This window comes from Dendrobates tinctorius, unplaced genomic scaffold, assembly GCF_039654945.1.
Source record: "Dendrobates tinctorius isolate UK_male_01 unplaced genomic scaffold, ASM3965494v1 ptg000070l, whole genome shotgun sequence".
Classification (NCBI taxonomy): domain Eukaryota; kingdom Metazoa; phylum Chordata; class Amphibia; order Anura; family Dendrobatidae; genus Dendrobates; species Dendrobates tinctorius.
Window position 1 is genome coordinate 95,574,743 of NW_027361738.1, and position 58,072 is coordinate 95,632,814.

The following is a 58,072-nucleotide window of genomic DNA, read 5'->3' on the forward strand; positions in this document are numbered from 1 at the left end:
GGGTTTCACGAAACGAAACGCGACCCTAAAAAAACAAAAGTCGCTCAACTCTACTCTTCCATTCATCCCCATGCTTAATGCAGATAAGATTATACGCCCCCCTGAGGTCAAGCTTGGTAAACCAGCAAGCACCTTTAACTCTAGAGAATAGATCCGAAATCAGGGGTAACGGATACTGATATTTAACAGTAATTTTGTTGAGGGCACGATAATCAATACAAGGTCTTAATGATCCATCTTTTTTGGCTACAAAGAAAAAACCGGCACCTAAGGGTGACGAGGATGGTCTAATATGACCCTTCTCCAACGCCTCCTTAATATAGGATCGCATAGCCTCGTGCTCGGGTACAGATAAATTGAAGAGCCGACCCTTGGGGAATTTACACCCCGGGCTCAGTTCAATTGCACAGTCATAACTCCTATGAGGAGGCAGAGACGCAGACTCATTCTCACTAAATACATCATAAAAGTCCGCCAAATAATCAGGAACATCATGCGACTGAGGAGAGGTGGAAAACACCGGAGCCTCACTAAAGGCACACCAACAACCCCAACTCACCACAGACACAGATTTCCAATCCAAAACTGGATTATGAATTTGCAACCAGGGAAACCCCAGAACAATGGTATCATGCAGATTATGCAACACCAAAAATCTGCAATTTTCTTGATGGTCTGGGGTGACCCACATTACCACCTGGGTCCAAAACTGAGGTTTATTTTTTGCCAAAGGAGTAGCATCAATCCCCCTCAAAGGAATAGGCGTCTGCAGAGGTGTCATCGGAAATCCACAACGTTTAGCAAAATCCAAGTCCATTAGGTTTAGAGCTGCTCCCGAATCCACAAAAGCCTTGGCGGAAAATGTGGACAGGGAGCAGATCAGAGTAATAGCCAGAAGAAACTTAGGTTGAACACCACCAACAGAAAACGTGTGTGCAAAACGTTTCTCTCGTTTAGGACAGACAGAAATAACATGCGAGGCATCTCCACAGAAAAAACACAACTTATTACGCCTTCTGAACTCCTGACGCTGCTCTCTGGACAAAACTCTATCACATTGCATAGGCTCAGACACTCGTTCAACAAGTGGCAACACCACTCGTGCAGTTTTGCGTTCGCGCAAACGCCGATCAATCTGAATGGCTAATGACATAGAATCGTCAAGACCAGAGGGAACAGGAAATCCCACCATAGTATCTTTTACGGCTTCTGACAAACCCTTCCGAAAGAGAGCAGCCAAGGCATTATCATTCCAGGTAGTAAGTACCGCCCACTTTCGGAATTTTTGACAGTACGATTCTGCAGAATCTTGACCCTGGTTCAATGCCAGCAGGGTCTTTTCAGCCTGATCAATGGCATTAGGTTCGTCATACAACAACCCCAAGGCTTGAAAAAATGCGTTCACATTAGTCAGAATAGGATCATCAGGTTTCAAAGAAAACGCCCAATCCTGGGGATCGCCACGCAGCAAAGAGATGACAATTTTAACCTGCTGCGCGGAGCTCCCTGACGAGTTAGGCTTCAAGGCAAAAAATAATTTACAATTATTTTTTAAATTCAAAAATTTAGACCGATCCCCAAAAAATACGTCAGGTGTGGGAATCTTTGGTTCAGCAGTATGAGAATGAGCAAGGTAGGCGGAAATTCCCCGTACTTCCGCAGCGAGCTGCTCCACACGATCAGACAATTGCTTTATCTCCATTGAGAGAAAAAAAAAATCCCCCTACGGCCTCAGAGATATAGAGGAAAAAATATACACACTTTTTTTTTTTTTTTTTTACAATTCTTTCCTGCTATTGAGTACCCTAGGATCTGCGGTTCGGCGGGTGATTCTGTTATGAATGAGTCACCGTAGGAGGCAGACACAAAAATAGCAGCTAAGTCCAGAAAACCGGAGAAGTTGGCAACTATCAGATTGCAGACCCCTGAACCTAACAACACAACTAGCAGTAGCCGTGGGGGGTTCCTACGGTGCCCTAGACCCCTCGATCACAGCCGGAGAAACTAAATAGCCTAAAGACAGAAAAGGAAAAGTAAACTGCCCCAGAGCAGACCCCAAAGTAAAAGGCAGCCCCCAACATATAATGACGGTGAAGCAAGATGAAAAAACACACACACAGATAGAAAGATAGGCTGAGCAAACAATGGGGCCCAAACTCACTAAAATAGGACAGGATAGGACAGCTGCTGTCTGCAATCTGCAAAAACCCTGAAAAGACATAAGCCAACAGGCTGATATGGAAAAAGGCCCTGAAGCAGCTAGGCTTCAAAAACTATATCAGCACTCAGGTATATTCTGAAGACAGAGCTAAAGGAATTCAGATCACCCCAGCAGGGAATGACAGAAATCCAGCAAAACAAAAACAACATACAAATGAAAACGGCAGAGCAGAAAACTTAGCTTTTGGAGAGCAGGAATTCAGACTGGTATCCAAGGATCCACAGAGAAATCACCCACAGAGCAGACGGGCGTGGACAGCCTTATATCCAGTCAGAAACTCCACTCAGCCAATCATCATTAGACCCAGATGCCTGATAATCAGGCTCACTATCTTTCTTTACTAGAAGAGGGAGTTCATCGGGCCTCAGTGGTAAAGGGGAAAATGAACTCACAACAGGACCGGCTCCTTAGCTCCGATTTCTGCGGAAGGAGGATCCTCTAAACATAGCACCTTTGCCTTTTTCTTCTTTTGTGGCCCAGTGATTTTGATTCTCTGCTGGTCTTCCCCTGCCAAATGGTCGTCTCCTAAACGCCCTCCTATAAAATGGGAGAAAGGAGTTAGGGAACCCTTTTTTACTTTCTTTTGCTTTTGTAAGGATTTCGTCTAAGGTTTTCCCAAACAAAAACTCACCCTCACAAGGTATGGCACATAGCTTTGCCTTGGATTGGGTGTCACTTTTCCAGCTCTTAAGCCACGGGCTACGTCTGGCGTTATTAAGCAAGCCTGCTGTTCTGGCTGCCATGCGAAGGGAGTCGGCTGAGGCATCCGCCATATATGCCGCTGCGCCCCGAATTAGTGGTATAGCAGCTCGTAGCTTGTCTCTGGAGACTTTTTGTTATATCTGCTGGTCCAGCTGATCAATCCAGACCAGCATAGAGCGAGCTGTGCATGTACTGGCTATTGCCGGTTTAAACGTGCCCGTAGCTGCCTCCCATGCCCTTTTTATTGAGGCATCAGCTTTCCGGTCCAGTGGGTCTTTTAGAATCCCTGCGTCCTCCACTGGTAAGGCCGACTGTTTTGAGGCTGAGGCGACTGCCGCATCGACCTTCGGGACCTTAGACCACGTTGACAATTCCTCGTCACTGAAGGGGTACCTTCTTTTTGACGCTGAGGTAAGATAACCTCTCTGGTCCTGCTTCTCCCACTCCTTTTTCACTAAGGCTTTTATAGCTGGTATAACGGGAAAAGCTCTCCTCCTCCTCCTATCTGTCAATCCCGCAAACATAATCTGTGTCGTTTGCGGTTCCTTAGTCTCTGTGCATCCCATGGTGCTTCTCACAGACTTCACCAAGTTGTCCATGTTATCTGACGAAAAACATGAACGCCCCTCAAAATCAGAGGAAGATGATGATGTGGACGCATTGGAACTGTCCGAGACCAATGCTTCGTCCTCATCCGTATCTAAGCTAACTGTTGCTGGCTTGTTAGTCTTAGTTTTATTAGGTAGGCCGCCCGACTGGGTTAGGGCCTGTAATTCCTCCCTTATTATAGCCCTTATATCTGTGGACGATGTTGAAGTCTGCTTTGCGGTTTCGTTAATGCATTTTTTGCACAGCTTCTTTGTATAAGAGTCCGGTAAGGGCCGCGTACAAAGGGCACATTCCTTATTTTTTGATTTCTCCTTCCTCTTAGCCTACAGTGGACATAGCGGCGGAGAGAAAGAGAGTGAGAGAGATGATATTTAACAGCTTGATAGGCAGAGAGTCGTCCACTCACCCAGAGAAGCTGTAGGTACCGGCTCAGGCTGAGAAGGGGCTCCGCTGGCATGGCTTCTGTGGCTTCTATCCGAGGAGCCACGATGTGAGTGATCCTTAGCTGCCGCTGTATCACCTGCCTGGGGATGCGTGTCCTGTCTTGGGGAAGACATGCTTGCACGCTCTATCCCTATCCCCACAGGTTTATATAGCCCCTTTCAATACCTGGTACCTCCCCCCTCCCAGGTGCGCCTGCCTGCGGCGCTGCTAATTAACATGCGACCGGCCTGAAATACAGCCGCCGGCGCCGCCATATTAAACACCTTTTTTTTTTTTTTTTCCTCGGAGGGGGAGTGCTGCTCCAAGCTCCAATCTCGCGCGGCTCCATGAGACCGCGCATGCGCTGTACACGGAGGAACCTCCGGTAACCCGGAAGTTCCTCCTTACCTCCTGGCAGCGCCGCCCAAGCATCCTCCAGGACGCTGAAGCCCCGGGACGCCAGAGATCACGGGTTCCTCTCGGCTCCGCACTCCCACACGGACCGGGATGGCTATTCTCCAAGATCCCGGTGGCGTGTATGACCTCAGAAAACCCCCGGTCGGCCTCACCCGGGACCGGTGTTTCTTATCGCGCTGCCCGTCTTAGTCGAGGAGGGAGCCGGACTCCAGCACTCCCCCGTCGCTGCTTCTGGACCGGAACCCCTGCCATTCACACAGACACTGCACAGGCGGTTCCTTGGCCCAGGTATGTCTCTGTAGAAAATCCTGCGGTTCCCATGGAACAGGAAACCAACTGTGGAGGAGAGGCGGACTGCCCTCTTTTATCTCTGTAGGTTTCCTGTTCCTATGGGCGGATCCCTCTCTCCAAGTGGGTGCTGTCGTGGCGAAGAGTAAAATACAGATTTCCTCACTATCTTAATCTACATAGGGATTATATAACAAAAAAAACCATCTGACCATCATCTTGGAATTGTATTCTGGAGCAGAACTGTGATAATAAATCTACCCCCAGTAAATTTACTGGACATGTGGGAGAGATCACAAACTGAGCAGTAACGAGAATTAGCAGGGAGGGGCTGAGGAGCAGGGTTCCCACTAGCTGAAGTCTGGGGGGGGCGAGAGTTTGCTGTGTGGGCTGAAGGGCACACTGTGTGTTCGCAGCTGCAGTGGGGGCGAAGGGAGATATGGTGTGGGCTAAGATGGGAGGGGGTACTGAAGCAGCTGCAGCTGCTAGCTTGCTTTTTTTTTTTTCTCTCTCTCTCCTGAACAGAGCGGGTTAAAGTCTTCTGAAAACTTTTTTTTTTTCCCTCTGGATCGGGTGAATGGGGATTGAGGCTGGCGGCGGATGATAATAGGTGCCGTAAGCAAAGGTGGGGGCTGCGACTCTCGGTCTCCTTGTACAATTGTCATCTAGCAGGGAGACCTCTTCTTTCAAATCATTACTTTTAACTATTCGTCTTCCTAACACATTAGTATCATTAATCTCAATTCCTTCTTTAATCAATCACTTTCTCACATCACAGTCACTTTCTTGAACCACAAAACATCCCGTCCCTGTCATAATAGACAATTTTTCCTTCTTCAACATAGCAGTAACAGAAACAATCAGAATTCACTTGCTGTTCAACTTCCACATAACCTTCACTATACAATTCATGTGCCAAGCCACGGAATTCCTCAGCGCCTTTAAGTAATCCATCATCAGTCAATCTCCCTTAATTTTCTTTAACGCCTTCATCCCATAGCGTAGGCTACAACCTCCCGCCCTTAGGAAATCCCAGAATTGAAAATATTTTTCCTGCATTCCTGACACATTTCTTTCCTCGTCTTTGAATCATAAGACTAACAGTATCTGATCCTTCACACAATTCCAAACTTTTCTTTTTCTTCCACAGAAACAAAATTCTCTCCTTTAGAGCTAAATATCCTGACAAATTGTGCACAATACTGGAGCAGCCGTCTCCGTCTCTGTTCCACCGGGTCAATAATCCCCCTTTTGGGATTGCCCAAAATTTGCGGTACTCAGTGAAAGGAGGAGGGCGTCTCAGACTATCCCTCCGGACACCTCTGGTTATATATATCTATCTATATATACCTGAGTTACGTATCCTACCCATCTTCGATCAGATTAGATACACGGCTCAGCAGACAGTATCACACAGGATAGGATTAGATACACGGCTCAGCAGACAGTATCACACAGGATAGGATTAGATACACGGCTCAGCAGTCAGTATCACACAGCATAGGATAAAAACCAATAATCCATAAAAAAATCAATTACAAAATGTGTGTAAGATTCAAACTGATGAGTGAACTTCACATTGCAGTGTCTGAGAAATTGAACATTTCCGCTGTGTGTCACTGCAGCGCTCAAAAACTGATAAATGAATGAAGTATTGTGTGGAACCAGTTTAGCAATTTACAGTAAAAACTAAATAATAAATTATTCTATGAAATTCAGAGTCTACAATTTGAAAAACAGGGTGATTAATATTGCATATGTGAGGTAAGGAGTATTTAAGTAATAATTAAAATATGTGAAGCAGATTATTATTTAACATTTAATTTGTGAAACAAATATGGAGAGGTTGCTTAAAAATAGTGAGTATATGAATATATAAATATAAAACCTGGAATTGTGTCACTGGAGATGTGAACACAAACTAATACAGCAACTATAGTATTTCTGCAACGTGTGAATGGAAGGTTATGTTCACACGTTGCGTTTTTGCTGCGTTTTTTTTAATGCAAATTTTAAGCTGCGTTTTATAGTACCAGTAAAATCTATGTTCAGAAATCTCATGCACACATTGTTTTCTTTCCGACTGATTTGGAAAACTGCTGCATTTTTAAAAACTTCAGCATGTCACTTCTTTCAGCGTTTTTGTAGCATTTTTTCACTCATAGAAAGAAAGTAAGTGCAAAAACAGAGGTGTCAGGTTTTGCTGTGTTTTCGGTACAAAAACCTTAAAGGGAATCTGTCAACTCAATTTGGCGCTGTGTGTAAATGATTTGTGTCCGGTCCGATGGGTGGTGTTTTGGCTCCTTCCCACCACCCCCTTTTGGCCGCTGTACGCAATATTTCAGGTCATTTCGGCAGTGCTTGTTCATATTTCGCGCGTGCGCATTGCAATCTCCAATCGCGCGTGCGCAGTATGCTTTGCCCAACTGCGGGCAAAGCTGAAAAGCATTAGTGCGCATGCGCCGGTGAACTATGTCCCGGAAGCATTTTGCTGCCATTTCTGTGTTCCGGGACAAAGTTCACCGGCGCATGCGCACTAATGCTTTTCAGCTTTGCCCGCAGTTGGGCAAAGCATACTGCGCACGCACGATTGGAGATTGCAATGCGCACGCGCTAAATATGAACGAGCACTGCGGAAATTACCTGAAATATTGCATACAGCGGATAAGGAGGGGTGGAGGGAAGGAGCCAAAACACCACCTATTGGACCGGACACAGCTCATTTACAAACAGCGCCAAATTGAGGTGACAGATTTCTTTTAAGGAAGTTGCATCATGTTTTCTTGGGGGGCACTAAACTTTATCAGCATGTACAAACAACAAGAAAAACGCAGCAAAACCTGATTATTCTAAGCCGTTTCTTTACTGTCAAAAGAGTAGGTTTTGCCGGCAAAAATGCAATGTGTGAACATAGCCTAAGGAAGTGGACAAGGTTAGCATAGTTGGTGCCTAGCAGACTAGCTGCAAGCAAACAATGCCATCTGCTGGCACACAGTGAAAGTATAAGTAAAATAATTACAGAAGTAAGAACCTAACTGTAGGAACCTATGTTCTAACAGGATGAGATCATAGAATCCTAGAATGGTAGAGTTGGAAGGTACCTCCAGGGTCATCGCGTCCAAAACCCTGCTCAATGCAGGATTCACTAAATCATCTCAGACACATGTCTGTCCAGCCTCTGTTTGAAGACTTCTATTGAAGGAGAACTCACCACCGCTCATGGCAGCCTGTTCCACTCATTGATCAACCTGTCAAAAAGTTTTTTCTAATATCTAATCTGTATCTTCTCCCTTTCAGTTTCATTCCATTGCTTCTCGTGTTTCCATGTGCAAATGAGAATAAGGATGATCCCTCTACACTGTGACAGCCCTTCAGATAGATATTTGTAATAACATTTGGTACTCAATCAATGACCTCAACAGGAACGTTTTATTAGTTGTGGAATATCCAGAAACAGAATAAAGACGTTTCGGTCAACACAAGACCTTCATCAGTAATCTGGATGTTTGAAAAACTGTGTACTGCAGACGCCTCTCCATTACTAATCAGTGGGCTTGATGTCAGCGGCCATAGCACAGCTGACATCAACCCCACAGATCTGAACCTTACTTGCCACCGCCATAGGGCAAGTGGGAAGAGACAGGCAAAGTGCCAGAATTGGCGCATCTAATATATTATGTTAACGTTATATCTTAACATTTCTACCCTGTTGAATCAGAGAGAAAAAAAAGCACCAAAACCGGAGAGCTCAGCAGCATCTTTAGACGCACTGAGGGTGGAGATGTCATGGAATCACATATACGTTGCTTGGACATTTAGGTTGTGTTCACATGTAGCAGAAATGCTGTGTATCCTCCGCACAGTAATTCTGTTCTGTGTAACTGTCCAAGCAAAGTGGATGTGATTCCATGAAAACTGCGCCCCATGTGGTTTAAAGACGCTGCTGAACTCTGAGGTTTTGGTGTTTTTTTCTCTCTCGTCTTCTATGTGAAGCGTAAAAACCACATGTAAAAACCTGCAGATACTTTATTAAGTGCAGAATCAAAGCTTTTCTGTAGTATAAAAAAAGAATTAAAAATACGGCTTCATATCTGCACCAAAAACACATTAAATAAGGGCGAAAAAGCCTAAAAAAGTGCAGCAAAAAGGGAGCAATAATCAGGGAAGATTGTTATTAGATTGTGAGCCCTCGCGGGCAGGGTCCTCTCTCACCCTGTACCAGTCATGACTTGTATTATTAAGATTATTGTACTTGTTTTTTATTATGTACACCCCTCCTCATGTAAAGCGCCATGGAATAAATGGCACTTTAATCTATATATAAAGCTGAGTGTATGAAAATTGTGTGTATATATCAGGCTCCGCTCACTCCACATAGTCCCGCACACTCCATAGCCAATGGAAAGCGGCGGTGAGTTGGAAGGGGCCGGGAATGACTGAGGGGGGGGCCGTGGAGGGAGTGACGGGAACTCAGGGGGAGGAGGCAGCAGCCGCGGACAGGAGGGGAGCGCAGACCACTTCTGCGCATCCTCTCCCTCTCACCGAGTGCACCCATGTCCCCACATGACTCCGCTGCCCTCAGCCTTTCACAGCCCTGTCATGGCCAGCGCGCAAACTGGGCTCACACTGCAAGGGGGGATCACAATACACGGAGGGGGTGTCTCACAATACAGAAGGGGTCTCACACTGCAAGGGAAGGGTGCTCACAATACAAAGGGGGTTTCACACTGCAAGGGGAGGGGGTCTCATAATACATAGAGAGGTCTCACAATACACAGGGGGGTCTCAAAATACACAGGGGGTTCTCACACTGCAAGGAGAGGGGTGTTCACAATACACTGGGTCTCACACTGCAAGGGGAGGGGTACTCACAATACACAGAGGGTCTCACACTGCAAGGGGAGGGGTGTTCACAATACACTGGGTCTCACACTGCACATGGTGTCTATGCCCAGGCAAAGCCAGGCTCTTCAGCTAGTAAATAATAATAAAATTGTGTAGTTTGGTGCAGCCATCTGCAGTAAACAAATAACACAATATTTCTGCAACGTGTGAACACGACCTTACTGAGACCAGAAGCCGGATGTCGTATAATGACACTACATAGAGATGAGAAAGTTCTGGCAGCTCCGACTGTGAATGACAGAACAAAAAATAATCAACAGGACCCAGCTAGGGATGAGCAGGATGCACAGATGACGGCGCTCTAACCCTGGGCGATCAAAAGCCGTCGGGGATGCCGGAAGGTTATCAATTCACGGCCTCCCGTCTAGCTGCCTGATGGCAGTTATTTGGACCAGAGACCCGGGAATCCATCCACTCATCTCTAGCCTCAGCTGTCCCAGATACAGCAGACAGTCCCAGATACAGCAGACAGCCCCCGGGTACAGTGCACAACCCCGAGTACAGCAGACAGCCTCCGGATACAGCGGACACTTCCCAGGTTACAGTAGACAGCCCCCAAATAGAACAGAGAGCCCCCGGGTACAGTGGACAGCTCCCGGGTACAGTCCCCGGATACAGCAGACAGCCCCCCGGATACAGCAGACAGCCCCCCGGATACAGCAGACAGCCCCCCGGATACAGCAGACAGCACCCTTGTACAGCAGACAGCACCCTTGTACAGCAGACAGCCCTTGAGTACAGCAGACAGCCCTCGAATACAGCGTACATCCCCCTAGTACAGTGGAAGCCCCCGGATACAGCGCACAGCCCCCGGATACAGCAGACAGCCCCCCGGATACAGCAGACAGCCCCCCGGATACAGCAGACAGCCCCCCGGGTACAGCAGACAGCCCCCCGGGTACAGCAGACAGCCCCCCGGGTACAGCAGACAGACCCCCGGGTACAGCAGACAGACCCCCGGGTACAGCAGACAGCCCCCCGGGTACAGCAGACAGCCCCCCGGGTACAGCAGACAGCCCCCCGGGTACAGCAGACAGCCCCCCGGGTACAGCAGACAGCCCCCGGGTACAGCAGACAGCCCCCGGGTACAGCAGACAGCCCTTGAGTACAGCAGACAGCCCTCGAATACAGCGTACATCCCCCTAGTACAGTGGAAGCCCCCGGATACAGCGCACAGCCCCCGGATACAGCAGACAGCCCCCCGGATACAGCAGACAGCCCCCCGGATACAGCAGACAGCCCCCCGGATACAGCAGACAGCACCCTTGTACAGCAGACAGCCCCCCGGGTACAGCAGACAGCCCCCGGGTACAGCAGACAGCCCCCGGGTACAGCAGACAGCCCCCGGGTACAGCAGACAGTCCCAGATACAGCGGACTGCCCCCGGGTACAGCGGACAGCCCCCTTGTACAGCAGACAGCCCCCTTGTACAGCAGACAGTCCCAGATACAGCAGACAGTCCCAGATACAGCAGACAGTCCCAGATACAGCAGACAGCCCCCGGGTACAGCAGACAGTCCCAGATACAGCGGACAGCCCCCTTGTACAGCAGACAGTCCCAGATACAGCAGACAGCCCCCGGGTACAGGGAAAGCTCCCGGGTACAGCGGACAGCCCCAGATACAGCAGTCAGCCCCCGAATACAGCGGACATCCCCCTGGTACAGTGGAAGCCTCCGGATACAGCAGACCGCCCCCATATACAGCGGGCAGCCTGCAGAAAGGGTATTATGCCCACAGCCAAGATGGCTGACTGTGCACTTCCGGGCCGTAGAGCGCGGAGGCGGCCGGCCGGCGGTGTCGCTTTCCGGCGGTGGTTGCGGCAGAGATTTCATCATGCAGTGAGGTGTGTGATGCTCGTGCTGAGGTCCCTCCCTGCTCTCCTGCTGCTGCGCCGTCTGCCCGGCTCCCTGTCCCCGCACACCCGGCACGCCCGAGCTCCAGTCTCCAAGCACCGACCCCCGGCGCCCCCCAGAGTCCCCCCAGCCATGGAGGTGAATGTGGAGGAGCTGCTGGCGCCATTGAGGCTGGCGGTGAAAGAGCAGGTGAGCAGAGAAGAGGGGAGTAATGTGGGGGTCACTCACTATTGTATAATGGGGTCCGGTCCTGTATAATCTGGGGGTGCACTGTATAATAGGGCCCGGTTCTGTATAATCTGGGGGTGCACTGTATAATGGGATCCGGTCCTGTATTATTTGGGGGTGCACTGTATAATGGGGCCCGGTCCTGAATAATCTGGGGGTGCACTGTATAATAGGGCCCGGTCCTGTATAATCTGGGGGTGCACTGTATAATGGGGCCCGGTCCTGTATAATCTGGGGGTGCACTGTATAATGGGGTCCGGTCCTGTATAATCTGGGGGTGCACTGTATAATAGGGCCCGGTCCTGTATAATCTGGGGGTGCACTGTATAATGGGGCCCGGTCCTGAATAATCTGGGGGTGCACTGTATAATGGGGCCCGGTCCTGAATAATCTGGGGGTGCACTGTATAATAGGGCCCGGTTCTGTATAATCTGGGGGTGAACTGTATAATAGGGCCCGGTTCTGTATAATCTGGGGGTGCACTGTATAATAGGGCCCGGTCCTGAATAATCTGGGGGTGCACTGTATAATGGGGCCCGGTCCTGTATAATCTGGGGGTGAACTGTATAATAGGGCCCGGTTCTGTATAATCTGGGGGTGCACTGTATAGTGGGATCTGGTCCTGAATAATCTGGGGGTGCACTGTATAGTGGGATCTGGTCCTGAATAATCTGGGGGTGCACTGTATAATAGGGCCCGGTTCTGTATAATCTGGGGGTGCACTGTATAGTGGGATCTGGTCCTGAATAATCTGGGGGTGCACTGTATAGTGGGATCTGGTCCTGAATAATCTGGGGGTGCACTGTATAGTGGGATCTGGTCCTGAATAATCTGGGGGTGCACTGTATAATAGGGCCCGGTTCTGTATAATCTGGGGGTGCACTGTATAGTGGGATCTGGTCCTGTATAATCTGGGGGTGCACTGTATAATGGGATCCGGTCCTGTATAATCTGGGGGTGCACTGTATAATGGGATACGGTCCTGTATAATATGGGGGTGCACTGTATAATGGGGCCCGGTCCTGTATAATCTGGGGGTGCACTGTATAGTGGGATCTGGTCCTGTATTATCTGGGGGTGCACTGTATAATGGGATCCGGTCCTGTATAATCTGGGGGTGCACTGTATAATAGGGCCCGGTTCTGTATAATCTGGGGGTGCACTGTATAATGGGGCCCGGTCCTGTATAATCTGGGGGTGCACTGTATAATGGGGTCCGGTCCTGAATAATCTGGGGGTGCACTGTATAATGGGGTCCGGTCCTGAATAATCTGGGGGTGCACTGTATAATAGGGCCCGGTTCTGTATAATCTGGGGGTGCACTGTATAATGGGGCCCGGTCCTGAATAATCTGGGGGTGCACTGTATAATAGGGCCCGGTTCTGTATAATCTGGGGGTGCACTGTATAATGGGGTCCGGTTCTGTATAATCTGGGGGTGCACTGTATAATAGGGCCCGGTTCTGTATAATCTGGGGGTGCACTGTATAATGGGGCCCGGTCCTGAATAATCTGGGGGTGCACTGTATAATGGGGCCCGGTCCTGAATAATCTGGGGGTGCACTGTATAATAGGGCCCGGTTCTGTATAATCTGGGGGTGCACTGTATAATGGGGTCTGGTCCTGTATAATCTGGGGGTGCACTGTATAATAGGGCCTGGTTCTGTATAATCTGGGGGTGCACTGTATAATGGGGTCTGGTCCTGTATAATCTGGGGGTGCACTGTATAATGGGGCCCGGTCCTGTGTAATCTGGGGGTGCACTGTATAATAGGGCCCGGTTCTGTATAATCTGGGGGTGCACTGTATAATGGGGCCCGGTCCTGTATAATCTGGGGGTGCACTGTATAATAGGGCCTGGTTCTGTATAATCTGGGGGTGCACTGTATAATGGGGTCTGGTCCTGTATAATCTGGGGGTGCACTGTATAATGGGGTCCGGTTCTGTATAATCTGGGGGTGCACTGTATAATAGGGCCCGGTTCTGTATAATCTGGGGGTGCACTGTATAATGGGGCCCGGTCCTGAATAATCTGGGGGTGCACTGTATAATAGGGCCCGGTTCTGTATAATCTGGGGGTGCACTGTATAATGGGGCCCGGTCCTGAATAATCTGGGGGTGCACTGTATAATAGGGCCCGGTTCTGTATAATCTGGGGGTGCACTGTATAATGGGGTCTGGTCCTGTATAATCTGGGGGTGCACTGTATAATGGGGTCCGGTTCTGTATAATCTGGGGGTGCACTGTATAATGGGGTCCGGTCCTGAATAATCTGGGGGTGCACTGTATAATAGGGCCCGGTTCTGTATAATCTGGGGGTGCACTGTATAATGGGGTCCGGTCCTGTATAATCTGGGGGTGCACTGTATAATAGGGCCCGGTTCTGTATAATCTGGGGGTGCACTGTATAATGGGGTCCGGTCCTGAATAATCTGGGGGTGCACTGTATAATAGGGCCCGGTTCTGTATAATCTGGGGGTGCACTGTATAATGGGGTCCGGTCCTGTATAATCTGGGGGTGCACTGTATAATAGGGCCCGGTTCTGTATAATCTGGGGGTGCACTGTATAGTGGGATCTGGTCCTGAATAATCTGGGGGTGCACTGTATAATGGGGTCCGGTCCTGTATAATCTAGGGGTGCACTGTATAATGGGGTCCGGTCCTGTATAATCTGGGGGTGCACTGTATAATAGGGCCTGGTCCTGTATAATCTGGGGGTGCACTGTATAGTGGGATCTGGTCCTGTATAATCTGGGGGTGCACTGTATAATGGGGTCCGGTCCTGTATAATCTGGGGGTGCACTGTATAATGGGATCCGGTTCTGTATAATCTGGGGGTGCACTGTATAATAGGGCCCGGTTCTGTATAATCTGGGGGTGCACTGTATAGTGGGATCTGGTCCTGTATAATCTGGGGGTGCACTGTATAATGGGGTCCGGTCCTGTATAATCTGGGGGTGCACTGTATAATAGGGCCCGGTTCTGTATAATCTGGGGGTGCACTGTATAATGGGATCTGGTCCTGAATAATCTGGGGGTGCACTGTATAATGGGGTCCGGTCCTGTATAATCTGGGGGTGCACTGTATAATAGGGCCCGGTCCTGTATAATCTGGGGGTGCACTGTATAATAGGGCCCGGTCCTGTATAATCTGGGGGTGCACTGTATAATGGGATCCGGTCCTGTATAATCTGGGGGTGCACTGTATAGTGGGATCTGGTGCTGTATAATCTGGGGGTGCACTGTATAATGGGATCCGGTCCTGTATAATCTGGGGGTGCACTGTATAGTGGGATCTGGTGCTGTATAATCTGGGGGTGCACTTTACATATCGTCACTCCTGTGCTGTAACATGGTCCTCCACTTCACACCTCGGTGGCTGATAACAGAAAGCAATACATTGTGAAGTGGAAGCACATGGACTTTTGCTGAGTGACTGCGGTTTGGGTCCAGGGGGCGGAGCCAGGAGCAGCTGCAATGTATCCTCGGCGGGCAGAGTACCCATCTACCTGCCAGCCGGATGCAGGAGGCCTCATGATGGCACTTCTGCTGCACCAGGGTTACTGTTAGGTTACCTAGCCTGACCTCTTGACCTGACCTGTTGACCTTTGCAGTGTGAATGGCATTAACACTTCCAGTCCTGCAGCTCCATTATTGATGCACAGACTGGTGACCCCGGAGGTCAGACAGGCGATGCGGCCATTGTAGTGTCCTCGGTGGCTAAATACAGTCGCTCGCGGATGGTGCTGACAAGGGAACAGTAAAATGACGCCGAGCATGTGACGGTAAAGTGTCCCTGCACCATCCTCAGCATCTAATGGGTTTATGGGGAACATGCTGTAATTTACTGACCTCTGGGGTCCCGCAGCTGGGATGTACCGTTACTTAAAGGGGCAACCGGCCTCAACAGTGATGGCTGAGATCAGAGGTGGTCTGGTCTTCAGAACAGAAGAGGCCTGGACTCGCCACTCCTATGGCAGCCCCATAGAGAATGAATGCAGCGTTGGTCGAGCCCTGCTCTGCTGCATTCTGGCGATCAGTGGGGGTCTCTACCGTATCTGTGGTCCCACTGGATGATAACTTTTCATGATTTTGATCACTGGGATATTCCAGAACTTCCTGACCTGTGGGGTCCAACGGTGAGAACTAACAATAACGGATTGATCATCACTCGCTGGGGTCCGACCTCTGGATGGATCATAAGATAAAGGGGTCTTCTGGTTTTGAGAATCTGTTGTTCCCTGCTACAGTTTGTTGTAAAGCAACAAAAACAAATTGCGCTTTACTCACCCTCCCCGGGTCCAGCGCTGCTCCTGATGTCTGTTATTGTCTGCAGCGCTGACGTCACATCTGCAGCGCTGCAGCCAATCACTGAGCGCAGTGTCTCTGCCCGAGTAGACGGCACGTGTCACTCAGAGAAATGGAACTCTGTTCAAGTAGAATATTGGGGCTGATTTCTGCGCCTCCTGTTACACCAGCGCCTGGCGGAGCACCCCCCCATTCTTGGCTGGGTATCGTACAGAACATGATGGGGGTGATGTTTCGCCGAGGATTTGGTGCAGACTGAAGACGTGTCCACTTCTAGGATTTCCATATGTTGCTGCAGCCTGAGTGCCGAGGATGAGGGTTTCCCCCCAGGCGCCTCCTCCTGCCACGTTTTCTGCAAGAAAAAAGCAAAGAAAGCAGAGAATCCAAAGTGTCTGATGTGTCTCCGCTGGGAGATGAGGGAAATTACAATTATAGGACACTGGCCCCTTAAATGGAAGATCCCAGTAAAAATATTCCCCCAAGTTGTTCTCTCCTGTGTTTTTTTTTTTTTTTTAAATATTTTTGACTGATCCTTATTTTTTTTTATCGGTCTTTGAGCCCTTTAAAGCAGTCGCCTGACACTCCCAAATCTTGAATGACAAATCCGGCGACAAGTTTTGTTTTCCTTTGCTCCTTTATTTTAGTTTCTAAAGGTTTTTTATTTATTTTTAATTAGATTTTTTATTTTTCAGTATTTAATCTTTGTTTTTTGTTTTTTTTTTATCTTTTATTTTCTTGTTTTTTTAGCTGCTTAGCTTTTTAAGCGGCCTCTTTGGGGCTGGAGCTACTCCAAGTGGTCTCTATCAGAAATCGCAGAGTGACGGCTACACGACCGCAGGGTTCCGTATGGGGGGGGTCGCGTTCATAGGTGACCATTAACCCTCGTGTAATCACTAGAGATGGTCACGAAGGTTCGCAGCACCCTGGATTTGTGGCCCCCAGACCTGAGACCAGCAACCCTCTTCTTCCCACCTGCTGCCGCCTTGTCTCATCACCCGGCAGATAGGAGGAGGAGGTTCACAGGTCTGGCGGCCACTGACTACCGACAGGGCCACAAATCCAGGATCCTACACATCTTTTTGCTGGGACCCCCAATAATAAGTCCAGCGCTCAGCTATAGCTGGCAGTCGCATAGGCTTTAATGGAGTGTCAGCTCACATCTGTGACTACCACTGTATCAGGATGGGGGTGGGCAGGACCCCCCCCCCCCCTGCACCGACGATCAGATCCACGGGGACCCCCTCGGAGAAAATGGGGCGGAGGTCGAGCATACCTCTGCAGAGCCCGGATCGCTTGTGGTGGTTCCTTGCGGTCGGACCCCCAGCCCAGCGATTAGTGAGTTATCCCCTATCCTCTGCATAACTTTAAATTTTAGAAATAACCCTATTAAAGGGATTGTCCAGTATTGGGATAACATGGCTGCTTTCTTTCAGAAGCGGCGCCTCACCTGTGCGTGTGGTCGTGACTGGCATCGCAGCTCGGTTACATTAAGGTGAATGGGTCTGAGGTGCAATACCACATGCCGCCTGCTTTCAGGTGTGGCGCTATTTCTGGAAGAAAGCAGCCAGGTTTTTCTAAATCTTTTAAGAGGCATTTTTCACACCCACATGATGAAAACCTGGAGTATCCCAGTTTTGCTCACACAGCTGAGCATTTGTTGCAGTGTATCAGTGCAGAAATACGCGTCGTTATGGCCCTGGGCCGGAGACTTGTTGTTCTTCCTTCCACCGATACATTGTAACAAACCTTCAGCTCTGGTCAGCCAGGGCTCCATCGCTTTTGTCGAGCTTCTCTTTCTGTAATAACATTGGATTAGGATGTAAAATCTCTGGATTTACAGATCTGGGGCCGCCATAGGTTACCAGGGGCCCCCGGGGCAGGTCGCTATGGTGGGGGGGGGACCTCGCGGGTTGATTGGGAAACTAAACAACAAGGTTGTGCTGTTTCTTTTGACTCTTTGTAACAAAACTTTGTTTCCTATTTTGCATCATTTTCTGAGTGCAACCCGCAGTGTAAAGCATGGCGGTTTTAATTCTGCTTGTCCTAGCGAAATTCAGGACTGTGTATAGAGCTGTTATATGAAACCTCTGTGCTCCAGAAAAGTGGCATGTTTATTAAGAAAGTAAAATCCTCCATGCTTTACACTGCAGGCTGCATGCAGAGAACTTGTTGTATGTATTATATAAATGCAGACCATCCCTTTAAGAATCGTTTAGATGAAGGGACGAGGCCGGGATCAGACCTTCTCTTCTCGCTCCGCTTCACAGGGTGACGTTGTCCGAAAGCTGAAGGAGGAGAAGGCTCCTCAGGTGGATGTGGACCGGGCGGTGGCAGAACTGAAGGCCAGAAAAAGAACCTTGGAAGCCAGGGTAAGAGTCCACCTTCAAGGGCACGGCTGCAACCAATGTCTGAGGTAGTTTGACTCCTCGCAAACATGCTTTACACTGCAGCACTGCTTGATCGGAGAAGGATCCTTTAACATCAGCAGGAGGTCAGTGCAGTGAGTTGCTTTGACAGATCACTATTAACGTGGCAGAATAATGAGCGCTGCTCTGGATGTTACTAAGGATCATCGCTAGATGATAATTCTGTGCGGAGCTGAAATCTCCCAGCATCCCCTGCATGTTCAGTGTCTGTATTCTATATTCTTTACAATAAACTACTTTCAGGTGGGGTGGGATCTGTCTGCCTGTTGAGAAGCTTGCTGACTGTTTCTACCTTAACGCCAGCAGAACTGTGAGTGCAGCTCCTGAGGCTGTAAGTACAGACTGTGAACTTGTGTCGTGTCTGTAGGAACTGTCTCTGCAACCCAAGGACGACATCGTGGACCGGACCAAGATGGAGGACACCCTGAAAAGACGCTTCTTTTATGACCAGGCCTTCGCTATATACGGAGGTGCGTGATGGCGGGGTCATTGCTCTGCTTGCTGTCATTGAATATGTGCTGAAAATGCCTGTGCCTAATAACTTCTCACAGCTGAGGGTTTGTTACATTTGCTTCCAGCCTAGACGATGCTCTGTGAGGGAAGCCCATAAGCAGCTGAGATCTATCACTCTGAGTTTGTTACAATGTGTCAGCGCAGCCTGAAGGATTGTCTAGACTGGATTCAAGTGTAACAAACCCTCAGCTGTGAGAAGCTTTAGGTTTGTAAATGTAAATTTCTGACATATTGTCCCCTTCTCAGCTCCGACCACTTGCAGGGAAAAAGAGTAAAGGAAGATGCAGCGTTAGAAATAGCACGGCAGTCTCTTTGGCCTCCAGATTGGTCGGACCCCCCAGCGATTTCATAGATTAGCGACGTCCCTTTAATTGCACCTTTCGCCCTCTAGTGTCCGCCATCCGTAACGGCAGCTTATTTTCAGGCTGCGGAGGCCGGGACCTCCCTGGGTGTGATCCCTCTATAATTACCATTTATGCGGTTTCTTGGCCTGTGCCGCAGCTTCATTTACATCCAATAAACCCCGATTACGGCACATTCTTCCTCCTGACGCTCAGACTTTTCTTTAATTAGTTTTCTAGTTGTAAACTTTAATTAAAAAAGATAAATGGACTGTGCCGGAAAAATGTGTCCTCCCTGGAGACGGCTGAATGTCTCCTAGCTGCCAGGGTATGCTGGTAGTTGTACGTATGCTCCTCGCAGCTGAGGGTTTGCTACAATTGCATCCGGTCTGAATACTCCTCGGGGATGGAAGCTTACAATGTATGAGTCTGTATCCAAAGGGTCATAAAAAGCTACATTTCCACCCAGGTAGGGGGCGCCATCAAGCTGCGGAATATAGAAAAGAATGAAGCCGCTTTAATTTCATATTGTTGTGTGTGTGTGTGTATACAGCTCCTGTACACAATGTGTCACCGTGGTAACACAAGCGAAACCCAGTGTAGTCGTTCTATTCTCTGCCAGGGGAAAATGGAAGAAAGTACGAGGCGGTCAGACTGTAGGATAGCGCCACAAGGAGTTCATGTTGTGTAGTACCACGATGACACAGTTCTTGGGTCGGCAGCTGCCCCTGTAATCGCCCCGTGTCCCCCGCTCTGATTGCAGGCGTCAGCGGACTCTACGACTTCGGACCCGTCGGCTGCGCTTTAAAGAACAACATCATCCAGACGTGGAGGCAGCACTTCATCCAAGAGGAGCAGATCCTGGAGATCGACTGCACCATGCTCACCCCCGAGCCCGTCCTCAAGTAAGAAGCAGTGCATAACTTACAGCATGTTCTCCTCTGCTTAGGGTGTGTAAACTTCTGCAATATTTTCATTGCATACTCTATATGGAGAAAAGTATGTGCCACCTCCGGGGGCTTCTCTGACCTCCATCCTACACCCATAGACACAATATGGAGTCGCTCCTCTGCAGATATAACGGCTCTTTCGGGAAAGTACTACAACGTCATACGCTGGGGTAATGGGGCTGATTGAAGAATTTGGTAGCAGTGATTGACTGTGTGGACTATTACTTTTCTCTCCATATAGTGTGAAGGGAAATAAAACCTTTGCAGATACCTGTAGTGTTTTTTGTACACCGCCCCTCTGCAGACCCCGGTGTCCGGGGCCGGGTGACATGTCTTACTCTTCTCCTGCTCTTATAACGTGGACAGTAACGGACTGCCGGCCACAGAGGTGTTCACACGTTGCGGTTCTCTCGTCGTCTCCAGCGTTTACAGGGTGAAGCCTTTTTTTTATCCTGTTCTGATTTACAGCCCTACCGTCGTCTTTTTCATAAGATTCGGGCATGTTTTCGATTCCTTCCATGTCGGTTGCATAAGTCCTCACGCTCTCGTCTTTCTCAGGACGTCCGGACACGTGGACAAGTTTGCAGATTTCATGGTTAAAGACGTTAAGAACGGAGAATGCTTCAGAGCCGACCATCTTCTAAAAGGTAGGTTATCCTTCCCCGGCTGTCGGTCCACGTGCCGCCATATACTGTCTGCACCTAGCGCCACCTAGTGCCGGGATATCTGTACATGTGGCGGCCCTTTGGGACCTTGCTTTATGACAGCCCTTTTCCCTGCAGCACATCTTCAGAAGTTGATGTCGGACAAGAAGTGCACGGCGGAGAAGAAGGCGGAGATGGAGAGCGTGCTGACCCAGGTGAGGGGTGACGCCGGGCAGATACTCGTTCTCGGATCCCTCTTGCCGGCGTCTGCGCGGTGGGCGTACGTATAGATACACATGTCCAAGTTTCTGAATAATAAGCATTTTTCCCTTTGCACAGATGGACAATTACGGTCAGCAAGAACTGGCGGAGCTCTTCATCAAGTACAACGTGAAATCTCCCATCACACAAAATGACCTCTCCCCTCCGGTGTCATTCAATCTGATGTTCCAGACGTCCATCGGTCCTGGGGGCAACATGACTGGGTACGTGGCCTGGAAGCGGCCATCCACCCTCATCATCCACACTGCGTCTCGTGTACCTGCTCACCGTCCCTCCCTTAGCTCTTCCTGGCACACAATCGACTGTATAGATACGTGCGCCATGGAATATTTCTATCTAGAGTTGAACAAGGTTGTGACCAACTATGGAGGAAGGAGCCCACGCCTCCTATAGTAATGATTGTAGCTGCGATCTGAGACGCATCAGGAAGTGTTTAATATCAGAATTTCTGATAATTGTTTTCCTTCTCCCACTACAGGTACCTGAGACCGGAAACTGCCCAAGGAATCTTCCTCAACTTCAAGCGCCTCTTGGAATTTAATCAGGGAAAGCTGCCGTTCGCCGCTGCTCAGATAGGGAACTCGTTCAGAAACGAGATCTCCCCCCGCTCCGGCCTCATCCGAGTGCGGTACGTTCACGTGAGGGGCCGTCTACTGACATCAGATTCCCTGAGCGGACATAACTGTGGTTAAATGCCAGAATTCTCACTACCTGTAGCCACCACTAGGGGGAGCACCGCACTGCACACACTGAATGCAATAGTACAGTGAGCTCCCCCTAGTGGCCGCTGCAGGAACACAATTTTACAGTTCCCCCTAAGCAGAATATCTGGAGCTCTGTATTAGTAAGAACTAAACAATGGTAAAGAAATTGGTGCAAATTGTAGGTTTTAACTAGGTTGAAGGATATATGGACACCTTTCGGCTGGAAAGCATCACTTAGCTGTTGAAGCTAAAGGGTGTAACATTTTAAATGAAACTCTATTGCAAAAATGCTTTCTAGGCAAAAACCCATTCAGTTAAGTAAAATAAAACTACAAAGCAAAGGTGACGTTGGACATAAGAGCTCCTGCTCCCTCTGGTGTCCATATGTGGAATTGCACTTTCAATTGGTCTGACCTGTTAGACTGGAAAGAGATCTGGGCGACTCTCCAGATTGTATGTGATTACATCTGGGTCACTCTCTCCGGGGTGTATGTGATTACATCTGGGTCACTCTCTCCGGGGTGTATGTGATTATATCTGGGTGACTCTCCGTGGTGTATGTGATTATATCTGGACGACTCTCCGGGGTGTATGTGACTATATCTGAGCGACTCTCCGGGGTGTATGTGATTATATCTGGGTCACTCTCTCCGGGGTGTATGTGATTACATCTGGGTCACTCTCTCCGGGGTGTATGTGATTATATCTGGGTCACTCTCTCCGGGGTGTATGTGACTATATCTGGACGACTCTCCGGGGTGTATGTGATTACATCTGGGTGACTCTCCGGGGTGTATGTGACTATATCTGAGCGACTCTCTGGGGTGTATGTGACTATATCTGAGCAACTCTCCGGGGTGTATGTGACTATATCTGGGCGACTCTCCGGGGTGTCTGTGATTATATCTGGGTGACTCACCGGGGTGTATGTGATTATATCTGGGTGACTCTCCGGGGTGTATGTGACTATATCTGGGCGACTCTCCGGGGTGTCTGTGATTATATCTGGGTGACTCACCGGGGTGTATGTGATTATATCTGGGTGACTCTCCGGGGTGTATGTGATTACATCTGGGTCACTCTCTCCGGGGTGTATGTGACTATATCTGGGCGACTCTCCGGGGTGTATGTGATTACATCTGGGCGACTCTCCGGGGTGTATGTGTTTACATCTGGGTCACTCTCTCCGGGGTGTATGTGATTACATCTGGGTCACTCTCTCCGGGGTGTATGTGATTATATCTGAGCGACTCTCCGGGGTGTCTGTGATTATATCTGGGTGACTCTCCGGGGTGTATGTGATTACATCTGGGTCACTCTCTCCGGGGTGTATGTGATTACATCTGGGTCACTCTCTCCGGGGTGTATGTGATTACATCTGGGTCACTCTCTCCGGGGTGTATGTGACTATATCTGGGCGACTCTCCGGGGTGTCTGTGATTATATCTGGGTGACTCACCGGGGTGTATGTGATTATATCTGGGCGACTCTCCGGGGTGTCTGTGATTATATCTGGGTGACTTACCGGGGTGTATGTGATTATATCTGGGTGACTCTCCGGGGTGTATGTGACTATATCTGAGCGACTCTCCGGGGTGTATGTGATTATATCTGGGTCACTCTCTCCGGGGTGTATGTGATTACATCTGGGTCACTCTCTCCGGGGTGTATGTGATTACATCTGGGTCACTCTCTCCGGGGTGTATGTGATTACATCTGGGTCACTCTCTCCGGGGTGTATGTGACTATATCTGAGCGACTCTCCGGGGTGTATGTGATTACATCTGGGTCACTCTCTCCGGGGTGTATGTGATTACATCTGGGTCACTCTCTCCGGGGTGTATGTGATTACATCTGGGTCACTCTCTCCGGGGTGTATGTGACTATATCTGAGCGACTCTCCGGGGTGTATGTGACTATATCTGAGCGACTCTCCGGGGTGTCTGATTATATCTGGGTGACTCTCCGGGGTGTATGTGATTACATCTGGGTCACTCTCTCCGGGGTGTATGTGATTACATCTGGGTCACTCTCTCCGGGGTGTATGTGATTACATCTGGGTCACTCTCTCCGGGGTGTATGTGATTATATCTGAGCGACTCTCCGGGGTGTATGTGACTATATCTGGGCGACTCTCCGGGGTGTCTGTGATTATATCTGGGTGACTTACCGGGGTGTATGTGATTATATCTGGGTGACTCTCCGGGGTGTATGTGATTACATCTGGGTCACTCTCTCCGGGGTGTATGTGATTACATCTGGGTCACACTCTCCGGGGTGTATGTGATTACATCTGGGTCACTCTCTCCGGGGTGTATGTGACTATATCTGAGCGACTCTCCGGGGTGTATGTGATTATATCTGGGTCACTCTCTCCGGGGTGTATGTGATTACATCTGGGTCACTCTCTCCGGGGTGTATGTGATTACATCTGGGTCACTCTCTCCGGGGTGTATGTGTTTACATCTGGGTCACTCTCTCCGGGGTGTATGTGATTACATCTGGGTCACTCTCTCCGGGGTGTATGTGACTATATCTGAGCGACTCTCCGGGGTGTATGTGACTATATCTGAGCGACTCTCCGGGGTGTATGTGATTACATCTGGGCGACTCTCTGGGGTGTATGTGATTACATCTGGGTCACTCTCTCCGGGGTGTATGTGATTACATCTGGGTCACTCTCTCCGGGGTGTATGTGATTACATCTGGGTCACTCTCCGGGGTGTATGTGTTTACATCTGGGTCACACTCTCCGGGGTGTATGTGATTACATCTGGGTCACTCTCTCCGGGGTGTATGTGACTATATCTGAGCGACTCTCCGGGGTGTATGTGATTATATCTGGGTCACTCTATCCGGGGTGTATGTGATTATATCTGGGTCACTCTCTCCGGGGTGTATGTGATTATATCTGGGTCACTCTCTCCGGGGTGTATGTGATTATATCTGGGTCACTCTCTCCGGGGTGTATGTGATTATATCTGGGTCACTCTCTCCGGGGTGTATGTGACTATATCTGAGCGACTCTCCGGGGTGTATGTGATTATATCTGGGTCACTCTCTCCGGGGTGTAGGTGATTATATCTGGGTCACTCTCTCCGGGGTGTATGTGATAATATCTGGGTCACTCTCTCCGGGGTGTATGTGATTATATCTGGGTCACTCTCTCTGGGGTGTATGTGATTACATCTGGGTCACTCTCTCCGGGGTGTATGTGATTACATCTGGGTCACTCTCTCCGGGGTGTATGTGATTACATCTGGGTCACTCTCTCCGGGGTGTATGTGACTATATCTGGGCGACTCTCTGGGGTGTATGTGATTACATCTGGGTCACTCTCTCCGGGGTGTATGTGATTACATCTGGGTCACTCTCTCCGGGGTGTATGTGATTATATCTGGGTCACTCTCTCCGGGTTGTATGTGACTATATCTGGGCGACTCTCCGGGGTGTATGTGATTACATCTGGGCGACTCTCCGGGGTGTATGTGTTTACATCTGGGTCACTCTCTCCGGGGTGTATGTGATTACATCTGGGTCACTCTCTCCGGGGTGTATGTGACTATATCTGAGCGACTCTCCGGGGTGTATGTGAATACATCTGGGCGACTCTCCGGGGTGTATGTGATTACATCTGGGCGACTCTCCGGGGTGTATGTGACTATATCTGAGTGACTCTCCGGGGTGTATGTGATTACATCTGGGCGACTCTCTGGGGTGTATGTGATTTGTAATCAGTGTTCTATGATCACGTAGATCTGCGGTTAACCCTTCCCATGCCCCACCCTTCAGAGGGTAGAATTCGTCTTCACGTGGTAGAGAGACTCCCCCCACCCCTCCTCCGTTTTGTGATGTGACTACAATTTACTTTGCTCACTCCGGCTCTGCGGAGCGCCTCTAGTCACATCCAAAGCTGCATCCCATTTCTGAATTACGACTCCATTGTGAGGGATTGTGATAGTTTCTCATATTTCTGTCCTTTTTTTTTTCCCACAGGGAGTTCACTATGGCAGAAATCGAACACTTCGTGGACCCCAGCGAGAAGATTCACCCCAGATTTGAGAACGTGGTCGACCTGAGCATCCTTCTGTATTCATCCAAAGCCCAACTCAGTGGGGAGTCGGCGAAGAAGATGAGGCTGGGGGACGCCGTGGAGCAGGTGAGTGGCTGGATCCCCCTTTATTACCGCCATGCGCTCTGCGCTGCCCCAGTAATGCGGACTGTGGTCTGACCGTAGGGCGTCATCAATAACTCAGTCCTGGGATACTTCATCGGAAGGATCTATCTGTACCTCACTAAAGTCGGGATCTCTCCGGAGAAGCTGAGATTCCGGCAACACATGGAGAACGAGATGGCGCACTACGCCTGCGACTGCTGGGACGCCGAGTCCAAAACCTCCTATGTGAGTAACCAAAAAACCTGATAGGCCCCATCCTCCTGAGTTGTCCCAGTAGTAAACTTTACAGTTTTCTTTGGTATTGTTGCCATCTAGTGGCCGGAGCTTTAAACTGCACTGTACATTTACCGTAGTTTACTTTTTTTTTCTGTGCCTTCTTACTGACTATCTCCTTTTTTTTATTCTCTTAGGGATGGATAGAAATCGTTGGCTGTGCCGATCGTTCTTGTTATGATCTTTCTTGCCACGCCAGAGCTACAAAAGTGCCGCTTGTGGCCGAAAAAACTCTGAAGGAACCAATATCCTTATTAAGATATATACACTTTATTAACTAATGTCTGTAACCAGCAGAATAGTGAGTGCAGCTCTGGAGTATACGTATTACAGGATGTAACTCAGGATCAGTAATGTATGTACACAGTGACTGCACCAGCAGAATAGTGAGTGCAGCTCTGGAGTATAATACAGGATGTAACTCAGGATCAGTAATGTAATGTATGTACACAGTGACTGCACCAGCAGAATAGTGAGTGCAGCTCTGGAGTATAATACAGGATGTAACTCAGGATCAGTAATGTAATGTATGTACACAGTGACTGCACCAGCAGAATAGCGAGTGCAGCTCTGGGGTATAATACAGGAGGTAACTCAGGATTAGTAATGTAATGTATGTACACAGTGACTGCACCAGCAGAATAGTGAGCGCAGCTCTGGGGTATAATACAGGATGTAACTCAGGATTAGTAATGTAATGTATGTACACAGTGACTGCACCAGCAGAATAGTGAGTGCAGCTCTGGGGTATAATACAGGATGTAACTCAGGATCAGTAATGTAATGTATGTACACAGTGACTGCACCAGCAGAATAGTGAGCGCAGCTCTGGGGTATAATACAGGATGTAACTCAGGATCTGTAATGTATGTACACAGTGACTGCACCAGCAAAATAGCGAGTGCAGCTCTGGGGTATAATACAGGAGGTAACTCAGGATCAGTAATGTAATGTATGTACACAGTGACTGCCCCAGCAGAATAGTGAGTGCAGCTCTGGAGTATAAGGCCTGTTTCACACTTCCGTTTTTTCAAATCCGTCAAAATCCGTTGGTTTCCGTAAAAAAACGGATCCGCCATTTTTTTTCAGGATCCGTTTTTTTTGTCCCATAGACTTCCCTTAGCGTTTACCGCGGATCCGTCAAAATAACGGATCCGTTTTTAAAAAAACGGATCCGTTTGCATCAGTTTCCGTCAAAAAAACGGAAACGGATCCGTTTGGCGGACACAAAAACGGAAGTGTGAAACAGGCCTAATACAGGATGTAACTCAGGATCAGTAATGTAATGTATGTACATAGTGACTGCACCAGCAGAATAGTGAGTGCAGCTCTGGGGTATAATACAGGAGGTAACTCAGGATCAGTAATGAATGTACACAGTGACTGCACCAGCAGAATAGTGAGTGCAGCTCTGGGGTATAGTAGAGGATGTAACTCAGGATCAGTAATGTATGTACACAGTGACTGCACCAGCAGAACAGTGAGTGCAGCTCTGGAGTATAATACACGATGTAACTCAGGATCAGTAATGTATGTACACAGTGACTGCACCAGCAGAATAGTGAGTGCAGTTCTGGAGTATAATACAGGAGGTAACTCAGGATCAGTAATGTATGTACTCAGTGACTGCACCAGCAGAATAGTGAGTGCAGCTCTGGGGTATAGTAGAGGATGTAACTCCGGATCAGTAATGTAATGTATGTACACAGTGACAGCACCAGCAGAACAGTGAGTGCAGCTCTGGAGTATAATACACGATGTAACTCAGGATCAGTAATGTAATGTATGTACACAGTGACTGCACCAGCAGAATAGTGAGTGCAGCTCTGGAGTATAATACAAGATGTAACTCAGGATCAGTAATGTAATGTATGTACACAGTGACTGCACCAGCAGAATAGTGAGTGCAGCTCTGGGGTATAATACAGGATGTAACTCAGGATCAGTAATGTAATGTATGTACACAGTGACTGCACCAGCAGAACAGTGAGTGCAGCTCTGGAGTATAATACAGGATGTAACTGAGGATCAGTAATGTATGTACACAGTGACTGCACCAGTAGAATAGTGAGTGCAGCTCTGGGGTATAATACAAGATGTAACTCAGGATCAGTAATGTATGTACACAGTGACTGCACCAGCAGAATAGTGAGTGCAGCTCTGGGGTATAATACAGGATGTAACTCAGGATCAGTAATGTAATGTATGTACACAGTGACTGCACCAGTAGAATAGTGAGTGCAGCTCTGGAGTATAATACAGGATGTAACTGAGGATCAATAATGTATGTACACAGTGACTGCACCAGTAGAATAGTGAGTGCAGCTCTGGGGTATAATACAGGATGTAACTCAGGATCAGTAATGTATGTACACAGTGACTGCACCAGCAGAACAGTGAGTGCAGCTCTGGAGTATAATACACGATGTAACTCAGGATCAGTAATGTATGTTCACAGTGACTGCACCAGCAGAATAGTGAGTGCAGCTCTGGGGTATAACACACGATGTAACTCAGGATCAGTAATGTATGTTCACAGTGACTGCACCAGCAGAATAGTGAGTGCAGCTCTGGAGTATAATACAGGATGTAACTCAGGATCAGTAATGTAATGTATGTTCACAGTGACTGCACCAGCAGAATAGTGAGTGCAGCTCTGGAGTATAATACAGGAGGTAACTCAGGATCAGTAATGTATGTACTCAGTGACTGCACCAGCAGAATAGTGAGTGCAGCTCTGGGGTATAATACAGGATGTAACTAAGGATCAGTAATGTATGTACACAGTGACTACACCAGCAGAATAGTGAGTGCAGCTCTGGAGTGTAATACAGGAGGTAACTCCGGATCAGTAATGTATGTTCACAGTGACTGCACCAGCAGAATAGTGAGTGCAGCTCTGGGGTATAGTAGAGGATGTAACTCAGGATCAGTAATGTATGTACACAGTGACTGCACCAGCAGAACAGTGAGTGCAGCTCTGGAGTATAATACACGATGTAACTCAGGATCAGTAATGTATGTACACAGTGACTGCACCAGCAGAATAGTGAGTGCAGCTCTGGGGTATAATACAGGAGGTAACTCAGGATCAGTAATGAATGTACACAGTGACTGCACCAGCAGAATAGTGAGTGCAGCTCTGGGGTATAGTAGAGGATGTAACTCAGGATCAGTAATGTATGTACACAGTGACTGCACCAGCAGAACAGTGAGTGCAGCTCTGGAGTATAATACACGATGTAACTCAGGATCAGTAATGTATGTACACAGTGACTGCACCAGCAGAATAGTGAGTGCAGTTCTGGAGTATAATACAGGAGGTAACTCAGGATCAGTAATGTATGTACTCAGTGACTGCACCAGCAGAATAGTGAGTGCAGCTCTGGGGTATAGTAGAGGATGTAACTCCGGATCAGTAATGTAATGTATGTACACAGTGACAGCACCAGCAGAACAGTGAGTGCAGCTCTGGAGTATAATACACGATGTAACTCAGGATCAGTAATGTAATGTATGTACACAGTGACTGCACCAGCAGAATAGTGAGTGCAGCTCTGGAGTATAATACAAGATGTAACTCAGGATCAGTAATGTAATGTATGTACACAGTGACTGCACCAGCAGAATAGTGAGTGCAGCTCTGGGGTATAATACAGGATGTAACTCAGGATCAGTAATGTAATGTATGTACACAGTGACTGCACCAGCAGAACAGTGAGTGCAGCTCTGGAGTATAATACAGGATGTAACTGAGGATCAGTAATGTATGTACACAGTGACTGCACCAGTAGAATAGTGAGTGCAGCTCTGGGGTATAATACAAGATGTAACTCAGGATCAGTAATGTATGTACACAGTGACTGCACCAGCAGAATAGTGAGTGCAGCTCTGGGGTATAATACAGGATGTAACTCAGGATCAGTAATGTAATGTATGTACACAGTGACTGCACCAGTAGAATAGTGAGTGCAGCTCTGGAGTATAATACAGGATGTAACTGAGGATCAATAATGTATGTACACAGTGACTGCACCAGTAGAATAGTGAGTGCAGCTCTGGGGTATAATACAGGATGTAACTCAGGATCAGTAATGTATGTACACAGTGACTGCACCAGCAGAACAGTGAGTGCAGCTCTGGAGTATAATACACGATGTAACTCAGGATCAGTAATGTATGTTCACAGTGACTGCACCAGCAGAATAGTGAGTGCAGCTCTGGGGTATAACACACGATGTAACTCAGGATCAGTAATGTATGTTCACAGTGACTGCACCAGCAGAATAGTGAGTGCAGCTCTGGAGTATAATACAGGATGTAACTCAGGATCAGTAATGTAATGTATGTTCACAGTGACTGCACCAGCAGAATAGTGAGTGCAGCTCTGGAGTATAATACAGGAGGTAACTCAGGATCAGTAATGTATGTACTCAGTGACTGCACCAGCAGAATAGTGAGTGCAGCTCTGGGGTATAATACAGGATGTAACTAAGGATCAGTAATGTATGTACACAGTGACTGCACCAGCAGAATAGTGAGTGCAGCTCTGGGGTATAGTAGAGGATGTAACTCAGGATCAGTAATGTATGTACACAGTGACTGCACCAGCAGAACAGTGAGTGCAGCTCTGGAGTATAATACACGATGTAACTCAGGATCAGTAATGTATGTACACAGTGACTGCACCAGCAGAATAGTGAGTGCAGTTCTGGAGTATAATACAGGAGGTAACTCAGGATCAGTAATGTAATGTATGTACACAGTGACTGCACCAGCAGAATAGTGAGTGCAGCTCTGGAGTATAATACAGGATGTAACTCGGGATCAGTAATGTAATGTATGTACTCAGTGACTGCACCAGCAGAATAGTGAGTGCAGCTCTGGGGTATAGTAGAGGATGTAACTCCGGATCAGTAATGTAATGTATGTACACAGTGACTGCACCAGCAGAACAGTGAGTGCAGCTCTGGAGTATAATACACGATGTAACTCAGGATCAGTAATGTAATGTATGTACACAGTGACTGCACCAGCAGAATAGTGAGTGCAGCTCTGGGGTATAATACAAGATGTAACTCAGGATCAGTAATGTAATGTATGTACACAGTGACTGCACCAGCAGAATAGTGAGTGCAGCTCTGGGGTATAATACAGGATGTAACTCAGGATCAGTAATGTAATGTATGTACACAGTGACTGCACCAGCAGAACAGTGAGTGCAGCTCTGGAGTATAATACAGGATGTAACTGAGGATCAGTAATGTATGTACACAGTGACTGCACCAGTAGAATAGTGAGTGCAGCTCTGGGGTATAATACAGGATGTAACTCAGGATCAGTAATGTATGTACACAGTGACTGCACCAGCAGAACAGTGAGTGCAGCTCTGGAGTATAATACAAGATGTAACTCAGGATCAGTAATGTAATGTATGTACACAGTGACTGCACCAGTAGAATAGTGAGTGCAGCTCTGGAGTATAATACAGGATGTAACTGAGGATCAGTAATGTATGTACACAGTGACTGCACCAGTAGAATAGTGAGTGCAGCTCTGGGGTATAATACAGGATGTAACTCAGGATCAGTAATGTATGTACACAGTGACTGCACCAGCAGAACAGTGAGTGCAGCTCTGGAGTATAATACACGATGTAACTCAGGATCAGTAATGTATGTTCACAGTGACTGCACCAGCAGAATAGTGAGTGCAGCTCTGGGGTATAACACACGATGTAACTCAGGATCAGTAATGTATGTTCACAGTGACTGCACCAGCAGAATAGTGAGTGCAGCTCTGGGGTATAACACACGATGTAACTTAGGATCAGTAATGTATGTTCACAGTGACTGCACCAGCAGAATAGTGAGTGCAGCTCTGGAGTATAATACAGGATGTAACTCAGGATCAGTAATGTAATGTATGTTCACAGTGACTGCACCAGCAGAATAGTGAGTGCAGCTCTGGAGTATAATACAGGAGGTAACTCAGGATCAGTAATGTAATGTATGTACTCCGTGACTGCACCAGCAGAATAGTGAGTGCAGCTCTGGGGTATAATACACGATGTAACTCAGGATCAGTAATGTATGTTCACAGTGACTGCACCAGCAGAATAGTGAGTGCAGCTCTGGAGTATAATACAGGATGTAACTCAGGATCAGTAATGTAATGTATGTACACAGTGACTACACCAGCAGAATTGTGAGTGCAGCTCTGGAGTGTAATACAGGAGGTAACTCCGGATCAGTAATGTATGTTCACAGTGACTGCACCAGCAGAATAGTGAGTGCAGCTCTGGAGTATAATACAGGATGTAACTCAGGATCAGTAATGTAATGTATGTACACAGTGACTGCACCAGCAGAATAGTGAGTGCAGCTCTGGAGTATAATACAGGATGTAACTCTGGATCAGTAATGTAATGTATGTACACAGTGACTGCACCAGCAGAATAGTGAGTGCAGCTCTGGAGTATAATACAGGATGTAACTCAGGATCAGTAATGTATGTACACAGTGACTGCACCAGCAGAATAGTGAGTGCAGCTCTGGAGTATAATACAGGATGTAACTCAGGATCAGTATTGTAATGTATGTACACAGTGACTGCACCAGTAGAACAGTGAGTGCAGCTCTGGAGTATAATACAGGATGTAACTCAGGATCAGTAATGTATGTACACAGTGACTGCACCAGCAGAATAGTGAGTGCAGCTCTGGGGTATAATACAGGATGTAACTCAGGATCAGTAATGTAATGTATGTACACAGTGACTGCACCAGCAGAATAGTGAGTGCAGCTCTGGAGTATAATACACGATGTAACTCAGGATCAGTAATGTATGTTCACAGTGACTGCATTGTATTACTGCCACGTCTTTCCTGCTGGTGGCGCTGTACCATCATCATTTTTGCCTTCCTGGAGTCACTTTTGCTCCTGCAGTTTTTCTTCGATTCTTTTCGCTGCCTTTTGTCAATTTTCTTAACTCCGTTGCACAAAACCATAAACGTCGTCCAGTTCGAGGCCAATAAAGGAGCGATTGGTAAGACGTACAAGAAGGACGCCAAGCTCGCCATGGAATACCTCGCCATCTGTGACGCCTGTTACGTCTCCGAAATGGAGAAGCTTCTGGAAGAAAAAGGGTGAGTGCTTCCGGCTCTGGCGGTGGAGGGGGCGACACGTAGGACCTCCGTATTCTGGTGTGAGGCGATTTCGGCTTCCGGACTACCAGATGCTGGATTAGGGGATAGTTGCCAGATTAGGGGTCTGTCACCGGCTGAGTCAGATTGTCGCTTTCTTCGTGCCGTGACTTTATTAATTGTTTTTTTTCAGGGAATTCGCAATTGAAACAGAAGGGAAGACGTTTCAGCTGACAAAAGACATGGTCAGCGTGAAGAAGTTTCAGAAGACGATACATGGTAGGGTAACAGACCCCCCACTGTGCTGCCGGGCCGCCCTCCTGTTCCCAACCTGTAACTCTGCCCATGACCTTCCTCCAGATCAGCGTTTTGTTTTTCAGCTCCTCGTGTGCTCATCACTTTTGATAAAAGCATTAAAAACTGCTCAATTAGAGCTCGCTGATTGATCCTCTGTTAACTCTTTTTATGCTTTTGCAGTCATAGACAGAAAAGTCTGTAAAAGCCAAAATTTCTAGTGGATATCACACTGCAAAAATGTATAGCCCAAAATACATGAGTTTTAATAAAAAGAAAAAGCTTTCACCAAACATGTGCAAGAAAGGTAGTAGGTATCAAGAATCTGCAGCGATGCAATCGGTCCATGTCACTGGGTGTCCCAGCATTCGGACCCCTCATTTTAGCATTTCTCCTGTATTTAGTAAGGAAACCCCCTTTAAGTGCCGGCGTCAATAATAAGACGAGTGTACAGTTGTCACCGCTCTCCTCACACAGACGGTCCCTGGCCGTCCTCGTGGCCCCCGGGGGTCCCAGGGCTCCTGGCATTGAGTGCTAGATTACGAGAAGAGGAGGTCGGCGATTGCCTCTGACCCCTCTCATTAGCATCCCACGCATGCGGTTGCGTCTTGTGCAGCTTCGTTAATGCTCCCTTAATATAATATATATTGTGTTCTTTTCAGTGGAGGAAATTGTACCAAATGTAATTGAGCCCTCGTTTGGTCTGGGGAGGATCATGTACACCGTTTTCGAGCACACATTCCAGATCCGACAAGGGGACGAGCAAAGGACGGTAAGGACCCGACACACGGGGCTGTAGCCATTCGCGCTTAACCCTGGGTTTCTTTTCCTACCTTTTGATTTTGCTAACTTTCTTTTTTTTTTTTTTTTGCTAACTTTCTTTTTTTTTTATCAGTTTTTTTGCTACCTTTTGTTTTAATCACCTTCTTTTTTACTCTTCGCCACGACAGCACCCACTGGAGGTATCGGATCCGCCCATTTGGAACAGGAAACCCTACAGGAAAGATAAAAGGGGCGGTCCGCCTTTCCTCCTCAGTTTTGGTTTCCTGTTCCAAATGGAGCAGGATCCTGCAGGATCTTACCTGGGCCATGCATCCGCCTGTGCGGTCTCTTCGGGAACGGCAGGGGCTGCGGTCCGGAAGCAGCGTCGGGGGAGACTCCGTTTGACGGCTCCCCCCTCGTCTGGTGGCATAGTGGTAATGGCCGGGTCCGGGGAGGGCCGCCCGGTCTTACCAGGGAGCGGGCCGGTCTGGCATCCGGGGGATCCCCCCCCCCCCCATCGGTGGGGGTATAGCGTGGATGGTGAGGCCATGAGCGCGCGAGCCGCGCGTGTCAGTAGCGGTGGCGCGGGAGCAGGCCGGCGCCCGACGCTCCTATACCCCGGAAGTAATGGTTGAACTTCCGGGGTAAGATGGCGATGACGCGGCGCATGCGCCCTGTGACAGGGCGACTTCCGGGGGTATAGATAAAACAGCGCTGCAACGTTGGAACCATGTCGTCCCCCGCAGAGTCGCAGACCCCAGCAGGGGATTCAGCTGGGGGCAACTCCACCAGGGACCGCAGCGCCAGGACAGAGACTGCCCGCAGGAGCGAGGCAGCAGAAACCCGATCCAAACCGTCTCAGCCATCCGAACCGGTATTAAGCTTCACTGGGTGAGTGTGCGAAGTATATGCTCTACCTATTAAGCTAACCTCCTCTCCTCCCCTCCCCTCCCCCCTCTCTTTACCTTTGACCTCCCACTTCAGTCAAAGAAAAAAGGAAAAACAAAACATAAAGAATGCGCATTATGTTCAGAACCTCTCCCTGACTCCTACCCCAAAAAACTCTGCAAACAATGCATGAAAGAGACCAGGCAGGGGTCGACGATATCTTCTAAGGATATCCGAGCCATAATTAGGGAGGAAATACAAGCCATCAACCGCGCCAGCACTCCCGCAGAGTCCAGTCATAGAAAACAGGTCATTGTTAGTTCAGAGTCAGAGGAAGAACAGGAGTTAAACTCAGGCTCCGCATCCACGTCCTCATCATCATCCTCGGAGGTGGAAGGACGCGCATGTTTTCCACTGGACAGCGTAGATAACCTGGTAAAAGCGGTTAGAAATACTATGGGATGTGAAGAGGAAAGGGGAGCCCAGACCGCGCAGGACATTATGTTTGCGGGATTGGCAGAAAAAAAGAGGAGATCATTTCCAGTGATACCGGCAATTAAAGATCTCATCAAAAGGGAGTGGGAAAAACACGACCAGAGGGGTTTTCTCCCATCCGCTTCAAAACGGAAGTACCCGTTCACTGATGAAGATCTATTAAAATGGACTAAAATACCAAAGGTGGACGCTGTCATATCCTCCACTTCCAAACAAACCTCGATCCCGGTCGAGGACGCAGGATTGTTAGCAGACCCATTGGACCGAAAGGCTGAATCTTCGCTCAAAAGGTCCTGGGAATCCACCACCGGGGTATTCAAACCCGCAATAGCCAGCACATGTACTGCTAGGTCAATGCTGGTATGGCTAGATCAATTAGACCAGCAGATTGAGCAAAGAGTGTCAAGGGAGAAACTGCGTGCAGCCATCCCGTTGATAAGAGGGGCAGCTGCCTTTATGGCAGACGCTTCAGCGGACACCCTAAGACTGTCAGCAAGGTCGGCAGCCCTGGTGAATAACGCCAGACGCGCGCTGTGGATAAAGAGCTGGAAAGGGGATGCACAGTCAAAATCCAAAATTAGTGCAACCCCATGCGAGGGTGAGTTCCTCTTCAGAAAAGCCTTAGACGAAATTCTCGCCAAGGCAAAAGAAAGGAAAAAGGCCTTCAGTGATTCTCCCATTCCGTTTTATAGGAAAACCTTTGAGACGGCCATTCGGGAGAAGAAGACAATCGGACAGAACGAATAGATGGGCCACGAAAGACGAAAAGCAGAAGGGTACCATCTTCAGAGGGCCAACATATAGGAGAGATAAAAATTAAAAGTTTAGACCCACCAGTTGGGGGTAGATTAAAAAATTTTTTTACCAAGTGGGAACAAATTACGTTAAACCCATGGATTTTGAACATAATCAAGGAAGGAATAAAGATTGAATTCCTTCGGATCCCCTATGAGTTCTTTGTTATAACTCGCCTTAATTCCTCACTTCAGCAAAAGGCTCTCGAAGACGAGATTCGAGTCCTGCTAGCTAAAAAAGTTTTAGTTGACGTCCCTGAGGAACAACAGGGTAGAGGCTTTTACTCTCCCCTGTTTTTGGTGTCTAAACCAGACGGTACGTTTAGAACCATTATTAATTTAAAGAAGCTAAATTCATTTATAAAAAATTATAAGTTCAAAATGGAATCAATTAGATCCACTATAAAGCTTCTTTTCCCAAATTGCGTAATGGCAGGGATTGATTTAAAAGATGCTTATTATCCTCTCCCTATACACAACAGATTCCAGAAATACCTAAGAGTCGCAGTGTAAGTCGAGGGCAGGATTCGTCATTTCCAATACGCGGCCATGCCCTTCGGGCTTTCCACGGCACCAAGAATATTTACCAAGGTGATGGCAGAAGTGATGGCCTACCTTCGCCAAAAGGACACACTAATTGTGCCATATCTAGACGACTTCCTAATAATTGGGAATTCAGTCAAACAATGTACTGAACGCGTGACTGACGCAATCTCCTCTTTTCAGAGCCTTGGCTGGATCATCAATATCCAAAAGTCCAGACTCGATCCGCAATCTCTCCAGACATTTCTAGGATTTCAACTAGATTCCTTGACCCAGAGATGTCTACTACCCCAGGTAAAAATCACCCTCACAAAACAAAAAATACAAGCAGCTATAGATAAACCACGTGTATCCTTAAGAGGAGCAATGTCACTATTAGGATCACTAAATTCTTGCACCCCAGCAGTCCGGTGGGCCCAGTACCATGTCCGTACGCTACAACACCAGATCCTCCAGGAGGATAAGCGACATAGTGGTCATTTACAGAGCAAAATAACCCTGTCACAAGAAGTCTTGACTTCCCTAGAGTGGTGGTTAGACGATGACCATTTATGTTCAGGAGTTCCATGGGTTATAGTTCCATCCTGTATCGTAACCACCGATGCCAGTCCCCAGGGCTGGGGAGCCCACATGGAGAATGGATTTTATCAGGGAAGGTGGAGTAAAGAGGAATGTGATTACTCATCTAATTTAAAAGAACTAACTGCAGTGTTCTATGCTCTATACAACTTCCTTCCGCAGCTCCAACAGAAGCATGTCAGGATCCTATCGGACAACACCACCACCGTGGCCTATATAAACAGACAAGGAGGAACTCGATCAGAGACTCTGATGTCTTCAGTGGCAAGAATTTTAAACTTAGCAGAAAACTATTTTTTGTCCCTCTCGGCCCTTCATATCAGAGGCGAGAGCAATCAAAAGGCAGACTTCCTAAGCCGTCACACTCTACGACAAGGAGAGTGGTGCCTCAATCGGAAGGTCTTCAGGGACATAGTAGCCGCATGGGGACAACCCGAGGTGGATCTTTTCGCCACAAGGGAGAACAGGCAGATAAAAACATTTGCCTCCCTATCTCCGTCAGATCACCCAAACATACTGGACGCCTTTCTAGCTCCATGGAATTTCAACCTAGCGTATGCGTTCCCTCCATTGATCCTCCTACCTCAAGTAATTCGGAAGATCAGAGACGACAAAGCAAGAATAATCTTAATAGCACCGTTCTGGCCAAAAAGACCGTGGTTTTCGTGGCTGCAGATTATGTCAATAACAGATCCTTGGATCCTTCCGACTGCCAATCTACTATCCCAAGGCCCCTTTTTCCACCCTCAAGTGCTCAGCTTGCACTTGACGGCGTGGAATTTGAGAGGCAGTTATTGAGGACAAGAGGATTCTCGTAGTCCTTAATTACTACACTACTACAAAGTAGAAAACGGTCCACAACCCAAATTTACACTAGAATATGGAAAAAATTTCTTCAATTCCATACAGTACCTCATACAGCAGAAGCTCCGATAATCCCAATCTTGGAATTTCTGCAGAAGGGGAAAGACTTAGGCTTAGCAGTAAATACACTGAGAGTACAAATATCGGCATTAGGAGCACTATATGGCCATAATATAGCAGGCAACAAGTGGATAACTCGTTTTATTACAGCATGTGAACGAATAGCTCCAATCCACATACCCTCCGTCCCTACATGGGATCTAAATCTGGTCTTAGACGCCCTAACGGTAGACCCCTTTGAGCCGATCGACACAATACCCTTCAAATACTTAGCACTTAAAATGGCCCTCTTGGTAGCACTGACCTCAGCTAGAAGAGTGGGTGATATCCAGGCCTTGTCAATAGATCCACCTTTTTTCCAAGAATACCAAGACAGATTGGTATTAAAACCAGACCCTGCCTACCTGCCAAAAGTGGCAACAAAATACCATAGATCTCAGGAGATACTCCTCCCAACCTTCTATAAAAATCCCTCTACTCCGGAAGAGCAGAAGTTCCATACTCTGGACGTCAAAAGAACTGTCCTAAAATGTATTGAGAGGTCCAACAGTTGGAGGCAGAGTAGGGCCCTATTTGTTTCATTTCAGGGCTGTAAGAAGGGGTATGGAGTCACGAAGAGCACCATTTCCCGGTGGATCAGAGAGGCCATTCGTTTAGCCTACTACGCAAAAAACGAAGATCCTCCAGGGAACATCAGGGCGCATTCCACCAGGGCAATGGCAACCTCTTGGGCGGAAAAGGGAGATGTTCCGATTGAAACTATATGTAAGGCGGCAGTTTGGTCATCCCCTTCTACCTTCTATAAGCACTACAGACTTGATCTTTCATCAACCTCTGACTTAAGCTTTGGCAGGACTGTCCTTGGCACGGTGGTCCCACCCAGGTGATGGTCTCTGGAATCTCTCCAGTGGGTGCTGTCGTGGCGAAGAGTAAAAAGCCGGATTACTTACCGGTAATGCTCTTTTAATGAGTCCACGACAGCACCCGCTCACTTCCCCCCCCTAAAGATATCAATAGTTAAAGTATATTAACCAAATAATGGATAAGAAAGATGTTAAAATAAGAGAACATTGCCTAATCCTTGGCGGTCCTTCTGGTACTCTGAAACGTAAAACTGAGGAGGAAAGGCGGGCCCCTTTTATCTTTCCTGTAGGGTTTCCTGTTCCAAATGGGCGGATCCGATACCTCCAGTGGGTGCTGTCGTGGACTCATTAAAAGAGCATTACCGGTAAGTAATCCGGCTTTTGATCACGTTCTTTTTTTGATCACGTTCTTTTGATCACTTTTTTTTGTATCACTTTTTTTGCTACCTTTTGCTTTGCTCACGTTCATTTTTTGCTCACGTTCTTTTTTTTGCTCACGTTCTTTTTTTTGCTCACGTTCTTTTTTTGCTCACGTTCTTTTTTTGCTCACGTTCTTTTTTTGCTCACGTTCTTTTTTTGCTCACGTTCTTTTTTTGCTCACGTTCTTTTTTTGCTCACGTTCTTTTTTTGCTCACGTTCTTTTTTTGCTCACGTTCTTTTTTTGCTCACGTTCTTTTTTTGCTCACGTTCTTTTTTTGCTCACTTTTTTTTTTTTTTTTTTTTTTTTTAATATCACTTTCTTTTATGATAACCTTTTGGATATCCAGGCAATTATCATGGCGACTTTTGATCTTCTATCACTACAGTCAGTAATCGAATATTATTCCCCCCCCCCCCCCCCCCTCTTGATTTTTAGTATTTTAGTTTTCCACCCATTGTAGCCCCGTACAAGTGCTCGGTGCTGCCGCTAAGCCAAAATCAGGAGTTCATGCCTTTCGTCAAAGAATTGTGTAAGTATCTGTTGTTAAAGTCACCACTAGGGGGCAATCAGTGCATGTTTCTCCGATTCTCCTGCATGTGCGTTGCAGGCAGTTGTCACCACTAGAGGGCGATATGAGTAGAAGCTGCAGACGCTCATCGCCCTCTTGTGGTGGAAATGGGAATATTTAGGTTTTTCTTGGAAGTTTTTTCTCAGTTTTTAACAAAACAGTACATCAAAACCAGACCAAGTATATTTGAAAAATGCTCCATATCAGATTGATGATTTTTTTTTTTTTTTTATAGAATAACTTGTAATTTAAGTTTTCTTTTATGCAGCATGTATACTCTTAGATTTCCTTCTGGAGAGCAGATGGTGGTCTTCAACCTGTAGCGACTCTGGGCATACCCCGATCACTGCATGGTTTAGGATGGGGATCTGTGAAAACTGCTGAAAGGGGGAAGATCAGTCTTGTGTCCAAAATTATACAGTGCATGTGACCAGTCGGATTATTGAGGGGGGTCGTCCTTCCTGCACAGGTTACAGGATTGCAGCGCTGTGCATTGCTTGTAAATGTTGGACGTAATGATGCAATGTCTTGTTTTTTGTTTTTTAAATATCTTTGAGGTCCCCGCTGTAATGCTAAAATGTCTCACAGCAGACGTCCCGTCCTGCTCGGCCTCTGATCGGGAAGCAAGCAGAATTGTGAATGCAGCTCTGGATGTATGATCTGCAATGTTAATATTTTTTCCTTTTCTGCAGCCGAAGCTTTAACCAGAAATGGGGTGTCACACAAAGTGGACGACTCATCTGGATCCATCGGGAGGCGCTACGCCCGGACGGATGAAATTGGTGTTGCCTTCGGTATCACAATAGACTTTGACACAGTGAACCGCAGTCCACACACGGCCACGCTCCGAGACCGCGACACCATGCGACAGATCAGGGCCGAGGTAAAGGGCTTTAACTAAGACAAATGTGCATCCAAAACTCCACCTGCCCAAGAACGCACTGCGGGCGCGGAGGGGGGCACAGCACCCCCCCAAGAGCGACTAATTATTAGGATTCTGGTGATTTTATCATTGTTCTCCATCTTATTCCAGATTTCTGAACTCCCGGTGATCGTCCGAGATTTGGCCAACGGTTTCCTCACTTGGACGGAGGTGGAGAATAAATATCCATTGTTCGAAGGACAGGAGACTGGAAAGAAGGAGACGACAGAAGAGTGACGGGAGCGCAGCCACTTTATACTGTTAATATGCGTTTTATCTAATTGACACTTAAGGGAACGGGTGACGTCCGCTGCTCCTGGGGGGTCGCTCCCTGACCGGCACCGCATTCCCACTCTCTGTCATTAAACTGTGTACAATGCTCACTGCTCTGTGCCGTCAGTGGTCGCCAGCGGAAAGCCAAGAACCTGGGAAGACCTGTATAGGGAGGAGGTGCTGGGGGAGGGGGGGGCGGCGTGCGCCGGAGGGAGAGGAGGTGCTGGGGGAGGGGGGGGCGGCGTGCGCCGGAGGGAGAGGAGGCGCTGGGGGAGGGGGGGGCGGCGTGCGCCGGAGGGAGAAGAGGCGCTGGGGGAGGGGGGGGGGGCGGCGTGCGCCGGAGGGAGAAGAGGCGCTGGGGGAGGGGGGGGCGGCCGGCGTGCAGGGGGGGGGGGGCAGCCGGCGTGCAGAGGGAGAGGAGGCGGGGCGGCCGGCGTGCAGAGGGAGAGGAGGGGGGGGCGGCCAGCGTGCAGAGGGAGAGGAGGCGCCGGGGGGGGGGGGCGCGGCGCACGTCCAGAGGGAGAGGAGGCGCCGGGGGGGGGGGCGCGGCGCACGTCCAGAGGGAGAGGAGGCGCGGGGGGGGGGCGCCTCAAGAGGGAGCAGGGGGAATATGAAGCCCGTGGATGGAGAGGGTTGGCAAGACATGAGGAAAATGGAGGGCTGCAGCGCAGAGGTAGGTAGGTGGATTCGTGCAGATTAAGTAAATGGGGGTGGGTAGTGCTTAAAGGAAGAAAGTGATGGAGGGGTGCGTTGAGGGAGGAGGTTGGGGGGCAGAGGCGTCTGTGGTTGAAGGTGGGGGGGCAGAGGTGTGTAGAGGGAGGATTTGCAGGTACTAGGGTGTGTCAAGCAATACAATTGAGCTGATGAGCAGTGCACATGGTGAGTGAGACCACACAGGAGAGAGGCGGATGAGCGAGATATCCACAGACAGGGTGAGACGCGTGGGATCTCTTCTGTGGAAGTGGTTGATGGCTCCGGCTCGTGTGTGACGTCACAGCGGAGGGTTTGTTACACTGTATCTGGTGTAGATGAGCTTTTCCTGTCCTGGCCATTATCTGCACAGCGGCTTCTTTACAATGGATACAGCTGTAACGGCCCCTCTCCTGCTGTGTGCGGGGCCCCTCTCCTGCTGTGTGCGGGGCCCCTCTCCTGCTGTGTGCGGGGCCCCTCTCCTGCTGTGTGCGGGGCTCCTCTCCTGCTGTGTGCGGGGCTCCTCTCCTGCTGTGTGCGGGGCTCCTCTCCTGCTGTGTGCGGGGCTCCTCTCCTGCTGTGTGCGGGTCCCCTCTCCTGCTGTGTGCGGGTCCCCTCTCCTGCTGTGTGCGGGTCCCCTCTCCTGCTGTGTGCGGGTCCCCTCTCCTGCTGTGTGCGGGTCCCCTCTCCTGCTGTGTGCGGGGCCCCTCTCCTGCTGTGTGCGGGGCCCCTCTCCTGCTGTGTGCGGGGCCCCTCTCCTGCTGTGTGCGGGGCCCCGTATCGGATCCCGATGGGTTTAAGGCTCGGCTTTTCAGGCCCCTGCAGTTTTCCCGGGATTCCTATCTGATCCACCTTTCAAGTTGTTTCTGGATTTAGGAGTAGGTAAACATGGCTGCTTTTTCCTGTCTTGTCCGCCCTTTGTGATGTTTTAGCACCTCTCACTTTAGCATAGAATTAGGCTGTAAGAATGAGGATGTACACAACCGCTCAGTGTTTCCCCCTAGTAGTAAAATCGGAGCTGCCCCCCTTCCACCCAAGCAGCGTCACAATGCAAAGACCTCACGAGAAATCTCCACGTATTGCAGCTTAACCTTCTAAAGCTTGCGACCCAAGGGCCATTGTGCTAAATCCTGAACAGTCAGACTTCAGGTGGAGTTGTCCTTTAAGCCTGATGTTACCTAGCACTTACCCACCAGGTGGCGCTCTCGTTCCTTGCTCCGTTATCTCGCTCACACTTGGAGTAATCGGGAATAGTACGCTTCTTTTTGCAATGATTACAGGACAGCGAGCGCTCACTTAGGGACTCGATCGGCAGTTCTGCTCCCCCGGGGCGCTCTCCCTGTAATGGGATTCATTACCTATTGATGTGTTTGTGCGTCGGTGCCTTGTTAGTACATTATTCATCTGGTGTAGAAATCGCACTGAAATGAAATCAATTCAGAAATTTCCATATAAATCCGAGTGGCTACATCTTCAGACGAGGTGTCGCTGAGCCGACCCCCCCCCCCCCCCACAGGTAAGGTCAGGGTGGGGTTGGCTGCACATCCGTGCGTGCGACCCGCTCGATTCGAGTACAGAGCGCTGAAGCTTTCCACTGCTCGACCATCACTAGTGCTTACAGGAGTCTATCTTTCCAGTAAAAGCGGGGCAGCTCAGTGTCAAGTGTCAGCTGTAAAGCTGCTGCTATTGGGATCCTGCTCCGCCATCGGACAGAGGGGTCTGGGTTTGGAAGAATCGGGTGTTGACTTTCTGCCCGTACAGTCCAAGCTCAGGAGGCGTAATGGTCAGGAGATGACGTCACTGGTTCTGCTCCTCATTTCTGATAAGGGGTTGTCTGTGAAAAGTAATCTTCCAAAATACAGCGCCACCCCTCTCCCCAGGTACTGCCCGGTATTGCAGCGTTTCAAAGAAAGCAGCTACGTTTCTGTAATCCGGAAAGATTCCTTTAATCATGAAGCTGTAGACACGGAGCAGCACATGTCCCAGAGTGCTGCCAATGGTTTGGGGTTAAGAGGACACAAGGACAAGATGCTAACGAGCTTCTGGCTGCAGATTACACAGATGTAGCAGAGCTGAATGTGATATTTAACGCTTCGAGCTGCGTTGTTGATGCTGGTTGGAAAACGTGACATTATGTAAAATCACAAAAAAACAAGTTATTCTATTAACACCCGTGCCAAGTGACAAACTCCATCCTGTTACATGTGTACACCGAGGAGAGGCGTCTGTCGTTTCCCTAATCCCCCCACAATGCTCTTATGTTATTATCTGATTTAATACCCTGTGATGATCGCTGGCCTTTTAATTGGATCGCGGCTAATTTGTTTGCAGTTCGCAGGATAATCTTTGTCCGTGATCTTTAAATGGCAGCAAAAAGGCGCCGACCGATGACATTAAGACATTTCACTTTCGAACAGCTGAGAACTGAATTAACCTCAAGAACGAGCTTTCAATGTGCGGGTATGTGGGCTGTAATACTGCGCAGCGCCAATCTGTCAGCTCCAGTAATCATCACTAACGATGTGACAAAGAGGATTGTGGGAGACGTCGTAACATCAATCTCACATTAATATAACCGCGGATAATGGATTCTACCCAACTACACAAATTGCGTGATGTATGGCAGATGTCTGCTGCTTATACAATCATGTTCAGCCTGATAGATGGATCTATAAAGGTAGAATATAGGGAAAAACTATAATACTGCTTCTATGTACAAGAATGTAACTACTATAATACTGCTCCCTATGCACAAGAATATAACTACTATAATACTGCCCCTATGTACAAGAATATAACTACTATAATACGGCCCCTATGTACAAGAATATAGCTACTATAATACTGCCCCTATGTATAAGAATATAACTGCTATAATACTGCCTCCAATGTACAAGAATATAACTACTATAATACTGCTCCTATGTACAAGAATATAACTACTATAATACTGCCCCCTCTGTACAAGAATATAACTACTATAATACTGCTCCTATGTACAAGAATATAGCTACTATAATACTGCCCCTATGTACAAGAATATAACTATAATACTGCCCCTATGTATAAGAATATAACTGCTATAATACTGCCTCCAATGTACAAGAATATAACTACTATAATACTGCCTCTATGTACAAGAATATAACTACTATAATACTGCCCCTATGTACAAGAATATAACTACTATAATACTGCGCCTATGTACAAGAATATAACTAATATAATACTGCCCCTATGTACAAGAATATAACTACTATAATACTGCCCTCTATGTACAAGAATATAACTACTATAATACTCCCCTCTATGTACAAGAATATAACTATAATACTGCTCCTATGTACAAGAATATAACTATAATACTGCTCCTATGTACAAGAATATAACTACTATAATACTGCCCCTATGTACAAGAATATAACTATAATACTGCCCCTATGTACAAGAATATAACTATAATACTGCCCCTATGTACAAGAATATAGCTACTATAACACTGCCCCTATGTACAAGAATATAACTACTATAATACTACTCCTATATACAAGAATATAACTACTATAATACTGCCCCCTATGTACAAGAATATAACTACTATAATACTGCTCCTATGTACAAGAATATAACTATAATACTGCCCCTATGTACAAGAATATAATACTATAATACTGCTCCTATGTACAAGAATATAACTACTATAATACTGCCCCTATGTACAAGAATATAACTACTATAATACTGCTCCTATGTACAAGAATATAACTATAATACTGCCCCTATGTACAAGAATATAATACTATAATACTGCTCCTATGTACAAGAATATAACTACTATAATACTGCCCCTATGCACAAGAATATAACTACTATAATACTGCCCCTATGTACAAGAATATACTATAATACTGCCCCTATGTACAAGAATATAACTACTATAATACTGCCCCTATGTACAAGAATATAACTACTATAATACTGCCCCTATGCACAAGAATATAACTACTATAATACTGCCCCTATGTACAAGAATATAACTACTATAATACTGCCCCTATGTACAAGAATATAACTACTATAATACTACTCCTATATACAAGAATATAACTACTATAATACTGCCCCCTATGTACAAGAATATAACTACTATAATACTGCTCCTATGTACAAGAATATAACTATAATACTGCCCCTATGTACAAGAATATAATACTATAATACTGCTCCTATGTACAAGAATATAACTACTATAATACTGCCCCTATGCACAAGAATATAACTACTATAATACTGCCCCTATGCACAAGAATATAACTACTATAATACTGCCCCTATGTACAAGAATATAACTAATACTGCCCCTATGTACAAGAATATAACTACTATAATACTGCCCCTATGCACAAGAATATAACTACTATAATACTGCCCCTATGCACAAGAATATAACTACTATAATACTGCCCCTATGCACAAGAATATAATTACTATAATACTGCCCCCTATGTACAAGAATATACAATAATACTGCCCCTATGCACAAGAATATAACTACCATAATACTGCTCCTATGTATAAGAATATAACTACTATAATACTGCCCCCTATGTACAAGAATATAACTACTATAATACTGCCTGTAAATACAAGAATATACTATAATTATGCCCCTATGTACAAGAATATAACTCGTATAATTTCTTATATACTGTCCTGGCGGTATCTTCCTTTGCTATGAGGTGAGTCTCTTTTACGGTCTTAATTCTTTCTGTGAATTTTTTCTGCACTTGTCGACAGCTGATGATTTATTTATCGTGTGGCTGTGGGATGTCACTGAGCTTTGTGCTGGAATTACTGTGAGTGGAAATAACGCTGAAAGGACCATTAGATTTTAATACATCAGTGCGGGGGACACATCCCGGGGTCCGGCACTTGTCCTTTCTAGTCAGCAAGATTTTTGCCATTTACAAGATGACAAGCTGAAACAAATCTACACAACCTGAGGATGGATTGTTGCTGTATTTTAGCATGAATGGTTTATTTTGTGATTTGTGTTGCGGTGATACAGAGGTTGTTGTTTGTCTCCAGGTTTTATTATAGTTCTAATGTAATGGAAGCTCAGTCTACAGTTGTCTCATTGACTCGGGTGAACCGTTATTTAGGCGTTGTGTGGTAGTATTATTACAGCAGCATTATTGTGGCATTGTTTGGTAGTGCTATTTAGACATATGGCAGCATTATTTAGGCATTGTATGGTAGTAATGTAGCACATTGCGACATCACATCTAATAAATTCCTATGGTATCTTAAATGTTTCCAAATGGATCTTCTGTCGCAGGTCACACGCTGCTCGCTTGCCAAAGGTTTCAATGCAAGTCACACTTGACTTTGATTTGAGACTATTCTGCGATTTGATGTTTTTTTTGTTTTTTTTTTTCTATTGGTGCAGATGTCAAATAATAAATGATACAATGAATTGCTTATCTATATTATTTTGGCATTGTATGGCAGCATTATTAAGGTATTGTAGTTTGATTTTGTCACTGTGTGGTAGTATTATTTAGGAGCTAACAATACATCTTAGTCTTAGCTAGTAATTGTTGGGTGTAGCTTAAAGGACTGCTCACATATGCACCACAGACTTGTATTAACTCCCAACATGAAACAAAGATAACAGTAGTATTCTAAAAAGGGGCACCTCACCAGATGAGTAAAAAAAATGTACTCCTGTGCTGATGGTGGTTCTGGTGACGTATTCATGTAGTGATGGTTGTTCTGGTCCTGTGTTCATATACTACTTGATGGCTCTGGGGATGTATTCTCCAGAAATATCAGTGCATGAATACAAAACCAAAATCATCATCCGTATATAAATAGAACACTAGAGCCATTGATCGTTCATGAATATGGCACCAGGATCACCATCAGTACATGAATAGAGAACCAGTACCACTAATAGTACTTGAATGAAAGAACCAATTTTAATACATGAATCGCATGAACCTTCAACTTCCAGCATGTTCTTAATAATAAACAAATACTGGGAGTTGTTACCAGTAAATCATCAGACTGTGGCCCATTCTGGAAAATACAGTGCTGATCAGACATAGAAAGTATCACAAATAAACATTTACATCCCCAGGTACCTTACAGATTACATATTTTCTGATTGTCTTTGTTCTCTTTCCTTTGGTCTCCATCTTGTCCAGACACCATAATGACTTTTTGCATTCCCAGCTCGTCTCTGCAGCCTTTCTTTTTCCCCGGTCTTCTGCAGTACATCCTGACACAGTGCCCTTAAAAATAAGACTGTTATAAAAATGCCCTCTGCTTAAGCATATGTCCATACTATGCGCTAAATTAGCTCCAATGGGATCTGGTCTCCACACCTGCCCACAAAAAAGTAAATAATTGCCAGGGTCACAAAAGATCATATTTCACCGCTTTCCAGCCTTTACATAGTAATTTTCCTCCTGCTGAAGTCCTAGATTCCTCTTTCATTGCCCTAATAAAGTATGATGCCAACAAAAGTGCCCCCCAAACACAGTGTGATGGTGTGATATGCTATGTGGATATCATTTTGTGTATATTTCTATTTCACTTATTTTCATAGTGTTTTTCTTGTATGTCTATAGTCGGACTGTATCTGTCTCTTGATGACCCCCTGTAGTTCTTTAATCCCCAAGGCTCCTTTGTTCTCTGGGAGGCCTGGAAACCACCCCAACCTGTTTGACTACCCCTGGACACAAGGAAGGGGGTGGGGAGGACAGGAGCTGGTCAAGTCAGTTCCTGTGTGGAGTGGATTGTGTAAAGAATGCACTTCAGAGAGAAGGACCCATTTTATCCTCTGGTGCTTAGAGTTTTGGACTCATCTCCCTGGTGTCATGATCCATGTGGGATCATGTTAGATAAGAACTCTGATAACTTTTTTTTTTCCTCTCTCTAAGCTTTGTGCTTAGAGAGAGTTTTTCCCCCAGTGGCCAGTATGGTCATTGCACTGGTGTGCTTACAGTTGTGGCCAAAAGTATTGACACCCCTGCAATTCTGTCAGATAATACTCATTTTTTTTTCCTGAAAATGATTGCAAACACATTCTTTGGTATTATTATCTTCATTTAATTTGTCTTAAATGAAAAAAAACACAAAAAGAATTGTCCTAAAGTCAAATTGGATATAATTCCACACCAAACATAAAAAAGAGGGTGGACAAAAGTATTGGCGCTGTTCAAAAAATCATGTGATGCTTCTCTAATTTGTGTAATTAACAGCACCTGTAACTTACCTGTGGCACCTAACAGGTGTTGGCAATAACTTAATCACACTTGCAGCCAGTTGACATGGATTAAAGTTGGCTCAACCTCTGTCCTGTGTCCTTGTGTGTACCACATTGAGCATGGAGAAAAGAAAGAAAACCAAAGAACTGTCTGAGGACTTGAGAAACCAAATTGTGAGGAAGCATGAGCAATCTCAAGGCTGCAAGTCCATCTCCAAAGACCTGAATGTTCCTGTGTCTACCGTGTGCAGTGTCGTCAAGAAGTTTAAAGCCCATGGCACTGTGGCTAACCTCCCTAGATGTGGACGGAAAAGAAAAATTGACAAGAGATTTCAACGCAAGATTGTGCGGATGTTGGATAAAGAACCTCGACTAACATCCAAACAAGTTCAAGCTGCCCTGCAGTCCGAGGATACAACAGTATCAACCCGTACTATCCGTCGGCGTCTGAATGAAAAGGGACTGTATGGTAGAAGACCCAGGAAGACCCCACTTCTTACCCCGAGACATAAAAAAGCCAGGCTGGAGTTTGCCAAAACTTACCTGAAAAAGCCTAAGGCCTGTTTCACACTTCCGTTTTTGTGTCCGCCAAACGGATCCGTTTCCGTTTTTTTGACGGAAACGGATGCCAACGGATCCGCGGTAACCGTAATGGAAGTCTATGGGACAAAAAAAACGGATCCTGCAAAAAATGGCGGATCCGTTTTTTTACGGAAAACGACGGATTTTGACGGATTTGAAAAAACGGAAGTGTGAAACAGGCCTAAAACGTTTTGGAAGAATGTTCTCTGGTCAGATGAGACAAAAGTAGAGCTTTTTGGGCAAAGGCATCAACATAGAGTTTACAGGAGAAAAAAAGAGGCATTCAAAGAAAAGAACACGGTCCCTACAGTCAAACATGGCGGAGGTTCCCTGATGTTTTGGGGTTGCTTTGCTGCCTCTGGCACTGGACTGCTTGACCGTGTGCATGGCATTATGAAGTCTGAAGACTACCAACAAATTTTGCAGCATAATGTAGGGCCCAGTGTGAGAAAGCTGGGTCTCCCTCAGAGGTCATGAGTCTTCCAGCAGGACAATGACCCAAAACACACTTCAAAAAGCACTAGAAAATGGTTTGAGAGAAAGCACTGGAGACGTCTAAGGTGGCCAGCAATGAGTCCAGACCTGAATCCCATAGAACACCTGTGGAGAGATCTAAAAATGGCAGTTTGGAGAAGTCACCCTTCTAATATCAGGTACCTGGAGCAGTTTGCCAAAGAAGAATGGTCTAAAATTCCAGCAGAGCATTGTAAGAAACTCATTGATGGTTACCGGAAGCGGTTGGTTGCAGTTATTTTGGCTAAAGGTTGTGCAACCAAGTATTAGGCTGAGGGTGCCAATACTTTTGTCTGGCCCATTTTTGGAGTTTTGTGTGAAATGATCAATGTTTTGCTTTTTGCTTCATTCTCTTTTGTGTTTCTTCAAATTAAATGAAGATAATACCAAAGAATTTGTGTTTGCAGTCATTTTCAGGAAGAAACTGAGTATTATCTGACAGAATTGCAGGGGTGTCAATACTTTTGGCCACAACTGTAGAGATAGTTTTGCCCCGGTGGCCAGTATGGTCATTGCACTAGTGTTTTTAGAGATAGTTTTGCCCCCGGTGGTGGTTAGTGTAATTGTATGGGAATCATTAACAGGTGCGTTTACTCAATAAAGGTGTGTCAGTTGTGCTCACTCTCGTTGGTGATATTGTTGGTCTTTTCCAACCATGCTGGGTGAAGGAAGGAGCAGAGCAGAGTCCAGGACAGCTCAGAGTCCTGGAGTAGCAGCTATGGTGTCAGTGAACAATTCTTGCAAAGCTTGGTGGAGTGGCAGCTATGGTGTAGAGCTGCACTCAGTTGCTGGACTCTTTTGCTGGAAGCTGCACTCAGGTGCTGGGCTACATTGCCGGAAAGCTGCACTCAGGTTATGGACTCCGTTACTGGACAGCTGCACCCAGGTGTTGGACACGGTGGGAGGAAGATGCACTCAGGTGTTGGACTCTGTTGCCTGGAGCAAGTGCATCAGAGCAAAGCTAAGTGTTTCCCTGTTTGTCCCTTTTCCTCATGTTGGTGTTAGTACAGCGGTGGGGCCAGTGCCTGCACCACCCAGCTCCCTAGTAAGGAATAGGTGTAGGGTGTGCTAGGGTGACAGGTATCCTGATCGGCGACAGGTGAGGAGCCTGTATAGGGAACGTTAGGAGTGTTAGGGACACTGACTCAGGGGAGTGCAGGAGGTCTCCACATCCTCCGTTCCCTATCGCAGGGCCACCGTTGTAAATGTTTCCCTATCCCCTGCGGGCCTGCGGCCCGCGTCGCACTGGACAATTACACGTGCCGTGTCCTGTTGAATTAGTTACCGGCCTGCTGGCCGTGTCACTCAGGACGGGGCACGTGACACCTGGACATTTTATCATGTTACTGGACTACATTCTTGTTCGGGACTATTGTATCCTCAGTGTGGTGGATTGTTTATGGACCTTCTAATTTTGCCTGTAATAAAGGTATTGGGATTGTTCACCCTTCCCTCGCTCTGTTGATTGTGTGGTATCGGAGAAGGACCCCGTGACACACAGTATGATACCTCCATACAGTATAATGCATCTCCCATTGTCCTCCATGCAGTATAATGCACCCTCCATTGTCCTCCATACAGTATAATGCACCCCCATGGTCCTTCATAGAATATAATGCACTCCCCATGGTCCTCCATACAGTATAATGCATCTTCATGGTCCTCCATGCAATATAATACAGTCCCCGTGGTCCTCCATACTGTATAATGTACTCCCATGGTCCTCCATGCAATAGAATGCACTTCCCATAGTCCTCCATACAGTATAATGCACCCCCCATGGTCCTCCATAAAATTTAATGCACTCTCCATAGTCCTTCATATAATATAATGTAACACCTCACTTGCCGAGCACCACAGGTGGCGTCACGAACTATTCATTCAAACCATTACATTCCCCCATTACTTGGGCGCCCAGGGCCACGGACTGGGTCCCCGCTGCTGTGACACATCCCGCTGATACTGGCCCAGTACCGAGTACCCCACAGCCCTGGGAAGGTGACCCAAACTTGGCGTCACGAACAGGATGACGAGACCGATGGCATCAGGTTCTGTGTGCCTAAGACTTAAAGTTTTTGAAGATGTGCAGAAGACCCAATTTAATAGACTAAAATGTACATTAAAAATGGCCGCTGGCATGGTGAAGAAGGGAGTGACAACATGGGAGGTCCTAAGAAAAGACAGCGAACTGTCCTGGGTCTCCTGCCTGAATTACTATGCAACGGCGACATGGTCCACCCCCTGATGGGTTCGTTTACTGGCTTGGTATGGAGGAGTTGGAAGAAGACGCCGCCCCCAGAAGGAGGAGCGGAAGCCAGTGGCGGGAAAAGAGCCGAGACAGGAAGAAGAACGCCATGATGGAAAGAGAAAAGTCAGAAGAACGGGGGGAGGAGAAGCCACTCGCCCCCAAGCCGCCCCTGCGGAGGATACGACCGCTGAGACACCCTCTGCAGCGCCCATCACCACCTCAAAATAGATACTGTCACTGGATGAGGCCTGCCCGGAGGAGGTATATGAGGGTTCCGGAGCAGAATGGAGGACCGGGACCACGTCCCCATCTGGACCCGGCGCGACCACGCTGGCCCCTATCGATGGCTTTGGCAGGAACCAACCCTGCCTTGGCCCGGGTCCAATTGCGGTCTGCCCTGCCGGCCACTCCGGGAGTCACGGCCACCACCGTTCACCACCATGTACCCACACCGGGAACGGAACCTCACCTGGGAGCGCAAGGTATGATTACCGCCCCCGACATGACCCTAGTCTTAGGAGTGGAACCAACTAATAGGAATGGACCAATTGACCTCCGCCGGCGACCCCAGACTGCGATGCTGCTAGCTCAGGTCTCGATGGACACCGAAGATTTGGATTCCGAGGAACCAGCGACAGCGCCGGCTGAGTCACCGACAGCAGCAGAAGTGCCATCGGTGGTAGCGGATACGCCGTCCCCGCAGGCAGTTGATATTTCCATGGCCCTTTCCATTACCCCGACTGGTCCCTATCTTACCCTTTGGGAGGCAGAGTACATGCGTTTGGCAAGCAACCAGCAACAAGACAAAGACACCCAAAGTTTCACCCCTGGAAGCAGTTCCAGTCCAGAAATCCCAGGAGGGGACAACAACTAGTCAAGATGCTTCCTTTATTTAACTCTCATTACCCAGGAGGGTATTTGCACCATTGTGCCTTTGTTTCCTATTTTTTGTACCAGTTTTCTATTTTTGGCTATCATGTTCTAGTTTTGTTTTTCCAGTGTTGCCCAGTTGTATTGGCAGCCTCCATATTGAACTGTGGAGATCATGAACTCTGAGTGATCCAGAACTCTAGTTTGTACATAGTTTGCCCCTCTTTAGGTGCTCTCTCTTGGTTTTACATAGGACCCTTTTCCTTGAAAAATGATTACCTCATCATAAGGACCTTTCCAAACATGGTGGCCGGACCCGTGTCTACAATTGCACTTATTGATAATGCTTAATGTTATTCTTTGAATAGAAATGAGGAAGTGATATAATGAAAGTATTATTGACAGATTTTATAGGGTTATATTGAAAAAGAAATAGTGAGTATTTTACAGTTTTGTGAATAAAGATATTGTGAATTTGAATAAAGAATTGAAGTTACAGGTGATGAACCAGGCACCCACGGTTGTCACTTAGAGAAGCAAGTAAGAGAAGGTGAAAAGTAACAGAAAGCAAATGTGTTGCTAGAAAATGTGAATTGATATTGAGTTGCCTCCATAGCACTTTAAATTAGGTAGCATAACTTTGAATTTGGATAGTTAGTTAACTTGTTTGTAACATTCAAGAAACCATGCCTCCCACATTGGGAAGTTTAGTATAATACATGTTTATTCAGCATTACAAAATTTTGTATGTTCCTGTATTGTTAACTCTGTTTGACTTGCAGCCCGCGGATGTGCTGTTTAACGGGGGGTGGCGCCCCTGAGGGTTCAGTTGCCACAGAGGTTCTGCACCTCCTCCTGAGGTGTGGTGCCCCTCCGTCCAGGTAAGTTGGTGGCTCCTAACCACGCTCGAACACTCGAATCCCACACAACACAGTAGTTCAGTAAAGCCACATTGCGGCTCCCTGCTTGGAGTGTAGCAGAGCACCTTTGGTGGCTCCCTGCTTGGAATACTAAACGTGCTGGGAGGCGGGTGGAGTTAGAATACATAAGAGTGGGAAGTTTAGGATTTCAGTAGGTCAGTCAGTAGTGAATCGGAGAGGAGTGAAGATCCCTGGGAGAGGGATGGAGGAAGGAGGTGCTGCAGCTGCCTCAGTGACCTTGGTCTGCTGGCACGGGAAAGGAAAGGAGAAAGACATTGAGCAGAAACCTGATCTTCCATAAGAAGGAAAAAATAGTACGGAACGTAGGAGTGAAAGGGAACAGAGGACGTGGGTTAGAGGAAGTACCCTGCCTAGAAGTTCTAAGCGCAAGGCCGGGGCCCGATCCCCGAGGTTGTATGGACACTAATGGTTCTGCAGCAGACACCGGTGTAGTAGTGGGCTGTAAATGCACTACGCCCATCTAAGACTTGGGGGCACAACAGCAACTTGGCTAGTGAGCCGGGACTTAGGAGTAAGGAGCCCCGAAGCAGGCTACAGCTGTCTGCCGTAAAAGTAGAGTTCTTGGGAACATCTGGCAGGAGAACTCCAGTGTAACTCAGTACTGGGAGTACTTCACTCAAAGGTGCTATAGAGGAGACGTTCAGAAAGGCACATGTTGGCGGAGTGTTGGAAGGGAGCATTCCATCTTGCTTGGAGGTTGACTGAGTCCCTGACCCAGAGGACTCGGCACGGAGGCAGGCACCTGTGTGTACTACAGACTGAGTAAAGCTTTGAAACTACAAGCCCTGGTGTCCTCCATTCATTCCTGCGCCAACACACCTGGTACCGCTATATCTGGGTACCAGCTTCCACACTGCCTGCGCCTCTACTCTACCCCTACATCTACACTGCCCTGGGACTACAGCTCCACCTGTGGGGAGCTTCACCATCTTGGCTGCAACACACCACCAGTCCCAGAGGATCTGTCTGCAGCGTCGGCTTAACACCTCACTTGCCGAGCACCACAGGTGGCGTCACGAACTATTCATTCAAACCATTACATTCCCCCATTACTTGGGCGCCCAGGGCCACGGACCGGGTCCCCGCTGCTGTGACACATCCCGCTGATACCGGCCCGGTACCGAGTACCCCACAGCCCTGGGAGGGCGACCCATAAACATCTGCTGACTCGTCCTCCTCCATCATCATTGCTGGCACCGATTGTCGGAGCCCCCTTCTGGCCGTCAGCGCAAACAAAGATGAGGGAGCATCAGCAGATGCTCACAGCCTTATCATTTTGTACTGACGGGCGGAGGGGCGCCCGATGCAGGAGCTGACACCACAGGCCCCATAGCAGTGGCGTGGCCTGCCGCCATTGACGTACGCTACTGACCACAGCTCACCAATAAACAGTTTGAAGTCCACCACAGCCACCCATATAGTATGTCCCCCCATAACTAAAATTAGGGTTTGTGCCCACGATCCGGGAGTAGCAGTGCATGTTCACTGCGTCCAAAGCTCTACCCTCTATGGAATGCAGGTGACTCCTCTGTGATCACTGTACAGCGTGGATTCACTGCGTCCATTACATTCTATTGATGTCATTTCTGTTGTGGAGACTCACGTCCTGAAATAGACATGCTCCGGTTTGGAGAGACGTGCCGCATGTGCGACTCCGCGAGCGATCCGCCGGCGTCTCTGGACGCATAGTGGACTTCTAGAAATCCCATCCACTGTGCTGTAACATCTGGACGCTGCATAAATACACAACGTCAAGACCGCAGCAATTCCTGATCGTGGGCACCTACCCTAAGGGTGTACTTAGGTTTTTTTTTTTTTTTATGACTGTATGTCATAGTGCGGTATCTGACAGACATCCATGTTGACATTTTTTTAATTTAAGATTCAAAAAAAGGACAAAATTCATGGTGATTGCAGCTGATTGCATGTGGGGTGCAGCGCAGCAGAGCCATGGAGCCGTGCGGGTACAACGCTTCTTCTGTTCACAGACAGCAAGCAGACATCCTGAAAACTGAGAACATTTACTGGAAGCCCCTTTACATATAGTTTTGCCTTTTTATATGTGGCTGTAGCGCAGCTTCCTGACCTTCCTAGTGTTGTGTGTCTATAAATCCCGCAGAGATACAATGTTGCAAGTGCATAAACATAATAGCAGATGTATCCAGTGCAGAAGTAAAGTGACACTAGTGTCTAAACCAGGGGTCCTCAAACTTTTTAAACGGGGCCAGATCACGGTCCCTCAGACCATTGGAGGGCCGGAATATAATTTAAAAAAAAAACAAGCAAACTATGAACAAATTGCTAATTGCTATGCACACTGCACATATCTTATTTTGAAGTAATAAAGCAAAACGGGAACAAATGCAATATTTAATATGAAGAACAAGTAAAGTTAAATCAACAAACTTGCCAATTTTTTAATGGGTTCTTTGAATATCCTATACTTGGAGTCAATTTTTTCTCTTTCTTGATAACATTGTTTCCTAGGGATTCAAAATTGCTATTAGTAAAATACCAATATATATACAGCGCTACAAAAACTATACCAGCAATAAAACTGCCCACACAGAGACATACAGACTGCACTGCTCATCAATGTCTGATCAGTGCCCAAATTGGTGGAACTCCACTTTTACCTCAGGCTCAGACTGGTGTGGTGAGAGAGTCCCCAATAGGCAGCACAAGTCCCCAATAGGCTGCATAGTCCCCAATAGGCAGAATAGGTCCCCAATAGGCAGCATAGTCCCCAATAGGCAGCACAGATCCCCAGTAGGCAGCATAGGTCCCCAATAGGCAGATAAATGTCCCCAATAGGCAGCATAGTCCCCAGTAGGCAGCATAGGTCCCCAATAGGCAGCACAGATCCCCAATAGGCAGCATAGGTCCCCATTAAGGAAAGTAAATGTCCCAATAGGCATTATTAGGGCCCCAGTAGGCAGCATAGTCCCTAATAGGCAGCACAGATCCCCAATAGGCAGCACAGGTCCCAATTAAGGAAACAAAATGTCCCAATAGGCATCATAAGGGCCCCAGTAGGCAGCATAGTCCCCAGTAGGCAGCATAATCCCCAATAGGCAGCACAGATCCCCAGTAGGCAGCATAATCCCCAGTAGCCAGCACAGATCCCCAGTAGGCAGCACAGATCCCCAGTAGAAAGCATAGCCCCTAGTAGGCAGCATAGGTCCCCAATAGGCAGGTAAATGTCCCCAGTAGGCAGCA

At 47.4% G+C, this 58,072-nt stretch overlaps 1 protein-coding gene across 1 annotated transcript; it reads left to right on the forward strand.

The window, feature by feature from the left end:
• Positions 1-11,294: 11,294 nt before the first annotated feature.
• Positions 11,295-41,846, forward strand: GARS1 (glycyl-tRNA synthetase 1). Its single transcript, XM_073582166.1, has 17 exons — positions 11,295-11,609; positions 18,224-18,325; positions 18,750-18,852; positions 20,000-20,141; positions 20,745-20,833; positions 20,969-21,045; positions 21,170-21,315; positions 21,591-21,740; positions 25,813-25,975; positions 26,054-26,218; positions 26,404-26,516; positions 33,273-33,413; positions 33,604-33,689; positions 34,367-34,476; positions 40,409-40,502; positions 41,234-41,424; positions 41,575-41,846. Exons 1-17 carry the CDS (start codon positions 11,295-11,297, stop codon positions 41,698-41,700), a joined length of 2,313 nt encoding a protein of 770 aa, XP_073438267.1. The 3' UTR covers positions 41,701-41,846.
• The last annotated feature ends 16,226 nt before the right edge of the window (positions 41,847-58,072 follow it).

What these genes read in the sequence shown, in the direction of transcription:
- GARS1 (XM_073582166.1), top strand. Translation starts at nt 11,295, where the DNA reads ATGCCCACAGCCAAGATGGCTGACTGTGCACTTCCGGGCCGTAGAGCG. An exon ending in TGGAGAGCGTGCTGACCCAG is followed by an intron (nt 21,046 to 21,169) that starts GTGAGGGGTGAC and finishes CCCTTTGCACAG; the next exon opens with ATGGACAATTACGGTCAGCA. An exon ending in GCCTTTCGTCAAAGAATTGT is followed by an intron (nt 40,503 to 41,233) that starts GTAAGTATCTGT and finishes CCTTTTCTGCAG; the next exon opens with CCGAAGCTTTAACCAGAAAT.